Source organism: Ranitomeya imitator, chromosome 5, assembly GCF_032444005.1.
Source record: "Ranitomeya imitator isolate aRanImi1 chromosome 5, aRanImi1.pri, whole genome shotgun sequence".
Taxonomy (NCBI): domain Eukaryota; kingdom Metazoa; phylum Chordata; class Amphibia; order Anura; family Dendrobatidae; genus Ranitomeya; species Ranitomeya imitator.
Window position 1 is genome coordinate 608,470,368 of NC_091286.1, and position 72,089 is coordinate 608,542,456.

The following is a 72,089-nucleotide window of genomic DNA, read 5'->3' on the forward strand; positions in this document are numbered from 1 at the left end:
CAGACAATAGACATTACAGCATAACAGAAATACAGTTCAAAACAGATACCAGGAGGAATGAGGGCCCTGCTCGCAAGCTTACAAACTATGAGGAAAAGGGGAGACACGAGAGGTGGATGGTAACAATTGCTTTAGTTATTCGGACCGGCCATAGTGTAAGGCTCGGGTGTTCATGTAAAGCTGCATGAACCAGTTAACTGCCTAAGTATGTAGCAGTACAGACACAGAGGGCCATTAACTGCATGAAGTGAATGAGAACATAATGCAAGGAACCTGATTTTTTTTTTTTTTATATGCCACACAGGGATCGTTAGGTTAATGCATTGAGGCGGTAGGCCAGTCTGAACAAATGAGTTTTTAGGGCACGCTTAAAACTGTGGGGATTGGGGATTAATTAATATATATACACTCTCTCAGCTATTGCACACCCATTAGTATGCTTTATTGATATATTGCTTATATAACCTGAGTGATAACAACCTTTATGACATAGGTAACGTTGCTGTTATATTGCATTTTGGATGTATTGTGGCCTGCCACTAGCACGTGTTTTCTATTATTCATGTACGTACAGGGCTATATTTGCCACTAGGCACTTGAAGGCACGTGCCTAGGGTGGGACGATGGGGGGGGGCGGCACCTGAGCAAGTTTTTTGTTCTTTTTTTTTAATTTAAGTCCGGGGTCTCCTTCCTGCTTGCACCCGCCCACCTCCCGCCTCACAACTCCCCCCGCTTGAGGATGTCATACTCACCTACTCTAGCGATGCCTGGTCTCAGCGCCTGCAGCTCGCCCTGTGCGAGCAGTCACATGGTACCGCTCATTAAGGTGATGAATATGGATGCATATTCATCACCTTAATGAACGGTACCATGTGACCGCTCACGCAGGAAGAAGCTGCCACGCCGGAACAGAGCTGGGTTTGGTGCGTTGTGGAAAGGTGAGTATGACAGCTAGGGAGAATGGGGTGGAGGATGAAGGAGGGCGGAGAGAGGATGGGGGAGCGAGCCATGCATGCAAGATGGGAGCAGGAGCCGGGGAAAGCTGAGCCATACATACAAGGGGGGAGAGCTGAGCCATTCATGCAAGGGGGAGGAAACTGAGCCATTCATACAAGGGGGAGGAAACTGAGCCATTCATACAAGGGGGGGGAACTGAGCCATTCATACAAGGGGGGGAAAGCTAGGCCATTCATACAAGGGGGGGGAAGCTGAACCATTCATACAAGGGGGAGGAAAGCTGAGCCATTCTTTCAAGGGGGAGGAAACTGAGCCATTCATACAAGGGGGAGGAAACTGAGCCATTCATACAAGGGGGGGAAACAGCCTCTCATACAAGGGGGGGAGCTGGGCCATTCATACAAGGAGAAAGCTGGGCCATTCATACTAGGGGGAGGAAAGCTGAGCCATTCATACAAGATGGGAGGGGGAGAAGCTGAGCCATTCATACAAGATGGGAGGGGGGAACAATTTGAGTGGGGATGGGGGGATTTATTATGTGTGTGGTAAGTTTGAGTGGGGATGGAGGAATTTATTGTGTGTGGGGACAATTTGAGTGAGGATAGGGGGATTTATTATGTGTGGGGAGAATTGGAGTGGGGATGGGGGATTTAATGTGTGTGGGGGATATTTGAGGACACACAATGAAGAGCAAAGGGGGAGATGGGGAAACAGTATGGGGGAATGGGGGCATGTATGAGGAAACAGTACTGGGGAATGAGGGGCATGTATGAGGAAACAGTACTAGGCAATGAGGGGTATGTATGAGGAAGCAGTACGGGGGAATGGAGGGCATGTATGAGAAAACAGTACTAGGCAATGGGGGCATGTTTGAGGAAACAGTATGGGGAAATGGGGGCATGTATGACGAAACAGTACTGGGGAATGGGGGGCATGTATGGGCAATGGAGAGCATGTATAAGGAAACAGTACGGGGGATGGGTGCAGACAGTATGGGGAGCGAATGGGGGAATGTATGCGGCACAGTATGAGTAGCGATGTGAAAAATGTATGTGGTCAGAGTACGGGGAGAGAGGGTGATGGGATGTCTGCAGACACAGTATGGGGAGTCAGGTGCACAGGCAGTATAGAAAGTGAGGGGGTATATATTTGAGGAGACAATATGGTGAACATTAGGGACGTGAGAGGAGACAGTATGAGGAGGGAGGGGAATAGTGTGAGGAGACAGTATGGGGGGAGAAAAGTGAGTGGGCACAGAATAGAAACTGAGTAGTGGGTCAGAGAGGGATGGTTAGGGATGAGCTAGCAAGGTGCAGGGACAGGTAGTGATGTCTATTTGTGGACATGTGCGGCACTTGCAGTTTTCCACTTGCGGTGAGACAAAAAAACACTGCTAGCAGCGTTTTTTTCCATTGCTGCAAGTACCGCATTTGCCGGATCGCGGCAAAACTGCAAGTGCCGCACATCTCCCATAGGGAATGAATGAGGCCGAACGCAGTGTTGCTGTAAGTGATCCGTTACATGGCAGATGCAGAAAAACTGCTGGATCTACTGGAAAGGGCTACTTTCACATCAGCGATTTTTGCCAAAGTCACTGCCGATAGTGTCATACTCACCAAAGGGGGAGGCAGCACTAAAAGTGCCTAGGGCAGCAGAAACTCTAAATACGGCCCTGTGTATGTACATTATTATTTGCTACATTGGTTCTTGGATCAACTGTGATCCGGTTTTAACATGTGCCTTTCCATCAGCTGGCTCATCTCACTTTATGGTGGATTTCCATTTATATTGGCCCATACGGCTCCATGTTTTTTGAGGGTGTAGGTTTTTTCCCATGTTTTTCATGTATTTTTAAATGTTTTGTTTTTGTCTGAGGTGTCAATAAAGGCTATACAATTTTTACAAATACATTGCACTTCTTAAACATAGGAAAATATTTAGTTTTGTAAATTTTTAATAAGAACCGATGTAAAAAAATGGATTGCATGTGGATTAAAAATGAAAAAAAAAATTCCAAGTATTCTGGATGAAACTTGTGGCACAGTTTGGTCACAGAAGAAACTTGTGAGAGAAGATTATATGAGGTAATCCAAGGTTTATCTTCACAGAACATGAGGTACATGCATCAGCTTCTTAATACAACATAACAGGAAGTCTGAAGGACCTTTTACCAGAGAGAAAGTGAAACCAAAGTACAACAAGTATATGCATTACATTCAACTAAGCATATAACAGTAACAACATCGCCATCTACTGTCAGAAAAGTGTAAACTCCTCCTGCACACAAATAAATCTGTATCTGTTGCATATCTGCCAACAAAACTCTGATGATGTTTTTAGACATTTGTGAGATGAAAATTCACACTACCCTGATCTGACATCCATTTTGGCAGTCCACAGTAGTTAGACCATAGCAGTGAGAACTTCCTTGGTCGGCACCTGAACTCTGGCATCCTGGGCCCCTATTGCATTTATTAGGCTCCCTTTTCTATTTGTTCACATTTGGACAGAAGGTAAGGCTGACACAAGGTAAGGTTTTAATACTAGACACAGGCTAGGACCATCCCACCTGGGTACACCTTGTTGCGGTAGGATGGCTTTTATGCTTTTTTTTATCAAAAGAGCACAAACTAAGGCTCCATGTTATTTGCATGTACTATGACTATTTACTTATTGCCTACAATAGGAAATATGCTCTCTTTGTTTTTTTCTTGGGTTTTGTCTGTGAAATGTCCACAGGGTTATGTTCTCTTACGCAGTGTACATATACCACCTTATGCTCATTTCTTTGGTTTTGTTCATTTGGACAGAATAAATAAATTCGGAACTTTGATTGAAACCTAACACAAAGCAAACTTGCAAATCTATCAAACATGTAATTATCAGCTTTACAGATTATCACAGATCTGTAGATATTTTGTTGAAGGCAAGTGTAAGAAACAGATATTTTGGCTGCAGTAACATAAATGGATTGCACCAGAGTATATAAAGGCTGAGTACAGAGCCCTGATGCCTTCTGTGTTTGTTCTATGGAGTTATTCTTCCCTAGAAGCAATGTTTCCTTATTCATAATATACATACAATATCTAATAGAACTTGCCCGAATTTAATTTCTTTCTGTCAGATTTATATGGAATACTATATAAATCTCTGTATTCCTTCCTGCGAAATCCAAGACATACAAAGGTATGATGCTGAAGGTATAGTCTTTTCCTATGTAAGAAGAAGGAAGTGTTGCCCACGTTTCCCCTGAAAGACACACGTATTGGTAAAATTAATTTGATTGTGTAATTTGTTTAGTGACATATGTTAGTAGTGATAGATTGTATTCTGCTCAGCACTAGGGAGCTATTAGGGACAATTAGAGTTAATATTTGGGACTAACCCAGAGTGGGGGGGAAAGTGAAGGGACAGAAACAGTTTCCTATCAGGAAGGCAGATAAGAGCCAGCATGCAGTATAGGCAGACCTATGGTTTGACCAACAAACAGAGCAGCATGAAGTGGGTTTCCCTGAAGTGAGAGGAGACCGAGGAAATAGATAGTGTGATCCTAATTGGTGATGATGAAAAGAGATAGAAGGAGTGAGTGATTTTCCAGAGACATGATCTGGGGCAGAAAACCAAGTGGTATGGTCCTGAGTTTGCAAACCAAAAAGGTAACTGGATGAATCAGTGGAGGGAATGCGAGACAAAGAGAGTGCTGAGGTGTCAGCAAGAAGAGAAGCTGAGTAAAGGCCATAGTGGCAGAAGTAGGACCCGTGCTTACTGAAATGTAGTGCCATTATTGGGGACAAGGCGAAGCTCCCAAAGCACTTTGCTGGGTTGTGGTGAAGGAAGAGGAACTAACTGACAAAGAATTGTGTGCGTTTAGGAATTAAAGTAAGAATGTGTATAATGATGTTCTGTATGTTAAGAGAAATATACATGACGATATGCACCCGCTATCCACTGTACATAATCTTCCCCACGTTATGGTTTTCTTTTAAGTGGTAGTCTCCCTCATTGAACTCCATAACATCTGGTCCTGGCCTGCCAAAGTCACCAGCAACATGCGGCCTACAAGGGCGAAGTGCCCCATAGCTAATGTCCACACACCCAACCAGGACCTCCATTTTCGTGTAGCATGACAGAGAATGAAACATGAGTACCCCGCCCAAGGCTACTGCTCCAAGTCACGTTACACCTACAGTAAATACCACAAGGGTGCCCTAATAACGTCCTTTGCATAAAATATTCAGAACTTAAACACATAGAATATTGATAGAATGTCATTAAAACATGCTGAAACTTAAACAATAGTAATAATGTATAGCAGTACTTTACATCTCAGTGGACATACAAACTCAGACATTACAAATTAATAATATACAATAATTTAACATTTAAGGAAAACAAAGTGACCCAAAAAGAAAAAAGTTCCTATAAAGTTCAATGGTCCAGCCATGTTTTTATTTTCTTTTATTAAACATAAAGAATTAAAGATACATGATCCAGTCACCAGCAACTTACAGTACATAATGCACAGGTATGACATGGTGTTACCGCTCTCCCTGCTGCTGCTCGTCCCCACGGCTTCACTTCCAGGTCCCGGCGCGCTGGCCTCGCTTCTCCTGCTGCGGTACCTGCTCTCCCTGCCGCTGCTCATCCTCGCCGCTTCACTTCCGGGTCCCGGCGAGCTGAGCTCACTTCTCCTGCTGCGGTACCTGCTCTCCCTGCTCCTGCTCATCCCCGCCGCTCTGCTTCTGGGTCCCGGCGTGCCCGTCCTCGTTTTGCTTCTTCCCTACTTCCGGTTTCTCGCTCTGCTCGGGGGTCCGATGTCTGCGCAGGCGCTCTGGGTTCCTTACCTTCTTCCCTTGAATGCCTGGATCCGGAAATCCCCTACAGCCATTCCGGGTAAGGCTTATGGTATATCAGGTTGCCTCCCCTGCATGGAGGTGCCTGATTGTCACATAGCTTCCTGCTAGTGTCTCTGACCTGCACGCTCTTTCTCGTGCTCCGTGTCTTGCATTCTAGAGCTCTGAACTTTGTCTTTTGCTCTGCCCTGTCCAGTCGTACCTAGTGCTCTGTCTTGTCAGTACCCAGTCCCTCTGTTTCTAATTAGCTGTTCCTTCCGTAGTTTCCTTTAACACACTCTCTCTTTCCACAGTCTTCTCCCGTCTCGGCTCTCCAGCAGTCCTGGTCTAACGCCCGCCTTCCTTGTCCTTTGCTTTTGGTTCTGCCTTCCAGGTTCCCATTATACTGTTCTCCATGCTCCCTTGGTTTCTCCCTAGTTCTTGTCTTTCTCTCCTTTTGAGCTGTCCCTCTTGGTACGGCCACTGTGGTCTAGTGACCTCGGGGCTTGCCCCTGACAGTCCCTGTATAGGGGTCGGTGTCCACTATGTCCGCTCATCCAGGGGTAGGTCTTTTCCACGGTCCAGAGGGTCCACTCTAGTTTCTTTTTTCCCAATTGCGTTATACGTGGATTGTCAAGAGTGTGGGATTACTGCTTAGTAAAATAACCAAATTGTAGGGAATGGTGTAGAAAAGTGATAGAATAGGAAGGAGTCAGACCAGGGAATGTTGCAGGCTTGAGTAAAAATCTGGGTTATAATGAGGTTGCGGGGGACCTTGGCCAGATTGACCTCATAATACACTTTTTCTTAGAGCTGGCTGTCAGTCAGTGCCGAGACATGCTTACAGCCGCCAATCTCAGTATTGAAAGCATGACTGAAAGTCAATGGCTCCTGGGAGGAATATATTAAATGCTGGACTTTTAGTACTGTAGCTGAGCATCGTCATAATGTCATAATCATGCTCGCAAGCTTACAAACTATGAGGAAAAGGGGGAGACACGAGAGGTGGATGGTAACAATTGCTTTAGTTATTCAGACCAGCCATAGTGTAAGGCTCGGGTGTTCATGGAAAGCTGCATGAACCAGTTCCCTGCCTAAGTATGTAGCAATACAGACACAGAGGCTATTAACTGTGTAAAGCGTATGAGAACATTTTTTTTTTTTTTTGTGAATGGGCCACACAGGGATTATTAGGCTAATGCGTTGAGGCGGTAGGCCAGTCTGAACAAATGCGTTTTTAGGGCACACTTAAAACTGTGGGGATTGGGGATTAATTGTATTAACCTAGGTAGTGCATTCCAAAGAATCGGCGCAGCACGTGTAAAGTCTTGGAGACGGGAGTGGGAGGTTCTGATTATTGAGGATACTAACCTGAAGTCATTAGCGGAGTGGAAGGCACGGGTAGGGTGGTAGACTCAGACCAGAGAGGATATGTAGGGTGGTGCAGAGCCATGGAGTGCTTTGTGGACGAGGGTGGTAGTTTTGTACTGGATTCTGGAGTGGATGGGTAGCCAATGTAATGACTGGCACAAGGTAGAGGCATCGGTGTAACGGTTGGTGAGGAATATGATCCTGGCAGCAGCATTCAGGACAGATTGGAGCGGGGAAAGTTTGGTAAGAGGGAGGCCGATCAGTAGAGAGTTACAATAGTCCAGACGAGAATGAATAAGTGAAACAGTAAGAGTTTTTCCAGTGTCGAAAGTAAGAAAAGGGCGAATTCTAGAAATGTTTTTGAGATGCAGATAAGAAGAGCGAGCCAGTGATTGGATGTGGGGGGTGAATGAAAGCTCGGAATCAAGTATGGCCCCAAGGCAGCAGGCATGTTGCTTTGGAGTAATGGTGGAACCGCACAAGGATATGGCAATGTCAGGCAAAGGTAGGTTAGTAGAGGGAGAGAACACGAGGAGTTCAGTTTTTGACAAGTTCAGTTTCAGATAGAGGGAGGACATGATGTTAGAGACAGCGGTAAGACAATCACTGGTGTTTTCTAAAAAGGCCGGCGTGATATCAGGAGAAGAAGTGTATAATTGGGTGTCGTCAGCATAGAGATGGTACTGGAAACCAAATCTACTGATTGTTTGTCCAATAGGGGCAGTATACATAGAGAATAGGAGAGGGCCTAGGACTGATACTTGAGGAACCCCTACAGTAAGGGGAAGGTGAGAGGAGGAGGAACCAGCAAAAGATACAGTGAAGGAGCGGTCAGAGAGATAGGAGGAGAACCAGGAGAGAATGGTGTCCTTGAGGCCGATGGAGCGGAGCATAGTAAGGAGGAGCTGATGATCCACAGTGTCGAATGCTGTGGAGAGATCCCAGAGAATTAGCATGAAGTAGTGACCATTAGATTTAGCTGTTAGTAGATCATTAGAGACTTTAGTGAGGGCAGTTTCAATAGTGTAAAGAGCGGAAACCAGATTGAAGAGGGTCAGGAAGAGAGTTATCTGAGTGATAGCGGTAAGACGGGAGTGGACAAGGTGTTCAAGGAGTTTAGAGATGAAGGGAAGATGAGAAACAGGTCTATAATTAGCGGCACAGCTGATGGTTTTTTAAGTAATAGATGTATGATGGCATGCTTAAATGAGGAGGGGAAAATACCAGAGGAGAGAGAAAGGTTGAATATTTTTGTTAGGTGAGAGGTGACAGCCGGGGAAAGGGACTGGAGGAGATGTGACGGAATGGGGTCAGTGGTGCAAGTAGTTGGGTGAGAAGATGCAAGGAGCCTGATTTCTTCTTCTGTAACTGGTTCAAAGTCAGAGAGTGAATTAGATGCAGTGGGGGAGGGAGGACAGTGCACGCTCCTTGGCCCAGGAAAGACACTTCTGGCATTGTCTATTGGTCATGAGTGGCTTGGCACAAGGAATGCGACACTTGTAGCCCATGTCCTGGATATGTCTGTGTGTGGTGGCTCTTGAAGCAATGACTCCAGCAGCAGTCCACTCCTTGTGAATCTCATCAAATTTTTGAAAGGCCTTTTCTTAATAATCCTTTTAAGGCTGCAGTTATCCTGGTTGCTTGTGTACCTTTTTCTACCACACTTTCTCCTTCCACTCAACTTTCCACTAATGTGCTTGGATACAGCATTCTGTGAACAGCCAGCTTCTTTAGCAATGACCTTTTATGGCTTACCCTCCTTGTGGAGTGTGTCAATGACTGCCTTCTGGACAGATGTCAAGTCAGCAGTCTTCCCCATGATTGTGGAGCCTACTAAAACAGAATAAGGGACCTTTTTATATGCTTAGGAAGCCTTTGCAGGTGTTTTTGTTAATTATTCTAATTTACTAAGCTAATGAGTCATGACTTTTGGGTTTATGTAAGCCATAATCATCAACATTAACAGAAATAAACACTTGAAATAGATCACTCTGTTTGTAATGACTCTATATAATATATGAGTTTCACATCTTGTATTGAAGAACTGAAGTATATTAACTTTTTGATGATATTATAATTTTGTGAGAATCACCTGTATATACACCATATTTATAGCCCATAGCTTTGTCGCTATAAAAGAAGAGGGGCTCAAACACACTTCTTGCACAGGGGACCCAAACTGTCAGTGTTGGCTCCTTGTGTTGAGATGTAGAGCCTTGCAGTTTTGTAGCGTACTTTGGATGTGGGAAAGATATGTTTATATTGCATTCTGTAGTGAATGAGCAACCTGTGCAATTACTGGCACAGCGAAGAGGCAATCATGGTATTGGCTGAACAGAAAGATCTGCCTGGCAGCTGCTGCATTTCATGCTGAGCAAAGAGCAGGATCTGGTAATGTATTTGAGGTGAAGATGACATAAGTGTCTGAGTGATTCAATATATTACATAAATATGCAAGATATAGGTATACTGTAAGATATAGCATAAAGGAGTAAGATGTTTTTGAGGGAAAGAAAGGTCAGTTGTAAAAGGAATAATTCATATTAAAAATTGTGAAATTTTGCTGTATACATTTAGATTTGTTTCTTTTTCTGTGGCTTTTCTTTTCTTCATTGAGACACAGTATAGTGATAGAGCTTGTATATGACACTAAAAGGAACAAAAGCAACACAACTCAATGTACAGGGATTATGGAAGACTTGGCACAAAAACAATGTAGTGACCTTGACTGCTGCAGCTTACCTGTTCTTTATTGTTATACTCTATATGCAAATATTATAAAGCAGCAGCAGAGAATATTCTATGAACCAAGAATAATGCACAGTATATACAACCTACCATGAGCTATGTGAACATGGGTGCTAGGGACACTTGTTTGTAGATATACTCTATCCAAGTTAGTTATACATCTATCCCTTTCCTTTTTAAAGGGTTAAGATTTTAGGATTGCTACATCCAGTAGATGGCACAAGTGTTCCAGTCCTCTTTCGCTCTGAGAAGGCAATTTCCATATTTAAATTCTCAGAGGAGCACTGCATGACCTCTGAGTCTCCTCACACCAACTTGGCGCTCTCTACAAGGGGAAACTTTTCCCCTTAGACCCTGCCAAATCAGCTCTCTCTTGTTTTCCACTGATGAGGGGCAAAACATGTGCCTTCCTTTGAAATTCCTGGTTTGGCTTCTTATCCTAAGCCAGGTGGCAAGGCACTCTAAAAGGGCAATATTTACTTTTACGACTGCTACCTCCATTAACATTAGAGTTCCTGTCCTCTTCCTGTCTGAGGAGGCTATTTGTATATTTAGATTGTGTGAACTCTAAAAATATTTTCCTGGCCAAGAAGAAATGTATCAATGTAGTGCAGCATTCTAATATACACACTGTTAGGATTCCACTTTGTTTTACTAGCCCAGTTGTTGTCACTTGATCACTCATATAGGATATTTCAATTTGCGTTCACATGGAGCATGAAACATTGAGAGAAGCAAAAGAAAAAGAAATGGGCATGTAAAGAAGCTAGCAATTTGAAGTGGTTAAAGTTAGGGATGTTGATATTCTTAGACTAACAGCAGAAAGTAAAAAAGGTATTCCCATCTCCAAGATCCTATCCAAATTTGTAATAGGTGTAATAATAATAATATTAGCAAATACCTCGCTCTTTCACTTATCTCATATGCATATTATTGCAGTAGCTTAGGTATCCATGGTTTTGATTACTAGGGATGTGTGGACCCGTGGATGTTGGGGTTTATTGTGTTCAAACAAACTGTAATCCAAAGATCAGTTCGGGTACCAGAACTCTACCTGAACTTAAACCCAAACCCCATAGAAATCATTGGGGACCTGAACTCTCATTCTTTCAAAAGGATGTGAAATGGTCATAGTAAGTGCTAGGGGGCTTCAAATGAAAGCAATATAGATTTTTTTGGTTGTTTGGGGAGGCCCCAAATGTTGGAAATGGCAAATAGAACGGACAAACTGTGGTGGAATCTAACAATGGCTGTGTGCAGCTGTATACTTCTCTATTCAGCCAAATATACTGACAGGTCCTGTGGGATCCACAGCTGGTTCATTTTTTTAATCAATATAAGCTGGTCTACAGTACAGACGAAAGTTTGGACACACCTTCTCATTTGAAGATTTTTCTGTATGTTCATGACTATGAAAATTGTACATTCACACTGAAGGCATCAAAACTATGAATTAACACATGTGGAATTATTTACTTAACAAAAAAGTGTGAAACAACTGAAAATATGTCTTATATTCTAGGTTCTTCAGAGTAGCCACCTTTTGCTTTGATGACTGCTTTGCATACTCTTGGCATTCTCTCGATGAGCTTCAAGAGGTAGTCACCGGGAATGGTTTTCACTTCACAGGTGTGCCCTGTCAGGTTTATTAAGTGGGATTTCTTGCCTTATAAATGGGGTTGGGACCATCAGATGTGTTGTGCAGAAGTCTGGTGGATATACAGCTGAGTAAAGAAAAACTAGTGGCCATCATTACTTTAAGAAATGAAGGTCTGTCAGTCCGAAAAATTGGGAAAACTTTGAAAGTGTCCCCAAGTGCAGTGGCAAAAACCATCAAGCACTACAAACAAACTGGCTCACATGAGGACCGCCCCAGGAAAGGAAGACCAAGAGTCACCTCTGCTTCTGAGGATAAGTTTATCTGAGTCACCAGCCTCAGAAATTGCAGGTTAACAGCAGCTCAGATTAGAGACCAGGTCAATGCCACACAGAGTTCTAGCAGCAGACACATCTCTACAACAACTGTTAAGAGGAGACTTTGTGCAGCAGGCCTTCATGGTAAAATAGCTGCTAGGAAACCACTGCTAAGGACAGACAACAAGCAGAAGAGACTTGTTTGGGCTAAAAAACACAAGGAATGGACATTAGACCAGTGGAAATCTGTGCTTTGGTCTGATGAGTCGAAATTTGAGATCTTTGGTTCCAACCACTGTCTCTGTGGGGGCAGCACGGTGGCTCAGTGGATAGCACAGCAGCCTTGCAGCGCTGGAGTCCTGGGTTCAAACCCCACCAAGGACAACATCTGCAAAGAGTTTGTATGTTCTCTCCGTGTTTGTGTGGGTTTCCTCCGGGTACTCCGGTTTCCTCCCACATTCCAAAGACATACTGATAGAGAATTTAGATTGTGAGCCCCAACAGGGACAGTGATGATAATGTGTGCAAAACTGTATAGCGCTGCGGAATATGTTAGCACTATATAAAAATAAAGATTATTATATTATTTGTGTGACGCAGAAAAGGTGAAAGGATGGACTCGACATGCTTGGTTCCCACCGTGAAGCATGGAGGAGGAGGTGTGATAGTGTGGGGGTGCTTTGCTGGTGACACTGTTGGGGATTTATTCAAAATTGAAGGCATACTGAACCAGCATGGCTACCACAGCATCTTGCAGCGGCATGCTATTCCATCCAGTTTGCATTTAGTTGGATCATCATTTATTTTTCAACAGGACAATGAACCCAAACACACCTCCAGGCTGTGTAAGGGCTATTTGACCAAGAAAGAGAATGGTGGGGTGCTACGCCAGATGACCTGGCCTCCACAGTCACCAGACCTGAACCCAATCGAGATGGTTTGGGGTGAGCTGGACCGCAGAGTGAAGGCAAAAGGGCCAAAAAGTGCTAAGCATCTCTGGGAACTCCTTCATGATTGTTGGAAGACCATTCCCGGTGACTACCTCTTGAAGCTCATCAAGAGAATGCCAAGAGTGTGCAACGCAGTCATCAAGACAAAAGGTGGCTACTTTGAAGAACCTAGAATATAAGACATAATTTCAGTTGTTTCAAACTTATTTGTTAAGTATATAATTCCACATGTGTTAATTCATAGTTTTAATGCCTTCATTGTGAATGTACAATTTTCATATTCATGAAAATACAGAAAAATCTTTAAATGAGAAGGTGTGTCAAAACTTTTGGTCTGTACTGTACATTGGCTGTGGACAGGATGCACCTGTCTGTTATCACACCTCCTGCTATGCTAAACACAAGTGCTGACAGTACACTTCCTGCAGGGCAATCAAGCCTATGTGTAAAGAATAAGATCAGGCCATGTGTCCAATTTGGAGACTCAAGGTAAATGGGGAAGATCTGTAAGGAGGTGACGGAGACCATTGGTGCTCTCTCTCCTTCGTGCTGGTCCCGTGCACTTTATGCAGTACCCTGATAGTGTACCTGGATGTACACTGGATAGTGTTTCGCTGCTGTTCAGTAGTGTGTAATGCTATGTACCAGTTATGTTATACACTGTTACATATGCTGTGTCTGCCATGTATGATTGTTGTGATGGGTTTGTTATGCACATGCTTGAGGCAGGGACAGAAGGGGTTAATTTAGGGGGGCTGGGCTTGCAGCCTCAAGGGAGCAGGAAGCTCCTGCTTCCAAATCAGAGCCTGGCCATGCTCAAAGTTGTGCTCCCCTGCTGGGAGCATACCATACCCCCTGGAAGGAACACAGGCTGCCAGGTCTGTCAGACAACGGGCACAGGGAATGGATATTTGCCCCACCAGAGACTTTTGGCTCTGGAGAGCCTACTGGGATTTATGGCCTGGTCTGCTACAGCCATTGCTGGACATAAGGACAGCTTAGGAATTGTAACTCTTTCTCTTCATCACCTTTATTAAATATAAGTTGCCACTGTTAAGCCCTACAATGTGTGACATGTGGTGCATCCGTTCCAGCACGGAGAGGAGCCAGATGTCTGAGGTAACCCACTGTGACCTGAGGCTGGGACTGGAACTGTCTATTCATGTGCAAGCGGCCTGGGTGCTCACTAACTGTCACCTAGTTAAGTCGCCCATGACTACCACCCCATGCCGCCTTGTTACAGATCCATCACGCAGTACGTGGAGACATGTGGACATACTCTTCTACCATGTTGTTGAAACACAGCTTCTTGCTAATATGGACCATATCAGATTGTGGTGCTGGAGGATTTGGCATGCTGTGGGAGGTTTTCTACATTTCAGTCAGGCTAAACCTTCCTTCCGAGGTGGTGCCAATGCCACAGCTGCGCTGGTGAATTCCTCATCTTCCTCTGCCTTGTTCACTCATACATAGAACTAGGCTCAATAATTGGCGCCTCCCACCTCAATACATAAACCAATCCGAATAAACGGGAGCAAATGCCAATATAAAATTTTCAAAGCTTTATTATAGACTCTATTAATAACAAGGTATAAATGAATAAAAAATGAAGATACAACTGCACAATACAGCCGCCACCCTAGGTAGCACACCCCTTAAATATCCTCAGTGTTGTCATAAGTTAACGCTCATTTAGCAAAACACCACATATATGCTAGGAACTCCTAGCTGTGCACGACCTTAATAAGTTGGTATACCATTCCAGTATAAATATTTCTAATGTCAAAGCTGGTCTATGTTACATAAAAAGGTATTTAATGGGTGTTTTTCAAAAGTTATACTATAGTTTTGCAAAAGGCTATATAAAAAACTATCTGTGCGGTGCTGACAAAATACATAAATGGTTACTGGAAATTATTCCCAAGATTAAGGTGCATAGTATAGAAGCAAGATCTTATCACATATGGTCTATGAGATATAGCAGGGTAGCATAACTCCCATATACTAGTGGCATGGCTGTCTCAAAATGGTAACTAACTCCAAATAAACTTTTACTGTGCTCTGATTTTAAGGCAAGTGCCAGAATATAATCACAGAGTGATAGACATAAACACAGAGTGCAATCAGTAGTGCCGGAGCAAGCGTATCCAATGCAGCATTAACAGCAACCATATATGGAATCAGTTTAAATGAGTAGTAGATAGAGGGGTATATGACCTAGTGTGGCGGCGAGGGTCCCCGACGCGCGTTTCGCGTTCCGCTTCTTCCTGGGGGATTCTTACCGTATGTGTGAACATTCCTGGCGTGCTTTTATTTCCCCATGTATCAGTGGTGGCAGTGGTTTGAGCGGCGCTTCCGCCCACACACCGGGCATGATGTAGGTCCCTGTCAGCGTCACGTGCTGCCGGCACGCACACCCATCCGACGCGTCAGGATTGGGGGGCGGAGCCGGCAGCAGTAGAGACGCGTCTCCAGGACAACACATACCCGGAAGTCCGCAGAAGCGCTCACCACTGCATGGAATAAGAAGTGTAAGTCTGTTGTGAATTCTGTTGCCGAGCTCCCTCCTGTGGTCATGAATGGTACTTCGGTGAGTTCGGTCCGTGGGCTCCCTCTTGTGGCTGTGAGTGGAGCTGCTGCTTCTGAAGTTCCTTACACAGGTGACGTGGTTTATCCTTTGGTTGGCTTCTCTATTTAACTCCACTCAGATCGTTTCTCCATGCCAGCTGTCAATGTTTTAGCATTGGTTCAGTTCGCTCCTGGATCTGTCTGGTGTCCTGTCTTCTCCTGCAGAAGCTAAGTTCCTGATTGTTATTATTGTTCTTGTTTCTTTGTCCAGCTGGTTATCTTGATTTTGTCTTGCTAGCTGGAAGCTCTGGGATGCAGGGTGGCACCCCCGCACCGTGAGTCGGTGCGGAGGACCCTTTTGCACACTCTGCATGGTCTTTTGTAGGTTTTTGTGCTGACCGCAAAGATTCCTTTCCTATCCTCTGTCTATTTAGTTAGTCGTGCCTCCCTTTGCTGAAACCTATCTCATTTCTGCGTTTGTGACTTTCATCTTTACTCACAGTCATTACATGTGGGGGGCTGCCTATTCCTTTGGGGAATTTCTCTGAGGCAAGGTAGGCTTTATTTTCTTCTCTAGGGCTAGCTAGCGCTTAGGCTGTGACGAGGCGCCTAGGGAGCGTCAGGAGCGCTCCACGGCTATTTCTAGTGTGTGCGATAGGATTAGGGCTTGCGGTCAGCAGAGCTCCCACATCCCAGAGCGTGTCCTGTATGAGTTTAACTATCAGGTCGGGTGCTCCTAACCACCAGGTCATAACAGTACAGCTGGCCCAAAGTATTAATGCATCTCAATAGAGGGATAAGAGAAGTTCTGAGACCATTTTTTTTTCTTTGCACTGTGTTTTGTCTTTCTTTTCCCCTATACCTTTGGGTGGTTCAGGATACAGGTGTAGAGATGGACATTCAAGGTCTGTCCTCTTGTGTGGATCATCTCACTGCAAGGGTACAAAACATTCAAGATTTTGTGGTTCAGAATCCGATGTTAGAGCCTAGAATTCCTACTCCTGATTTATTTTCTGGAAATAGATTTAAGTTTCTGAATTTCAAAAATAATTGTAAACTGTTTCTAGCTTTGAAACCACGCTCCTCTGGTGACCCCGCTCAACAAGTAAAAATCATTATTTCTCTATTACGTGGTGACCCTCAAGACTGGGCATTTTCCCTTGCGCCAGGAGATCCTGCATTGCGTGATGTTGATGCGTTTTTTCTGGCCCTAGGATTGCTTTATGATGAACCAAATTCCATGGATCAGACAGAGAAAATCTTGCTGGCTTTGTGTCAGGGTCAGGATGAGGCGGAGGTGTACTGTCAGAAGTTTAGAAAGTGGTCTGTGCTTACTCAGTGGAATGAATGTGCCCTGGTGGCAATTTTCAGAAAGGGTCTTTCTGAAGCCCTTAAGGATGTCATGGTGGGATTTCCCACGCCTGCTGGTCTGAATGAGTCTATCTCATTGGCCATTCAGATCGATCGGCGCTTGCGTGAGCGCAAAGCTGTGCACCATTTGGCGGTGTTCTCTGAGAATAGGCCTGAGCCTATGCAGTGTGATAGAACTTTGACCAGAGCTGAATGGCAAGAACACAGACATCGGAATGGACTGTGTTTTTACTGTGGTGACTCCACTCATGCTATCTCCGATTGTCCTAAGCGCACTAAGCGGTTCGCTAGGTCTGCCACCATTGATACGGTACAGTCAAAATTTCTTTTGTCCGTTACTCTGATTTGCTCTCTGTCGTCATATTCTGTTATGGCATTTGTGGATTCAGGCGCTGCCCTGAATTTGATGGACTTGGAGTTTGCCAGGCGCTGTGGTTTTTCCTTGGAGCCCTTGCAGCATCCTATTCCATTGAGAGGAATTGATGCTACGCCTTTGGCCAAGAATAAACCTCAATACTGGACGCAATTGACCATGTGCATGGCTCCTGCACATCGGGAGGATATTCGCTTTTTGGTGTTGCATAATCTGCATGATGTGGTCGTTTTGGGGTTGCCATGGCTACAGGTCCATAATCCAGTGTTGGATTGGAAATCTGTGTCTGTGTCCAGCTGGGGTTGTCAAGGGGTACATGGTGATGTTCCATTGTTGTCAATTTCGCCTTCCACTCCTTCTGAAGTCCCTGAGTTTTTATCAGATTACCGGGATGTATTTGAGGAGCCCAAATCCGGTGCCCTACCTCCACATAGGGACTGCGATTGTGCTATTAATTTGATTCCTGGTAGTAAGTTTCCTAAGGGCCGACTGTTTAATTTATCTGTGCCAGAGCACGCTGCTATGCGGAGTTATATAAAGGAATCCTTGGAGAAGGGTCATATTCGCCCGTCGTCGTCACCATTGGGAGCAGGGTTCTTTTTTGTGGCCAAGAAGGATGGCTCTTTAAGACCTTGTATTGATTACCGCCTTCTTAATAAGATCACAGTCAAATTTCAGTATCCTTTGCCGCTGATGTCTGATCTGTTTGCTCGAATTAAGGGGGCTAGTTGGTTCACCAAGATAGATCTTCGAGGGGCGTATAATCTTGTGCGAATTAAACAGGGCGATGAATGGAAAACAGCATTTAATACGCCCGAGGGCCATTTTGAGTACCTGGTTATGCCATTCGGGCTTTCTAATGCTCCATCTGTGTTTCAGTACCTGGATAGATTCATGATTGTTTATTTGGATGACATTTTGGTCTTTTCGGATGATTGAGAGTCTCATGTGAAGCAGGTCAGAATGGTGTTCCAGGTTCTTCGTGCTAATTCCTTGTTTGTGAAGGGGTCTAAGTGTCTCTTTGGAGTTCAGAAGGTTTCATTTTTGGGTTTCATTTTTTCCCCTTCTACTATCGAGATGGACCCTGTTAAGGTCCAGGCCATTTATGATTGGACTCAGCCGACATCTGTGAAGAGCCTACAGAAGATCCTGGGCTTTGCTAATTTTTACCGTCGCTTCATTGCTAATTTTTCTAGTGTTGCTAAACCGTTGACTGATTTGACCAAGAAAGGTGCTGATGTGGTCAATTGGTCCTCTGCGGCTGTAGAGGCTTTTCAGGAGTTGAAGCGTCGTTTTTCTTCTGCCCTTGTGCTGTGCCAGCCAGATGTTTCGCTTCCGTTTTAGGTCGAGGTTGATGCTTCTGAGATTGGAGCAGGGGCTGTTTTGTCGCAAAGAAGTTCTGATGGCTCGGTGATGAAACCATGTGCCTTCTTTCTAGAAAATTCTCGCCTGCTGAGCGCAATTATGATGTTGGCAATCGAGAGTTGTTGGCCATGAAATGGGCATTCGAGGAGTGGCGACATTGGCTTGAAGGAGCTAAACATCGCGTGGTGGTCTTGACGGATCACAAGAATTTGACTTATCTCGAGTCTGCCAAACGGTTGAATCCTAGACAGGCTCGATGGTCGCTCTTTTTCTCCCATTTTGATTTTGTGGTTTCATACCTTCCGGGATCTAAGAATGTGAAGGCTGATGCCCTGTCAAGGAGTTTTGTGCCTGACTCTCCGGGTGTTCCGGAGCCGGCGGGTATTCTTAAAGAGGGGGTAATTTTGTCTGCCATCTCCCCTGATTTGCTGCGCGTGCTGCAGAAGTTTCAGGCTGATAGACCTGACCGTTGTCCTACGGAGAAACTGTTTGTCCCTGATAGATGGGCTAGTAGAGTTATCTCTGAGGTTCTTTGTTCGGTGTTGGCTGGTCATCCGGGAATCTTTGGTACCAGAGATTTGGTCGCTAGATCCTTTTGGTGGCCTTCTTTGTCACGGGATGTGCGTTCTTTTGTGCAGTCCTGTGGGACTTGTGCTCAGGCTAAGCCCTGCTGTTCTCGTGCCAGTGGGTTGCGTTTGCCCTTGCCGGTCCCGAAGAGGCCCTGGACGCATATTTCCATGGATTTTATTTCTGATCTCCCTGTTTCTCAAAGGTTGTCGGTCATTTGGGTGGTTTGTGATCGCTTCTCTAAGATGGTCCATTTGGTACCCTTGTCTAAATTGCCTTCCTCCTCTGATTTGGTGCCATTGTTTTTCCAGCATGTGGTTCGTTTGCATGGCATTCCGGAGAACATCGTCTCGGACAGGGGTTCCCAGTTTGTTTCGAGGTTTTGGCGGTCCTTTTGTGCTAAGATGGGCATTGATTTGTCTTTTTCTTCGGCTTTCCATCCTCAGACTAATGGCCAAACCGAACGAACTAATCAGACTTTGGAGACATATCTGAGATGCTTTGTTTCTGCTGATCAGGATGATTGGGTGTCCTTTTTGCCTTTGGCTGAGTTCGCCCTTAATAATCGGGCCAGCTCGGCTACTTTGGTTTCTCCTTTTTTCTGCAATTCTGGTTTCCATCCTCGTTTCTCTTCAGGGCAGGTTGAGCCTTCAGACTGTCATGGTGTGGATGCTGTGGTGGACAGGTTGCAGCAGATTTGGACTCATGTGGTGGACAATTTAACATTGTCCCAGGAGAAGGCTCAACGTTTCGCTAACCGCCGGCGCTGTGTTGGTCCCCGACTTCGGGTTGGGGATTTGGTTTGGTTGTCATCTCGTCATGTTCCTATGAAGGTTTCCTCTCCTAAGTTTAAGCCTCGTTTCATTGGGCCATATAAGATTTCTGAAATTCTTAATCCTGTGTCATTTCGTTTGGACCTTCCAGCTTCTTTTGCCATCCATAATGTGTTCCATAGGTCGTTGTTGCGGAGATATGTGGCGCCTATGGTTCCCTCCGTTGATCCTCCTGCCCCGGTGTTGGTCGAGGGGGAGTTGGAGTATGTGGTGGAAAAGATCTTGGATTCTCGTGTTTCGAGACGGAAACTCCAGTACCTGGTCAAGTGGAAGGGTTATGGTCAGGAAGATAATTCCTGGGTTTTTGCCTCTGATGTTCATGCTGCCGATCTAGTTCGTGCCTTTCATTTGGCTCATCCTGATCGGCCTGGGGGCTCTGGTGAGGGTTTGGTGACCCCTCCTCAAGGGGGGGGGTACTGTTGTGAATTCTGTTGTCGAGCTCCCTCCTGTGGTCATGAATGGTACTTCGGTGAGTTCGGTCCATGGGCTCCCTCTGGTGGCTGTGAGTGGAGCTGCTGCTTCTGAAGTTCCTTACACAGGTGACGTGGTTTATCCTTTGGTTGGCTTCTCTATTTAACTCCACTCAGATCGTTTCTCCATGCCAGCTGTCAATGTTTTAGCATTGGTTCAGTTCGCTCCTGGATCTGTCTGGTGTCCTGTCTTCTCCTGCAGAAGCTAAGTTCCTGATTGTTATTATTGTTCTTGTTTCTTTGTCCAGCTGGTTATCTTGATTTTGTCTTGCTAGCTGGAAGCTCTGGGATGCAGGGTGGCACCCCCGCACCGTGAGTCGGTGCGGAGGACCCTTTTGCACACTCTGCGTGGTCTTTTGTAGGTTTTTGTGCTGACCGCAAAGATTCCTTTCCTATCCTCTGTCTATTTAGTTAGTCGTGCCTCCCTTTGCTGAAACCTATCTCATTTCTGCGTTTGTGACTTTCATCTTTATTCACAGTCATTACATGTGGGGGCCTGCCTATTCCTTTGGGGAATTTCTCTGAGGCAAGGTAGGCTTTATTTTCTTCTCTAGGGCTAGCTAGCGCTTAGGCTGTGACGAGGCACCTAGGGAGCGTCAGGAGCGCTCCACGGCTATTTCTAGTGTGTGCGATAGGATTAGGGCTTGCGGTCAGCAGAGCTCCCACATCCCAGAGCGCGTCCTGTTATGAACAGGTGATTCAGAACCACAATGGATCTAGTGGTTAAGAGCACACAAAGTGACCTGATAGTTACCAACATAGGACGAGCTCTGAGACGTGGGAACTCTGCTGACCGCAATCCCTAATCCTATCATACCACACTAGAGGTAGCCGTGGATTGCGCCTAACGCTCCCTATGCAACTCGGCACAGCCTGAGAAACTAACTAGCCCTGAAGATAGAAAAATAAGCCTACCTTGCCTCAGAGAAATTCCCCAAAGGAAAAGGCAGCCCCCCACATATAATGACTGTGAGTTAAGATGAAAATACAAACACAGAGATGAAATAGAATTAGCAAAGTGAGGCCCGACTTACTGAATAGACCGAGGATAGGAAAGATAGCTTTGCGGTCAGCACAAAAACCTACAAACAACCAAGAAGAGGGGCAAAATGACCCTCCGCACCGACTAACGGTACGGAGGTGCTCCCTCTGCGTCTCAGAGCTTCCAGCAAGCAAGAAAAACCAATATAGCAAGCTGGACAGAAAATATAGCAAACAAAAGTAACACAAGCAGAACTTAGCTTATGCAGGGCAGACAGGCCACAAGAATGATCCAGGAGAGAGCCAGACCAATACAGGAACATTGACTGGAGGCCAGGAACAAAGAACTAGGTGGAGTTAAATAGAGCAGCACCTAACGACTTAACCTCGTCACCTGAGGAAGGAAACTCAGAAGCCGCAGCCCCACTCACATCCACCAGCGGAAGCTCATAGACAGAACCAGCCGAAGTACCACTCATGACCACAGGAGGGAGCTTGACCACAGAATTCACAACAGCGTCCTGTATGAGTTGAACTATCAGGTCGGGTGCTCCTAACCACCAGGTCATAACATAAGTCTCAGCCTTCCCTATACTAAATAACAATGCTGGTGCCCAACTGAATAATACTAGATAGGTCCCTAGAAGCCTAATCTGCACTACAAAGGTAAAGAGTGATAAAAGTGTAAATAATGAGAAAGGTGCATATAAATAACAAATGTAAGCCATAGAGATAGCAGATAGATACCCGAAAAATCGGTCGCTATGTGTTAAGAATTAGTGCAGTGAAATAAAGTGTCTTACGCAACTGGTCTAATTGACCTATTTATTCACCATATGAAACAGTGTATATGCAATCCATAAAGGATAAAGCTATCTATCTTAAGTATTTTCTCAGAAATAATAAATTAAGAGAAAGAATAAAGTGTAAAATAGCTAATTATTATAAGAAGAGAAATCCCGTTTAAACTGATCTCATAAAGTGCATTGTGCTGAGCAGAATAAAAAGAGCTTAAAACAGCCAATAGTGATACATCAAATATACGTAAAGGCCAGACAAATTGGACCATAAACATTCAATAACAGCATTTTTAGTTAAGGCATCTAAAATATATAATCCTCCTATTAGTTGATGAAGTAGATGAAGGATCCAAAATCCAGGATCTTAGCTGGTACATCAATTATGACAATAAGTCCAGATGGTCATTGGTTGTTAAGATGTCAATTCCAACGCAGGCGTAGTCATACAGATCTCAGGGATATATTTGTCCACCTGCTTGCTGGATTCCATAGGCCCACATCAGAGCTCTTGAACCACCACCGGGGAAGGAAAGGCACGAAAGGTTTGATATAAACTAGAAAAAATAGATAAAATAATGATAAAAGGTAATATAAAAACAGATAAAATACAGTACCTATTGAAGAGAACAAAACACCTTAGAGGAAGGAGGCATAACTTAGAACCTCATTTAGTCCCCTAGGTTTAACTGTGTCAATTTTGGAGATCCATTTTGCCTCTAACTGGGCCAGGTCCCTCCTCCAGTTCCCACCTCTTTGATCTATGTGCACCCTATCAATCCCTATTACTTTCAGAACTCTCCCATCACATTTGTGAAACTGCCTAAAATGTCTGGCTACTGGTTTAAGATTGGTTGTGTCCTCAACTTCTTTGGCATTGATTATGTCCCTATAGTGCTCTCTTACACGGATTTTTAAGGGTCTAGAGGTCAGGCCGACATAAATCTTTCTACAGGGGCAGGTGGCGTAATAAACTACCCCGATGCTGTTACAGGTGATGTGTTGAGTAATGTTAAATATCCTTGTTCCTGTACTGGACTCAAAGGTGGTGGCCCTTACCATTTTTGTCCCTTACATCCAAATGCTTTCTCCGGTGTTGGTCCCTTATAATAACTGTGGACCAATTGGTCCCTGAGATTACTAGATCTCCTGTAGGTGATTGAGGGCCGGTCACTAATGTGTTTACCCAAGGTTTTGTCAGTCAGTAGTAACGGCCAATATTTTTCAAGGGCTGCTCTCACTTCAGACCACTTCTCATTGTAAGTTGAAATGAATCTCACTTTTGGTTCGGTAGGTTCTTTGGCCTTAGGTACCAATAGATCCATTTGTGTCGTTCTACGAGCTCTCTTGAAACCTCTTTTGATGCTACGCCTCGAGTATCCTCTATCTTCAAATCTAGATGTTAGAATCTCAGCTTGTTCGGCGTAGGAATCTACATTGGAACAAATCCTCCTAGCTCTTAGGAACTGACCTGTTGGAATTCCATTAATCAAGGATTGTGGGTGCGAAGATGTTGCATGAAGTATAGAATTGACGGCAGTATCTTTACGGTAAACATTAGTTTCCAAGGTTCCATGTGGGCCTATCAGGATCTGTATGTCCAAGAAATCAATTGATGTCTGGCTGTGTTTGCATGTCAGCTTGATATTCATATTGTTGCTGCTTAGAATATCCACAAATCCAAGAAGGTCCTGCTCAGTGCCCTGCCATATCATGAGAATGTCATCGATATAGCGGACGCAGAACAGGACCTTCTCAATATAGGCTATAGGGTTAACAAAAAAATTAATCTTTCTCACATGCCTAAAAACAGGTTTGCGTATGAGGGGGCAAAGGCCGCCCCCTTTGCAGTCCCTTGTTTTTGCAGGTAAATTGTTTCCTTAAACATAAAGTAATTGTGGTTCACAACAAATTCAATAAGGGTCAGAAGAAAGCTGATGAATTCTGCCTTGTGTTTCCACTAAGCCCCCGCTGTCAGGCAGGGATGCAATCTGTAGTGAGTCAACAAGCATGCACTTGTATTCCCGCATTTTCCAATCACCCCCATTTACAGAAATAAGGATGGCACATTGTCCTTGTGGCAGGGATCTAGCATGGTGGCCACACAGTAATCAGCACTGGTAACAATCCGTGCCACTTGGCGGTCGCTGCGCAGACACAGCAGAATATATTGACTCATGTGTGCCAGGCTGCCCAGAGGCAATAGCAAGCTGTCCTCAGTGGGAAGTCTATCGTCTGTGTCCTCTGTATCCCCCAAGTAACACTCCAGTGATGCCCTTGAGCTGCTTTCAGTGACACCCTGCTGTGAACACGGCTCCTCCTTCACATTCTCATCCTCAAAAATGGACAGCTGTGTACCTGGCCACTGTTGGTACAGGAACCCACCCTCTGAGCCATATGTGGATGACATTGTGTGAATGGTCCCTGTTCCTCCTCCTCTTCCTCCTGTGCCATTACCCCATCCATCATCACTTTAAGCATTTTTTCAAGGAGTCATATAAGTGGGATAGTAAAGCTGATGATGGCGTCATCAACACTAATCATGTTCATGGAGTTCTCGGAGCAGCACAACATGACACACATTCTCCACATGGAGGCACACTCATTGGTGGTGAAGTGATGTTGTTACGCAGAGCAACTCACCTGTGCATACAGTAGCTGAAATTCCACTATTATTATTATTATTTATTATTATATAGCCATTTATTCCATGATGCTTTACATGTGAAAAGGGGTAAGCATAATAAAACAAGTACAATTATCTTGAACAAAATGAGTCACCGACTGGTACAAGAGGAGATAGGACCAAGCCTGTGAGTGCTCACAGTCTACAAGAGATGGGTGAGGATACAGTATGTGAGGAGAGAGCTGGTCATGCAGCGGTATGATGGAACGAGGATTATTGTAGGTTGTAGGCTTCTTGAAATAGGTAGGTCTTCAGGTTCCTTTTGAAAGTTTCCATGGTAGGCAAGAGTCTGATTTGTTTGGGTAAAAAGTTCCAGAGAAGGGGGCATGCAAGGGAGAAATTTCATATGCGATTGTGGGAAGAGGAGATAAGAGGGGAGAAGAGAAATAGATCTTGTGAGGATCAAAGGCATGCAAGTAAGTACTGGAAGACTATGTCACAGATATGTAATAAAAGAGAGAGAAACACAAAAGTAAAGCAGCACAGCCTGCAATAGAGACCCAATCTGTACTCAGTCCTGAACACTGGAAACCCGACGGTATCGGGAGGTGCTCGCGTGTGAAACAAGAAAAAACCATGTAGCAGTCATAGAACAAAACACAGCAAAACTCACCGATCCTGTGATAAGGGCTTGTCTTTATTGAAACATGCGGTAAAACATCTTCACGGCACGGGGGAGTGAAACAAAGGAAGAGGTGAGCAGGGAAGGACAATGGCCGTTTCAAGCTACAACCAGCGCTTCTATGGGTCCATGTTGAGAGGAATTGACGCCCAGAGAGATAAGTGAGTGACCACCACCTCCTCTAGTGTCAAGTCCTATCAATGCATAAAAGTGACAGGTGCAGAATAAAATACAATTAAAAACAACAGTAATAAAGTGGAAAAAGACATCTAAACATATCTCTATATATACAGTAGCAACGAAGTCACAAAAAGGACGAAAATATAGAACAACCAATAATCTTAAACGCCAATAGAACAACTATTAGTATGGGAGCATCTCATAACTTGTTATTCTTTCTTATTTTACCATGTTGGTTACTTTAACTCTCTATCTGTCAAATAGACAGGTAAGTACAAGATCCATACAGACCAGAACGGGAAATTCAGACCCACCATAAGCCAACTAGAAAGATGTAACCTATTCGATTCTCTGTTAAACACAATAACAATATGGCAATTGCAGAGGCCTTTATCACACCGATCATAAAAAGACAGCCATGTCAATTTTTTCATTTAAACCTGTGGGCCCTGTTGCTCGTGTTCTCATAATCCATCTGGCCTCTCGCTGCAGCAGTAATTTATGTAGGTCCCCTCCTTGTTTAGGTAGCATCACCCTCTCAATGCCTGCAAATGTTAATACATCTGGATTACTCTCGTGACATTCTCTAATGTGCTGAATCAACCTGGGAACTCCCTTTCCCGAGAGAATAGATTTATAGTGTTCCCTGAAAAGCATGTATAGTTTTCGTATAGTCTTTCCAATATAAAATCTTTTACAGGGACAAAAAAGAACGTACACTTGCATTTTGACAGCTGTCATCCTCCCCACATTAAGAGATCGCTGCCCTATAGCCAATTGTTGAGAACGAAAAGGGTTAACAACACCCAGAAAGGTTTCGAAGTTCAATCTAAAGAATTATGTCAACATTTACGAGATAGAGGCTATCCTGATGATATATTGCTGAATGCTATGGAACAGGTAAGCCTAGAGCTACTACAAGATTTTGGCCATTATGGCATACCACGAGGCCGGGCTTGAGGTTCAGAGACAACAACCACTCATCGGTCTGTTGTCTGATCCCCATCCACAGTTCCTGTGCTGTGTGGGGTTTTCCCCCAAAACAGATAAGTTTCAGAACAGACTGCTGTCATTTCCCCCTAGCTGTGGTGAAATTGGTCATGCAGGTGTTATGCTAACTGGATGAGGAGGTGGTAAAGAAAGTGGAGTAGAAGCAGGAGGTGACATGGACAGAGAAAAATCCAGCAATACTTGTTAGTAATAGGACATTCACCAAAACGCTTTCTGCCTCAGGCCCAGCCGCTATTGCATTTACCCAGTGGGCATTTAGGGAGATACTGTATAATGTCCATGGTCCTGCTTACTGGTCCATGTATCGGTGGTTATGTCGACCCTGCCACTGACGAAGTTACATAGAGCACAACTGATTTTGTCTGCAACATGTTCATGTAGGGAAGGGATGACCCAACTTGAGAAGCAGCGGAGGCTGGGACAGTCACTATAAGTTTAAAATAAAAATGTCTACCTCCACCAAAAGGGATGGAAGCATTTCAAAGTCCAGGAATTTTTAAATGCTGCTATTCAGGACCAGGGCTCGTGTATGCATAGGGGGTACTTACTCTTTCTCTCAAGTGTTTGGAGGATGTATAGCTGAGTGCTTCCATGGGATGGTGTGGAGATGCTTGGATACACTGCTGGTGGTGGTGCTGTCACATCCTCTCTTTAGGGGAGCCAGGTGGTCCTGTTGCTCAGGAGCAGGAGGAAAAGGCCGAGACCGCAGTAGAAGAGGGAAGCAGTAAAAGCCTCAGATCTTTCCTGGTTTTTCAGGTGTGTACTCCACTGCAACTGGTGCCGTGCATTCAGGTGCCTCATCATGCACATGGTGCTTAGGTTAAGAATATTTATGCCTCACTTCAGGCTCTGACGGCACACCATGCAAACCACTCGTGTCTTGTCGTCAGCATATTGCCTGATGTAATGTCATGCCAGGGAGCACCTTTGAGCAGACTTTGGTGTACACAGTGGGCAGTAGCAGACAAAATACTGGCTAGGGGCCAGCCACTGTGCTTTTGCACCCTGCTCTCTCTTTTGCTGTGCAACAGGAAGAGCGTGGCCGCCTTCTCTTACTCAGAACTGTACACGTCACTCGGACAACCTCAACTCTATGTGGGGTCCGGACCTCCTCATCCCCGGCATCATCTTCCACCAACTCCTCACCCCTGCCCCCCTTGCCAGTCTGCACACTGCAGAAAACCACAGCATTTGGCACTTGTGTTTCATCATAATCATCATCATGATCAGAGATGTGCTGTGGCGGTCCACTGATCATGTGCACTAGCCCTCCCATGTATTCATCCTTAAACTGGACAAGTGGTTGAACATCAGTGCACTGAATCTCTTTCACTTGTGGGGCAGTGCCAGGTGTAAGGCCCACAAAATCATAGCCAGCGGAGTCATCAAAAAGCAGAAGTGACTGCTGCATGACTTGAGGCTCAGACTGCTTGGCTAATTTGCAAGGGGGAAGACAGATGCCCATGAGATGCAGGTGCAAACTCTATGCTTTCAACAGGGGACAGGGTGAAAGACAAAGTGAAGGAACTGAAGGTACTCTCAGCCATCAAATCTAAAACTGCCTCTAATTGTTTCAGCATCACCATTCATCCAGTGGTGCTCGAATCTACAAAATTACGTAGCACATCCTGTCACCTGTGTGCACCAGAGAAAGTTTTTTTCGTTTAAGTATATAGTAGGCACAGTTCGACCACATTTTCTCCCTGAAGCAGCTATACCACCGCCACTAGCAGCAGCAAGGTCACACCCACTATTTGATGCTTTCCTCATTCTTTGCATCCCAAAAAAGTGCAGAGTATTACAAGGCATGTATACAGAGAGAACGGCCAGTAGATTATAACACTGCCTGCATGTAGAGTGCCCCCACACAGGCTATTTTCAGAGTACCCCCACAAAGGCTGGTAGAAAGTACCCTGACAAAGCCTTTTTTCAGAGTACCCCCACAAAGGCTGGTGCAGAGTCCGCCACAGAGAAAGGTACAGAGTACCCCCTGTGGAAGGTTGTCTCACTCAGCTGCTTCCCGAGGAAGACACAGGAACCCTTTATAGTGAAATCTCTGGGTGGTTTATTGCTTTATAAACCATAAAGCCAAAATTGTAACAAAAACAGCCTTTCTGAAGTAAACATTCTGAATGTTAAACTGCTCTCTTTTCTCCTGGACACTTTATTCAGAATCTGGGCTCCACTATTATACACAAGCCAGGGAAACAGTAGAGCCCGGAGTCACTTCTCATCCTTATTTTTCACCACATTTGTTGCGAGGAAATAGCAGACACAACCACTAGCCGTGACAAGTGCCGCCCATTGCCTGCTATTCTGTGTTCTGCGCACTACATAATACATATACAGCAAATAAGACTTCCTGATATTGATCATCTGTCTGGTCCCAAGCAAAAGGAGGTCTCACGTAAGGCTATATTCACACCTAAGGGACAGATCTGCAAGTAACTTGAACAGAGCTCCATTTTTCCACAACTTGTGAAGGCAAGCCAAGCCCAACATGCAGCATGACACCCACAACCAACAGACATCATTGTCAGTGAGGTCCATTGGGTTCCACTTGGTTCCATTGTAGGACAAATCCAGCAAACAACTTTTCACGATATTTGAAGGCAAGAATAGCCTTTTATACAATTTAACAACCACAAACTATAGTCACCATTGTGATCAAAGTCCATGAGGTTCCGTCTGCTTTCACTATAGGATAAATCCAGCACAATGCCATAACCTTATTTAAGAACAGATTCAAAAGAACAGATGTCATTACAGTCTAAAAAAAGTATAATGTTACAGGTTATATATAGTAGATTCTTTGATAGGGCGTTGATCCAGGGAACTAGTCTGATTGCGATATGAGGAGTCGGGAAGAGATATTTTTTGTCTTGCATCAATACTCGACACTGCTGCCGGCACTCGGATCGGAGCGTGCGGCTGCATAGAAATACATGCAACCACACACTCCGGTCCCGAGTGCCGGCGGCAGTGCCGGGTATTGATGGGAGAGACTCACGCGAGTTTCTCGCATCACACTCGCAGGTGTGACCCCGGCCTAAGACATACGCAAATTTGTATGACTAATCTCAGAAAAGTTGGGACACTTCTGGAAAATTCAGGACTATTGGCAGCTGTGATGATTTGCTGCCCTCTGAGATCCAAAGCCTTTCATTTAATAGGCCTGGTATATGTAAATTCATTCTGTTCTTCCCCATTTTGCCCATTTATATATATACCCAATGTATACTATTGGAATTTTATTAATATGTTGGGTAACGCAGCATTTGGCGTAGATAAACCCATAGGAGAAAATACTTGCTTATTAACTCAGAATGAACAGTGTACAGGGCAGCTATATCCCTGCAGGCTAATCATGGTTGTACTTATTTTCTCGTCCATGGCCTAGTGGGAAATTCATCTGATTGCTAAAGAGCCAAAGCTATGCATTACTCAGTTAACATCATGCTGTTTGGAATGCTAAGCACACCCAGGATGAATGTCTGTCGTGTCTTTGGTGCAAAACGCATTAATAAACTGCTGCCTACAGCCAACCATATCAGGACAGTTTTTGCTCAGGAATACCTTGCCATATATTTATACAAAGCTTCCAGAAATTATGCTAGAATGCCAAAATTTAAAAAGAAAAGAGTGAATTACTCAGTGACAAAAAAATGGGGTTATTAAAGAAGATTGCAGCTCTATAAGCTAAATTTAACTTGGGATGTTTAAAAAAAATTTAAAAAGTGACGCCTGTGCAGTAGCATCTATCACGTTCTGGCGTCATTATCGTAGAGAAAAAAAAAGTATTCTCCATCATGATGGGGCCGGCATTGTCTCTGCATGTGCCTGCGTAACTCTATCAAAATAGATGCTACTGCACAAGCGCGGCCACCAGCGCCATTTTGATTAAGATAATTCATGCTAGAGGGCAGGCATCACCATCGGCACCTCAATCACTCTCCATATGAACCACCAGGAAGTACCAAAACCAGGATAGATATCTGAATATATTTTATTAAATTGTAATTAAATGACAGTACATAATATAAAATCTCGTATAAAAACAGATAATTCTGTGCGTGATGCAGGACCTCTACAAATAGTAGAACACAGGCTAACCCAATATTGCACAATGTGTCCCAATAGTGAAAAAAATAGATATTTTGTGTAAAATATATAGTGTAAACAAGTCATGCATATATGAATAATCACTTTTATTTACCCCATAATAACAGAACCATAAAATTTATAACGGGATCCACCGTGATTAATATAAAGTGTAAAGTGCAAAATGAAGCTCACAAATGTGGTAATTACTGCTCCAAATGAGCACACACCTAAGCTAAAACAAATATGTGCACATAGGCAAAATGGGACTAATATAGATGTATAGAGGTAGATACCTTTTTGAGTAGCCTGGACCTGCAGTAAACGCACCCCGACGCGCGTTTCGGATAATTCTCCTTCGTCAGGGGGTGTACAATCAAGGTCCGGAGGGGTGTTATATAGTGTGCGTCCTCCTATCCCCAGCGCCCCCAGCGTGTGATCGGCGCGTGCGCGGTCAGGAGGACCCGGAAGTCTGAGGCCGCGTCCCACGTGACCGGACGCACGGGACAGAGTACCCGACGTAACCTAGGACACGGGGACGCGGTAACACAGATCCCTGATCACAGACCGCGCATGCGCACCGCTCGGAGCGTGGTATAGAAGGAATCCCGGTGAGAGATGTGAACCATTACTGTGTGAGTTCCCAAATACCGATTGCAGTACATTTCTGCAGAGGAGCAAAACCACTTCATATATTCAGTAAGATGACCATAGGTGGTTAACCCTGCTGTTCTGTTCGGTCTGGGGAGACCTATTTTGAACTTTGGTATTTTTTGGGGTGTTCAAGATGCGGTTCTGAAACTTGTGGTTGATTGACTTAAATGAGGATGGGTCGGTCGGCCACGGGTTTCAGAGCCGCATCTTGAATATTTTAAAGAATATTGAAGTTCAAAGTCGGTCATTTTTGACCAACAGAACAGCAGGGTTAATCATCAGCCTACATAGAATAATCAAATTATCTCATAAAGAATAAATAAACAAAGCACCCATATATACAGTGGGGCAAAAAAGTATTTAGTCAGTCAGCAATAGTGCAAGTTCCACCACTTAAAAAGATGAGAGGCGTCTGTAATTTACATCATAGGTAGACCTCAACTATGGGAGACAAACTGAGAAAAAAAAATCCAGAAAATCACATTGTCTGTTTTTTTAACATTTTATTTGCATATTATGGTGGAAAATAAGTATTTGGTCAGAAACAAAATTTCATCTCAATACTTTGTAATATATCCTTTGTTGGCAATGACAGAGGTCAAACGTTTTCTGTAAGTCTTCACAAGGTTGCCACACACTGTTGTTGGTATGTTGGCCCATTCCTCCATGCAGATCTCCTCTAGAGCAGTGATGTTTTTGGCTTTTCGCTTGGCAACACGGACTTTCAACTCCCTCCAAAGGTTTTCTATAGGGTTGAGATCTGGAGACTTGCTAGGCCACTCCAGGACCTTGAAATGCTTCTTACGAAGCCACTCCTTCGTTGCCCTGGCGGTGTGCTTTGGATCATTGTCATGTTGAAAGACCCAGCCACGTTTCATCTTCAATGCCCTTGCTGATGGAAGGAGGTTTGCACTCAAAATCTCACGATACATGGCCCCATTCATTCTTTCATGTACCCGGATCAGTCGTCCTGGCCCCTTTGCAGAGAAACAGCCCCAAAGCATGATGTTTCCACCACCATGCTTTACAGTAGGTATGGTGTTTGATGGATGCAACTCAGTATTCTTTTACCTCCAAACACGACAAGTTGTGTTTCTACCAAACAGTTCCAGTTTGGTTTCATCAGACCATAGGACATTCTCCCAAAACTCCTCTGGATCATCCAAATGCTCTCTAGCAAACTTCAGACGGGCCCGGACATGTACTGGCTTAAGCAGTGGGACACGTCTGGCACTGCAGGATCTGAGTCCATGGTGGCATAGTGTGTTACTTATGGTAGGCCTTGTTACATTGGTCCCAGCTCTCTGCAGTTCATTCACTAGGTCCCCCCGCGTGGTTCTGGGATTTTTGCTCACCGTTCTTGTGATCATTCTGACCCCACGGGGTGGGATTTTGCGTGGAGCCCCAGATCGAGGGAGATTATCAGTGGTCTTGTATGTCTTCCATTTTCTAATTATTGCTCCCACTGTTGATTTCTTCACTCCAAGCTGGTTGGCTATTGCAGATTCAGTCTTCCCAGCCTGGTGCAGGGCTACAATTTTGTTTCTGGTGTCCTTTGACAGCTCTTTGGTCTTCACCATAGTGGAGTTTGGAGTCAGACTGTTTGAGGGTGTGCACAGGTGTCTTTTTATACTGATAACAAGTTTAAACAGGTGCCATTACTACAGGTAATGAGTGGAGGAAAGAGGAGACTCTTAAAGAAGAAGTTACAGGTCTGTGAGAGCCAGAAATCTTGATTGTTTGTTTCTGACCAAATACTTATTTTCCACCATAATATGCAAATAAATTGTTAAAAAAACAGACAATGTGATTTTCTGGATTTTTTTTTCTCAGTTTGTCTCCCATAGTTGAGGTCTACCTATGATGTAAATTACAGACGCCTCTCATCTTTTTAAGTGGTGGAACTTGCGCTATTGCTGACTGACTAAATACTTTTTTGCCCCACTGTATGTTAGAATGAGTCAAAAGATCCCACCCATAAGGTCAGCTTAACCTGACACCGCTATGAACATATAGTTCTGCATATATGTACCTATGAACCCACACAATATGCGCCCACACACTTAACATACCAATAGCATAAACATACAAAAATAAATTGTGTACAATGTTGGTACTATAAATATATATTTATTCTATTGGTATGTTAAGTGTGTGGGCGCATATTGTGTGGGTTCATAGGTACATATATGCAGAACTATATGTTCATAGTGGTGTCAGGTTAAGCTGACCTTATGGGTGGGATCTTTTGACTCATTCTAACATATATATGGGGGCTTTGTTTATTTATTCTTTATGAGATAATTTGATTACTTTATGTAGGCTGATGATTAACCACCTATGGTCATCTTACTGAATATATGAAGTGGTTTTGCTCCTCTGCAGAAATGTACTGCAATCGGTATTTGGGAACTCACACAGTAATGGTTCACATCTCTCACTGGGATTCCTTCTATACCACGCTCCGAGCGGTGCGCATGCGCGGTCTGTGATCAGGGATCTGTGTTACCGCGTCCCCGTGTCCTAGGTTACGTCGGGTACTCTGTCCCGTGCGTCTGGTCACGTGGGACGCGGCCTCAGACTTCCGGGTCCTCCTGACCGCGCACGCGCCAATCACACGCTGGGGGCGCTGGGGATAGGAGGACGCACACTATATAACACCCCTCCGGACCTTGATTGTACACCCCCTGACGAAGGAGAATTATCCAAAACGCGCGTCGGGGTGCGTTTACTGCAGGTCCAGGCTACCCAAAAAGGTATCTACCTCTATACATCTATATTAGTCCCATTTTGCCTATTTGCACATATTTGTTTTAGCTTAGGTGTGTGCTCATTTGGAGCAGTAATTAGCACATTTGTGAGCTTCTTTTTGCACTTTACACTTTATATTAATCACGGTGGATCCCGTTATAAATTTTATGGTTCTGTTATTATGGGGTAAATAAAAGTGATTATTCATATATGCATGACTTGTTTACACTATATATTTTACACAAAATATCTATTTTTTTCACTATTGGGACACATTGTGCAATATTGGGTTAGCCTGTGTTCTACTATTTGTAGAGGTCCTGCATCACGCACAGAATTATCTGTTTTTATATGAGATTTTATATTATGTACTGTCATTTAATTACAATTTAATAAAATATATTCAGATATCTATCCTGGTTTGGGTACTTCCTGGTGGTTCATATGGAGAGTGATTGAGGTTTCTTTCTTCACTTGGTGGTAGTAGTCACCGCTATGACACAGTGTACTTGAGTGGCATATGTCCCTGAGTGGGAGACATATAAAGAGTGAAATATATATAAGAATTATAGGAATATATTAGAATTTTTTTATATATTTTTTTTTATATCTTTTGTCCACCAGTACTTCTGTGGTTTAACATTTACCATCGGCACCTGCCTGATGAATGTGATTTTCTTTATTTTTTTTTAGGCCATATTCTATGCAGTATGTAAAATAGGGGGCAGGTCAGTGAAGGATCAGTGACCTGTCATAAGCCCATACAGATGAATATGTAAGCAGAGCGCCACATAAAGCCCCGCCCACAGCCACACCCACAGGCCGCCACGAAGCACGAGAATCTCATCAACTGAAAACTGCAAATAAAGCTTAAACAACAACCACAAGACGGAGTTCTTCAACCCAGGTATCATTTTAATCAGTGTTCGGCGCCAACCTTACAGAGTGTGCAGTTTACTGAGCACAATCCTGCTGACAGGTACACTTTAAGTTGATCAAGTTCAATTTATAGCCTAACATGTTGATCCAGAGAAAGGTAAAACCCCCATAGGGCAGATGCTAATACCTCCGTATTAGGGGAAAAATTATTTTACAACTGCGAAAGCAGATAAATATAAATCAAAATGAGATTGGCAGAAAAGGTATATGGGATCTTGTAGGACAGACCTGGGAAAAGTGCGGCCTGCAGGCTACATCTGGCCCTCTGGCTGTCCCAGTCTGGCCCGTGGACTGAAACAGCCGAGAGGCTGGAAAACAGAGGCCCACAGGCTGCTCCATGCCCTCCCATGCCTGCCTGCTTGATGTCTCCATCTGCACTTCCTCCACCAATCAGCATGTGAAACAGCTAACATGATGACATAATTTCATTGCATCAGCTGTGTAATTTGGAGAGTCAGCGCATCGGAGAAACCAAGACAGGAACAGAAGCAGAGCGCTGGGGCAACGGGACTGAGGTGAGTTTGTGGTGTTCTTTTTTTTTCATGTGTATGGGATGTTTGGCTGGACATGATGAAGCTATGCGTGCCTCATCCTGGGCATGGAGAGGCTATGGGTGCCTCATACAGTACATGGGGAGTCTATGAGGGCTCATGCACTATATAGGGAGGCTGTGTGGGGCTCATACAGTGTATAGGGAGGTTGTGTGGGGCTCATGCAGTGAATAGGGAGGTTGTGTGGGGCTCATGCAGTGTTTAGGGGAGCTATGTGGGGCTCATGCAGTGTATAGGGAGGCTGTGTGGGGCTCATGCAGTATATGGGGAGGCTGTGTGGGGCTCATGCAGTGCATAGGGAGGTTGTGTGCGGCTGATGCAGTGTTTCGGGAGGCTGTGTGGGTCTCATGCAGTGTATAGGGAGGCTTTGTGGGGCTGTATATGGGAAGCTGTGTGGGGCTCATGCAGTGTATAGGGAGGTTGTGTAGGGCTCATGCAGTGCATAGGGAGGCTGTGTGGGGCTCATGCAGTGTATAGGGAGGCTTTGTGGGGCTCATGCTGTATATGGGGAGGCTGTGTGGGGCTCATGCTGTATATGGGGAGGCTGTGTGGGGCTCATGCAGTGTATATAGGGAGGCTGTGTGGGGCTCATGCTGTATATGGGGAGGCTGTGTGGGGCTCATGCTGTATATAGGGAGGCTGTGTGTGGCTCATGCTATATATGAGGAGGCTGTGGGGGGCTCATGCTGTATATAGGGAGGCTGTGTGGGGCTCATGCTGTATATAGCTAGGCTGTGTGTGGCTCATGCTATATATGAGGAGGCTTTGTGGGGCTCATGCTGTATATGAGGAGGCTTTGTGGGGCTCATGCTGTATATAGGGAGACTGTGTGGGGCTCACGCAGTGAATAGGGAGGTTGTGTGGGGCTCATGCAGTGTTTCGGGAGGCTGTGTGGGGCTTATGCTGTATATGGGGAGGCTGTGTGGGGCTCATGCAGTGTATAGGGAGGCTGTGTGGATTTCATGCAGTGTATAGGGAGGTTGTGTGGGGCTCATGCAGTGTTTAGGGAGGCTGTGTGGGGATCATGCAGTGTATAGGGAGGCTTTGTGGGGCTCATGCTGTATATGAGGAGGCTGTGTGGGGCTCATGCTGTATATGGGGAGGCTGTGTGGGGCTCATGCAGTGTATATAGGGAGGCTGTGTGGGGCTCATGTTGTATATGGGGAGGCTGTGTGGGGCTCATGCTGTATATAGGGAGGCTGTGTGGGGCTCATGCTATATATGAGGAGGCTGTGTGGGGCTCATGCTGTATGTAGGGAGGCTGTAAGTGGCTCATTCTATATATGAGGAGGCTGTGGGGGTCTCATGATGTATATAGGGAGGCTGTGTGGGGGGCTTACAGAATATAAGGAGCTATGGGGAGGGCTCATAGGATATATGGAAGGGACTGTATTGTGGTTGAAACGATATATAGGTGGATGTCAGCATACTTAATTCTGCTCAATATTAAGTGATAAAGTTAATATAATTATCAATAATATTATAGTTATAATTAATATATAGATATTAATATTGAGATGAATTAATTTCAGCCCATTGTTTCTGCCATCCACAAGAGTCATGGTCTCGCATGTGGTCCCCCGGGAAAATTAATTGCCCACACATGCTGTAGGGGAATGATCCATAGACATTTATGGCAAAGCCAGTAACTGAGTGGGGGTAGTTGGCAGCTTATCTAATGTCCATGTAACTTCAACCTATTTGGATAGAGGAAAACAGATATATACAGTAGGTCTAATATTCGACAACAAGGAGGTGTGCAAAAAAAATAAAAAATTCTACAACATGCACACTTTATGGGGTAGACAATTGTTTTTAACCCCTGTATGCCAGCTGACGGAATAGTACGTCAGCTGGCAGTATCCCCCGCTTTGAGGTGGGCTCCAGCGGTGAGCCTACCTCAAAGCCATGACATATCAGCTGTTTTCAACGGCTGAAAACAGCTGACATGTGCTCGCAATGGGCCCGAGTGGAAACGCGAGCCATTAACTAGTTAAATGTCGCTGTCAAGCGGCATTTAACAAGCTCTGCCGGACGTGCGGCCGGAAGTACCACACCGCTGACCCTGTCACATGAACGGGGGTTATCAGTGCATTGCCATCACAACCAGAGGTCTTCTAAAGACCTCTATGGTTGTTGATGATGGATTGCTTTGAGCGCCACCCTGTGGTTGGCGCTCATAGCAATGCTGTCACTCAGCTACATAGAGGTGATCTGAACATCGCCTCTACGTAGCACAGCTGATCAAGTTGTGGCAGCTTCTGTCCTCCCATGGAGAATATTGAAGCATGGCAAAGGTAAAAGAAAAAAAGTGTTTAAAAATATATATAAAAAATATAAAAGTTCAAATCACCCCACTTTCGCCCCAATCAAAACAATTAAAACAATAAAAAAAAATCAAACCTACACATATTTGGTATCGCCGCTTTCAGAATTGCCCGATCTATCAAGGATTAACCTGATCGCTCAACGGCGTAGTGATAAAAAAATCAAAACGCCAAAACTAAATTTTTTTGCCCACTGCCACATTGCATTAAAATGCAATATCGGGTGATTAAAAGAACGTATCTGTACAAAAGTGGTGTAATTAAAAATCTTGGTTCGCAAAAAATAAGCCCTCACCCGACCCCAGATCACGAAAAATAGAGACACTACGGGTGTCGTGAAAATTGCACAATTTTTTTTTTTTTAGCAAATTTTTTATTTTTTTTACCACTTAGATAAAAGAAAACTTAGACATGTTAGATGTCTATGAACTTGTAATGACCTGGAGAATCATAATGTCAGGTCAGTTTTAGCATTTAGTGAACCTAGCGAAAAAGCCAAACAAAAACAAGTGTGGGATTACACTATTTTTGCAATTTTATCGCACTTGGAATTTTTTTCCTTTTTTCTGTTACACGACATGGTAAAACCAATGATGTCGTTCGAAAGTACAACTTGTCCCGCAAAAAATAAGCCCTCACATGGCCAAATTGACAGAAAAATAAAAAAGTTATGGCTCTGGAAAAAGGGGAATGAAGAAAAGGGAAAACGTGAAGATTTTTCTTTTGTCTTTGCAACACAGATCAATTCACAAACATGTGTCATGTAGTTGTCTATGCAAGTACAGCAGCTCCCTATATATTATTTGAATCTTTGGAGACTACCATTCCCATTTTTAATGTCCTTCAGCACTAGAGTAATATACCACAAGCAGAATTAAGCCTGTTTCTATTCCTCTACGCTATGAGCTGTATGTTCTGCCATCCTATCCCTAGCCTATAAAATCCTAAAATGGCACTGTTTAGCCAGCTTTCACTTTTCGGCCATGTGCACACGTTGCAGATTATTTGCGGTTTTTAGCGTTTTTGCGCTATAAAAACACTATAAAACCGCAAAAAAATCTGCATACATTAAGCATCCCATCTTTTATAATGGAATCCACAATTTCTGTACACATGATGTGCGTTTTTCCGCATGAAAAACGCATTGCGGAAAAATAATGAACCTGATCATTAATTTTGTGTTTTTTTTTCAACCAAAAACACGCAAAAAACACGCAAAAACCGCGTCAAAACCGCGTCAAAAACGCGCAAAAAAAACACGCAAAAAAACGCATACGGATTTCATGCGGAAATCTGGCAGAAATATCCGGATTTCCACAGGAATTTTCTGCATGAATTCCTGAACGTGTGCACATAGCCTTATAGTGCCTGTGATAGCCCCACCCAGTTGACTATACTAGACAATTAGATGTGTATTAAGGAGAAAGATGTGTAGCCATAATCATTAGTACACTCTCTGGCTTTTGCAGTCATCTTCTTCTTCTTGCGCAAACTTTTATTTTTACTGCAATCCTTGCATTTAAACTCTTTAATTTTTTAAGTTTACAAGGAAATGGAAATTTCAGAAGATTCAATCTGTAGTAGTTTGATCCACTCATTTCTGTTGAGAACATTTTTATTAGCTGGACAGCCCCTTTGGGCTTCAAAATGATGATCAAGGTCATGGAAGGTCTTGGTTAGTCTTATAAATGCTTTGCACAATAGTCAGAGAAGATAAAGCCTAGATGTTCAATAAATTATTTATTGAGTTTTTCCTCCTAAACTCTGAATGACAATTGCCATTAGTGTAAAAGTTGTGACACCAGGCTCTGTCTGGGACCGTAGGTTGCCAGCTTGTATGAAGGAGCCATTAGTTGGTTTGTTTTGGTTGAGCTCTCAGGAAGTAAAAAGAGATTACAGGTACTGACTTTTATATTGTCCTAGATATTTCTTTTCATGTAACTGTACAGAGAAGGTCAGTACACTCTGCAGATTCACTTACTTAGCTTGGGTCTTTCACTTGTAGAATTCTTTGGTGGCTTTTTTTTCTTTTTGATTGATGATCGAAAATACAGTTCAATATGTAGTAAGTATGAGTGAGTTCTGTCTGCAGTCTTTTAGAACTGTCCTGGGATTATAGTTAGTTTTATTCTTTTGAGAAGAGGCTGAAAATTGTTTTCCAATACATCCTGCAGAGACAGACTAGCCTACCAGATTTATCAGAGAATCCTTTTGTCAGATGGTTGACTATATGACGTCCCAACTTTCTAAAAAATTATAATGTCAATGCTGTAGGAACCCACCTGTTATGTTCCAAACTGGAATTTCTAATTTATAGATGAGTGAATTGATTTGATGCAAATTAAATTATTGTCGTATTTTCTGAAATTCGCGCAAATCAAAAAATTTGCAATACGAATTGGACAGAAAAAGAATGCCTACTTTTATTTTAGAAAAGGTTGTATCAACCAGAGAAGGCTGACATGACCTCAGGAGGGATAACGCAGGCTTTCCCAAAATTACGCTATCACTTTACATGGTGTATTGCAGCCATTCAATAGGGACTGTCATGGCCTGTATAAAAGCCTAGGCAGGGAATGCAGCAGTCTTTTTAAAGTGATTTAAAATTGTGTGAATAAGTCAGAGCTCACAACTCAGTAATAGAGATAGCAAGCGAAGCCCTAAAACATTAATTTAAAAAAATGGTAAAACATGTAGATAAAAAAATGTAGACATTTAATTTGACATGTCTGATTTGGAAACCTGTTTAACAAGTTCAATTTGAAAACTGTTCACACCACATCCATACTGTGGCCTGCTTCCACATATTGCTTTCTGTATGTATACTTTCTTACCTAGCATTTCTTATAATGTCTTTTTGGGCAATAATAAAAAAAATGGGGTTGAACAATGAATCAATAGCTAATTATAAGGTTGTACAAAATCTATGTTGAAAGAAAAGTGGCAATGGACAGGGTAGGGTAAAAGAAAAAATTAACCTCAGCAGAAGCACGAAGAGAAATGATCCAGCTGAAGCCGGAGGTGGTTCAAATTTTGTGAGACTTTATTAGACAACTAAAACGAAATATTGTTCTTCAAAAAAGTCTTTGCATAGCAAGCACGTGGCACACAGTAAGGAGGATCAACGCATTTCAACTACGAAGTCTTACTCAAGCACAACCACAACTGGCACCAGCTGCCTGAATAGTAGTTTCCAATTGGTCTCCTTTGGCAAGCGTATTAATGATGAGGAAGCAGAGAGAATTTTGGAAGAGATGGCACATCACTACTCTCAGTCACAAGATGATGTTACCTCTGACAGTGACACCGACAGTTTGAGTTAGTCTCCTTCACGGAACTAGACAGTGATTATTTTTCTTTTCATTTTAAAAACCATGAAAAGTCTGGCAGTGTGCTGTGCCATTAAATGTGCTGTCAATTACTGACAGGTTTCTATTCCTTTCTATGATGAGGTCAGTTTGACATTACTAAGGTCTTGTTTGCATTAAAGATTGAAAGTGGTTGGATACAGTCCTAGGAGACCTCAGAGTTCTAGGATGCATGTCTTTTCAGGGCAATTGGAATACTTGAAATTTGCCGCAACTAAAATGTTTTAGAAAAATTGTCCGAGCTTAGCCAATTAGAATTTCAAAAGATTCAATCATCTCTAGTGTTGATTTGAAAAATTAGACCTATTAGATTTTAGCAATGATATGACCTGTGTGTGCACTGATAACAAAGGCGACAAGTTTGAAATTAAATAGTTCTGTATAGATTAGATAGATTAGGCCATGTTCAAACTGATCTATTTACTTTGGTGGACCCAATGAACCCCAGGCCTACATTGCCACCATACATTTTAAATGATCCAGCATGTATAATTTGGAATAACATCAGCACATCAACATTCTATCTATCTATCTATCTATCTATCTATCTATCTATCTATCTATCTATCTATCTATCTATCTATCTATCTATCTATCTATCTATCCAGCTGTCTATTTATCTATCTTCTTTACAACCATATGACTGTCAAAGTCTAAAGGCATGAATACATCATCTTTCCTGAAGGAATATACCATAAAAATGTTAATTACCTTCAATTAATAATACAAAAATAACATTGGTGCACATACATATTTGCTCATAATGTTTTATATAGCATATCAGCGATGGTTTTATCACCATTACAATAAGCTGCGGAGCGCTTACAAATGCCATGTGAGATAATTGAGTGAAATAAAATGCCACATTTGTTGAGGTCGGAGTGGCATTTACATAAGGTGGACTGCCCCTCTCAATAAAATCACTGCTGTTAATTATTTTTATAAGGGGCCTCCAGCCTGCTGTAGAAAGGTATAAACCACAGGCTAATAGGAGATAAAGCTCCTTTCAAGTTAAGAAATGTGCTCATCACTTGTCCCAGCCACACTGAGGTGAGAATATATCAGCACAAGATGGTCTAAGCAATAGAAAAAAATACCAAACAATAAAAATTACAGCATACAGGTATTGTATATATGTATTTTACTGTACTGCATGCTATACATTCAATGCTTACATATTATTAGCATTTTTGTATTTTAACCATTATTTTTTTTAATTACTTAAAATAATTGAAATGTTTATTATAGAGCAGAAAACACATCTATGTGCAGCCTCCAAGTTACAGAAGGCCATGCTGGTACGCCCATATACATGTATGAGTGTCACATAGCTATACCTTTGTACTTGCAGAATTAGTGTGGGATATACCAGATTGTCAGGAGTATTATGGGTGCCATCCAGTCATTTCACCTTGCCCAGCATAACACTTCTTGAAAAACTAGAATATTGATGCATTCATCCCCCCGCAACAAGATCAAACTACTTTGGGTGTATAATTATATGACAAGGGCTGTCATTTCCCTCCCCCTCTCTAAACAATGTTTGTACCAAGTGTATGATTTTAGAGTATTTTTGTGTATTAATATGTGAATCTGCATAGAGTTTCACAGGCACTAATATATGTGGTTAATGTAATGTATTGTGATTAACCCCTTCCCAACATGTGCCATATAAATACTGGTCTGCAGGAGCCGCATTCCAGCAAATAGCAGTATATGTACAGCGTCGCAATTGCGTAACTTCACGCTGAGCGCCACCACAATTGGGTGCGGATGTCACCGATCGTGGGTGTTCAAGATGCCGATGTCATTAGTTACAGCAACATTGAGGAGCATCGCACAGGGAAGGGCCTCCCATCAGAACAACACAATGTGATTGGATTGTTCTGATGGTCTCCATTGAGACACCTGGCCCCAAGAGGGCCTCGAGGGCCTTCAGGGTCCTGTAGGGAAGTGGTTTGTGTTCCTGCTAAGAACAGACACTGACATCCCTCCTTCCCTGCCTATCAGATGTTCATCTGATGCTCTGCAGTGCAAAATCATTGCAGATTGCCAGATCAGTGATCTGGTAACATACAGTGATGTCCCATCCCGGGATAATGTAAAAAAGTTTAAAAAAAATATTAAAACGTAAAAATATTTTTTAAAATCCCCAAAATAAACAAAAAAAAGGAAACAAATATTATTCAAATAAATCCATTTATTTAGGTAAAAAGTAAACAAAAAAAGCACACATATTTGGCATTGTCGCGCCCGTAATTACCCACTTTATAACACTGTAACAATAGTTAACCCCTTTAGTGAACACTGAAAAAAAAATAATAAAAAATGTGGCAAAAAACAATGCTGAACGAAAAGTGCAATAAAACGCAATAAAAAAGACAAATGTACATAAAAAAGGTTCACCTGAAAACGTCATCTTGTCCCGAAAAAAAAAACAAGCCACCAAACAGCTCTATCAGCAGAAAAGTAAAAAAGTTATAGCTTTCAAAATAAAGTGATGCAAAAATATTTTCTCTATAAAATAGTTTTTATTGTGTAAAAGTGCCAAAACATAAACAAACAATATAAACTGGGTATCGCTGTAATCACACTTATCCAGAAAATAAAGCTGCCTTATCAATTTTACCACAAGTGGAACGGTATAAAAAACACCCCAAAAAACAATTCCCGCATTGCTGGTTTTTGTTCATTCTACCTCACAGAAATCGGAATAGAAAGCGATCAAAAAATGTCATGTGCCCAAAAGTGAAATCAATAAAAACATCAATACGTCCCCCAAAAAACAAGCCATCACATGACTCTATGGGCAGAAATATGGAAAAATTGTAGCTCTCAAAATGTGGGATGCATTTTTGCATTAAAAAGCATTATTTCGTGTGTGACAGCAGCCAAACATAAAATCCTGACATAAATCTGGTATCACTGTAATCGCCAAGACCCAAAGAATCAAGTAGTCTAATCACCTATACTGCACGAGGAACGGCATAAAAAAATAAATAAAACCAATTCTTCACATGCTGTTGATTTTTTTCATTCTGCCTCCCAAAGAGCAGTAAGGCTTGGCACACATTACATTTACACTGGGTTTTCCATGTAAATCTTTGAAATACATGATTCAGACGCCACCCCCGTCGGAAGATTCCCTATATTGAGGCAGATGGAGATACTGTGGATGCCAATGGACGTGTTATCCGTCGGTGTCCATCTTTTTAGCATTGCTTAAAGGTGCCATCGGCCACAGGTTTGTGCACTTCCGAAAAGAAGGACACCGCTGAACAGAGGTCAGACGGAGTCTATAGTAACTGTTAGGGCTAGCGGAACGCACCAAATAATAAGACAGATAGAGTATGGTGCGTTCGCAGCCCGGGGTCCACCGTGCAGAGATGGAACCTGCTGCCAAGTAATGACGGACTATATGGCGGTACTCATAAGTATACACACGTGGGTTAAACTTCACCCAGTGTGAAGGAAGCGATCCTGTTGCGTCACAGGATCGCGGTACCGCACATAGAGGGCGAGCAAGTAGTCAGCGAACTCAACCCCAACTAGGATTGAAGTCCGATTATACCCTTGCTGGCACAACACCGCAACTGGGTGTGTAAGGAAGCTAAATAACAATATTAGGGCACAAGAGTGCATGCAGTGCCGCACTGACGAACGCCACTATCCACCCAGGCTTGGGTAAGGAAAGCACAGAGGAAGTGCACGGCGTCGTACTGGCGGTCACAGCAACTGGACGCTGTAATGTGTGCTTAGTGCTGTAGGATAAGTCGGGCGCTAGATAGCAACCATACACCTTCCGCGAACAGACATTCAATGTTAGCGCTATATAAAAAATAAATAAAGATTATTCAATAGGGAAGGGGTATCCAAGGACGACTTGCACTCACAACAAACACACGTAAGCAAATGTACACTAGCGCATGGCCGTGCGGTCATGCACAGTTTATATAGTTGCAGCACAGGAAGTGGCCACAGAAACTTTGCCCTTCCAAGACCTGCCAAGAGGACCAATGTAATGCTATGCAGAGCCTGAGCACATGACCCTCGATCTCCAACGAGAGATCTTGCCCTGGGCATGCTCAGTGTGTGCAGACAAGGACTTAGTCCCAGAGAAGTCCGCTCGCTGCTGACCAGCACTGGCTTTAATGGCAGAAGCTGAAGAAGCAGCACTAACTCTCTGTACAGAGTGAGACTGAGCAAGACGCTGGAACCGACGTCCCTGCTGAGCAGACTCCACTGCGGCTGGATAAGAATGGGAGACCGCAGCGGAGATGGCTCGAGATTCCCCCTGTGCAGAAGCGGGAACTCGAGACCTAACATTACCCCCCCCCTCCCAGGCCCCCCCCCTCCTTGGGCCTCGCTACGCTCGAAGGCAGCAATGAGCTGTGTGGCCCGAATGTTTTCAGCAGGCTCCCATGACCTGTCCTCTGGGCCATAACCCTTCCAATCCACCAGATAGAACTTTTTGCCGCGTACCACCTTGCACCCCAAAATAGCGTTCACCTCGTAATCGTCCGTAGACGAACCCGATGTCCCGGCAGATGAGTCGGAAAACCGGGACATGTATACGGGTTTCAAGAGGGACACATGAAGGGTGTCGGTGATACCCAAGCGTGGAGGAAGAGCCAAACGGTAGACCACAGGATTAACCCATTCGAGAACCTTGAAGGGACCCAAGTAGCGAGGAGCAAACTTAGTGGACTCAACTCGCAGCCTGATGTTACGGGCGGAGAGCCACACCAAGTCGCCAGGAGCAAAGGTCGGAGCGGGGCGCCGATGAACATCGGCGGAGGACCTCATTCTCTCCTTGGAGGCCCGAATGGCATCCTTCGTGCGGTCCCAAATGTCCCGTGCCTCCACAGCTCAGTCTGCCACCCTGGAGTCAGCAGAAGACACAGGCATGGGCACAGGAACACGCGGATGCTGGCCGTAATTTAGGAGGAATGGAGTCTGACCGGTGGAGTCGGCTACGGCATTGTTAAGTGCAAACTCTGCCCACGGTAGCAAGGATGCCCAGTCATCCTGCCTGGCAGAAACAAAATGTCGTAAATATGTGACCAAGGTCTGGTTGGCCCTCTCTACCAACCCATTCGTCTCGGGATGATATGCCGAAGAGAGATTCAACTCAATACTGAGTAGACGACAAAGCTCTCTCCAGAATCGAGACGCAAACTGGGGACCCCGGTCACTTTCAATTTTGTCTGGCATACCGTGTAGGCGAAAGATATGCTTGACGAACAAGACAGCCAACGCCCGTGCAGAAGGTAGCCGTGGAAGAGGCACCAAGTGCACCATTTTGGAAAAATGGTCGGTGATCACCCAGATAATGGTGCAGTTACGAGACTTGGGTAAGCCCACCACAAAGTCCATCCCGACCATCTCCCAGGGCCTGTCCGCCACCGGCAGAGGATAAAGCAAACCAGCTGGCCATTGCCGAGGAGACTTGTTCTTGGCGCAAGAGACACACGCCCGAACATACTCTGTGACATCACGAGCCATATGCGGCCACCAGTATGTCCTCGCCAGTAACTCAGATGTCCTTTTGGTACCAAAATGTCCACCCACCCTGGACGAGTGTGCCCAAGAGAGAACCTCCGGTCGCAAGCTGGATGGTACAAAAGTCTTGCCCGGAGGCACAGACTCTAGCGAAACCGGGGCCACAGTTCTCAAGCTCTCGGTGGGGACAATAAGCCGAGGCTCCTCCTCCTCCTCCGCAGATGACACAACGGAGCGAGAGAGAGCGTCGGCCCGAATGTTCTTCTCCCCAGAAAGAAAATGGAGGGTGAAATGAAACCGGGAGAAGAATAAGGACCATCTGGCCTGGCGAGAATTCAACCGCTGGGCTGTCTGCAGGTACACCAAATTTTTATGGTCTGTGAAGACTTGGAAGGGAAAACGTGCTCCCTCCAAGAGATGTCTCCACTCCGAGAAAGCCAACTTCATGGCTAGCAACTCCCTGTCCCCGATGGAATAATTCTTCTCTGCTGGTGAGAAGGTCTTGGAGAAAAAGAAGCAAGGATGCTTCCGACCTTGAGCATCCTTTTGGAAGAGGACTGCTCCAGCACCAACAGAAGAGGCATCCACCTCCATGATAAATGGCTTATCAACATCGGGGCGATGTAGGATGGGAGCGCTAGCGAAGTGTGACTTTATAGAGTTAAAGGCCTTGGAGACCTCCTCAGACCACAATTTGGGATTTGCCCCCTTCTTGGTGAGGGCAACCAAGGGAGTTACCAAAGTTGAGAAGTGCGGAATGAACTGGCGATAATAATTAATGAACCCCATAAAGCGCTGCACCGCTTTAAGAGAATGGGGTTCCTGCCAGTCCATCACAGCCTGTAGTTTGGCAGGATCCATAGCCAATCCCTGGGCAGAGATGATGTAGCCTAGGAAAGGTAAGGACTCCTGCTCAAACATACCCTTCTCCAACTTGGCATAGAGGGAGTTTGCCCGTAGGAGGTCGAAGACTTTGCAAACATCTCTCCGGTGGGAGTCAATATCTGGAGAGTAGATGAGAATATCATCCAGATAGACTACGACCGAGGTGGAAAGCATATCCCGGAAGATATCGTTCACAAAGTCTTGGAAAACGGCTGGGGCATTACAGAGCCCGAAGGGCATCACCAGATATTCGTAGTGCCCATCCCTGGTGTTAAAAGCCGTCTTCCATTCGTCCCCCTCACGGATGCGAATCAGGTTGTAAGCATCCCGCAGATCTAGTTTAGTAAATACCCTTGCTCCCCGAAGCCTACCGAAGAGCTCAGATATCAAGGGCAAAGGATACTTATTTTTAACGGTGATGGCATTAAGACCCCTGTAGTCTATGCATGGACGCAATTCCCCATTCTTCTTCTGCACGAAGAAGAACCCTGCCCCAGCAGGTGACACTGACTTCCTAATGAATCCTCTTGCCAGATTTTCCTGGATGTACTGTGACATTGCCTCCGTCTCCGGGAGAGATAGCGGATAGACCCGACCCCGGGGAGGCTCAGCACCAGGCAAGAGATCAATAGGACAGTCATAGGAGCGATGGGGCGGAAGGATCTCCGCCGCCTTTTTGGAGAACACGTCTGCATAAGACCAATACTGCTTGGGGAGAGAGGAAAGATCTGCGGGTACCTCTGTAGTAGCAACCTGAACGCACTCCCTCTGACACCTACCCCCACAAGATTCGCCCCATCCCAGGATTCTGCCAGAGGACCACTCGATATGAGGAGAGTGGTACCGTAGCCAAGGTATTCCCAACAGGACCTCATCAATTCCCTCAGGAATGACGAGCAGAGATATAATCTCCTGATGAGATAGCGACATGGACAGAGTAAAAGGGATGGTCTGGTGTGTTATCTGTGAGGGCAGCGTCGACCCATTCACCACTCGTACCGTTACTGGTTGAGCTAGCATAACCAAGGGTATTGCGTGACGTTGGGCGAAGGCAGAAGACATAAAATTGCCCTCCGCCCCAGAATCCACGCAGAGCTCTACCGAGAGGGAGAATGAGCCTATAGTAATTGTCCCCTTAAAGGACAATTTAGAGGCAAACGTCGCCGTGTCTAGTGTACCTCCACCTACTACCACTAGACGCTGACGTTTCCTCGACCGCTGAGAACATCTGGTGGCTAGATGTCCTGACTGCTGGCAAACATGACAGACCTTGAGTGCACAAGCGGTCCGGGACTTAGATCCCGCTTGTGACACTTCCCTGGCCTCATGTGACTCAGGAACCAGGACCGGAGATTCCAGAGGTTTGGCGAAGGTAGGAGCCAACCGAAACCTCTGCCTACACTGGGCTCGCTCTAACCTCCGCTCGTTAAAACGGAGGTCAATTCGAGTGGAGACAGTTATTAACTCCTCCAGCGTGGCAGGAATCTCCCTAGTGGCCAGAGCGTCCTGAACGTGGTCAGCCAGGCCCCTCCAAAATATGGGGATAAGAGCTTTATCCGACCAATCCAGCTCAGAAGCTAAAGTGCGGAATTGGACGGCAAAATGACTGACCAAGGACTCACCCTGAGTTAATGCCAGCAGTTGGAGCGCAGTATCATGGGTGACTTGAGGTCCTAAAAAGACCTGTTTCAGAGTGCTCAGAAACAGCGGAGCACTCTGCACCACATGATCGCCACGCTCCCACAGCGGCGTAGCCCATTCCAACGCCCTGTCCGACAAGAGAGACACTATAAATCCCACCTTAGCCCGCTCTGTGGGAAAACGTGCAGCCAGGAGCTCGAGGTGAATAGAGCACTGACTCACAAATCCCCTACAAAATTTGTTATCACCAGAAAATTTTTCTGGCAGCGGGAGGCGAGAAAATGTCGGAGCAGGGGTGGCAATGGACAGGGTTGCTGCAGCCACGCTAGCAGCCTGTACAGCAACTGCGGTAACATCCACAGCTGAGGTTGCGCTCTCAAGAGCCGCCAACCTACCCTCCAGCTGCTGGATATACTGCAAGGATCGCTGTTTGTCCGTCATTACTAGCCAGACCCTGGCGCTAGTGTAATGTTAGGGCTAGCGGAACGCACCAAATAATAAGACAGATAGAGTATGGTGCGTTTGCAGCCCGGGGTCCACCGTGCAGAGATGGAACCTGCTGCCAAGTAATGACGGACTATATGGCGGTACTCATAAGTATACACACGTGGGTTAAACTTCACCCAGCGTGAAGGAAGCGATCCTGTTGCGTCACAGGATCGCGGTACCGCACATAGAGGGCGAGCAAGTAGTCAGCGAACTCAACCCCAACTAGGATTGAAGTCCGATTAGACCCTTGCTGGCACAACACCGCAACTGGGTGTGTAAGGAAGCTAAATAACAATATTAGGGCACAAGAGTGCATGCGGTACCGCACTGACGAACGCCACTATCCACCCAGGCTTGGGTAAGGAAAGCACAGAGGAAGTGCACGGCGCCGTACTGGCGGTCACAGCAACTGGACGCTGTAATGTGTGCTTAGGATAAGTCGGGCGCTAGATAGCAACCATACACCTTCCGCGAACAGACATTCAATAGGGAAGGGGTATCCAAGGACGACTTGCACTCACAACAAACACACGTCAGCAAATGTACACTAGCGCATGGCCGTGCGGTCATGCGCAGTTTATATAGTTGCAGCACAGGAAGTGGCCACAGAAACTTTGCCCTTCCAAGACCTGCCAAGAGGACCAATGGAATGCGCTGCAGAGCCTGAGCACATGACCCTCGATCTCCAACGGGAGATCTTGCCCTGGGCATGCTCAGTGTGTGCAGACAAGGACTTAGTCCCAGAGAAGTCCGCTCGCTGCTGACCAGCACTGGCTTTAATGGCAGAAGCTGAAGAAGTAGCAGTAACTCTCTGTACAGAGTGAGATTGAGCAAGATGCTGGGACCGACGTCCCTGCTGAGCAGACTCCACTGCGGCTGGATAAGAATGGGAGACCGCAGCGGAGATGGCTCGAGATTCCCCCTGTGCAGAAGCGGGAACTCGAGACCTAACAGTAACTCTGCTTCCTCATTATAGTGAATGGATCACTCAGGGATTTCATCTGAATCACGTCACTTAAAGATTTAGATGGAAACCCTAAAGTCAGTGCTTAGCTAGATCGCAGATAAATGTGATCCTAACTTTTATTTAAAATGTTCCCAAGCTTCATCTCAATCCACAAAAAGTCCCTACTCAGGTTCATCATCTGTTAACAGAAATATATGGGGCTTCCAGATTACTGGTAGCTAGTGTTGAGCATTCCGATACCGCAAGTATCTGGTATCGGCTGATACTTGCGGTATCGGAATTCCGATACCGAGTTCCGATACTTTTGTGGTATCGGGAATCGGTATCGGATCCATATTAATGTGCAACATAAAGAATTAAAATAAAAAATATTGATATACTCACCTCTCCGGAGGCCCCTGGACATCACCGTTGGTAACCGGCAGCCTTCTTTGTTTAAAATGAGCGCGTTTAGGGACTTCCATGATGTCACGGCTTCTGATTGGTCGCGTGCCGCTCATGTGACCGCCACGCGACCAATCAGAAGCCGCGACATCATTCTCAGGCTCTAAACTCCTTATTCTAGGAATTTAGGACCTGAGAATGACGTCGCGGCTTCTGATTGGTCGCGTGGCGGTCACATGAGCGGCACGCGACCAATCAGAAGCCGCAACGTCATTCTCAGGTCCTAAACGCGCTCATTTTAAGCAAAGAAGGCTGCCGGTTACCAGCGGTGATGTCCATGGGCCTCCGGAGAGGTAATTATATCAATATTTTTTATTTTAGTTCTTTATTTTACACATTAATATGGATCCCAGGGCCTGAAGGAGAGTTTCCTCTCCTTCAGACCCTGGGAACCATCAGGATACCTTCCAATACTTGGTGTCCCATTGACTTGAATTGGTATCGGGTATCGGTATCGGCGATATCCGATACTTTATCGGCCGATACTATCCGATACTGATACTTTCAAGTATCGGACGGTATCGCTCAACACTACTGGTAGCACAAAGGCTCTGAAAAAGCTAAATGGCTCCTCGTCCTTCAAAAGAAATTCAGCAAATCTGCGCTCCTAAATCCAAATATCCCCTCCCTTCTAAGCCCCACAGTGTACCTAAACTACATATAGTGTCCACATGTTTGGCATTTCTGTAGTGATGAGAGCCCGCCTAATTTACGGGTGTGTGTCTCCAGAAGCATGAGCTGGGTATAATGTAACAGTTACTACAACTTACTGGTCACTACAACGGCATTTTGCAATTTTCACTCCACAACATCTACTACTGCTTGTTTCTGTAAAACACTCATGCAGTCAAAATCATCACTACATCTGTAGATAAATTCCCAAAGGGGTATAATTTCCAAAATGGGGTCACTTGAGGGGGGATTGTGCTTTTCTAGTACTTAGGGGCTCTGTATATGGAGTCTGCGAACTGTCTTAGGAAAATCTGCACTCCAGGAGGCAAATACTGCTCTGTTCCTCCAGAGTCTCGCTGTATGGCTAGGCAGTACTGTACAGCCACATATGGGGTACATTCAGCAGAAATTTTTTCACAAATAAACGTAAGGCATATCAAAGAAATTTTACTCCTATCACGAAGTACAATATGTCACAAAAATCTCAGTATCAGTGGAATCTATTAAACAGCATTCCAGAGTTATGACCTCATAAAGTGACATTGGTCAGAATTGAAAAAATGGTCCTGGTCAGGAAGGTAAAAACAGGCTTCAGGGTGAAGGGGTAAATGTAGAAGTTCATTCATGTATAGTGTATAGGGAAAGTCTAAGGTTAAATTTCAAGTTTATTAAGCATAGCAAAGGACTTAGAAATTAAGTTAGGAAAGGGAAAGATTTAGCTGGAGGTACATTAGATCTGTGAAGTACAATGCATACTGTTAGAGGGCAGTGACTGAAATTAAATAGGTGTAAGGTGAAGTTTGCCCATCAACTGGCTGCTAGGGTACACAGAGAAAGGAGACAGTTGGTTATTGGTCCAGCCCTAAGTGTGAAGGGTTAAAGCCAGTAAAAGGCAATGACTTCCTGGTTTTAGTCAGTTGGTGAAGGAGTTCGTTGGTGAAAGTTGCTAGGGCTAGTTCAAGGTTGAACCACGGCATGGGCAAAGACATTCTGGTGGTTTGAGATTGCACAAAACTTGGACATTCCTGCACTGTCCGGAGCCTAAGGCTCCATTTGGGGCTATGAAGAGCAGAGAAAACCCTTCCTTAACCCCTTTACCCCCAAGGGTGGTTTGCACGTTATAAACCGGGCCAATTTTTACAATTCTGACCACTGTCCCTTTATGAGGTTATAACTCTGGAACGCTTCAACGGATCCCGGTGATTCTGACAATGTTTTCTCGTAACATATTGTACTTCATGATAGTGGTAAAAATATCTTTGATATTACCTGCGTTTATTTGTGAAAAAAATGGAAATATGGCGAAAATTTTTAAAATTTCGCAATTTTCCAACTTTGAATTTTTATGCAATGAAATCACAGAGATATGTCACACAAAATACTTAATAAGTAACATTTCCCACATGTCTACTTTACATCAGCACAATTTTGGAACCAAAATTTTTTTTTGTTAGGGAGTTATAAGGGTTAAAACTTGACCAGCAATTTCTCATTTTTACAACACCATTTTATTTTAGGGACCACATCTCATTTGAAGTCATTTTGAGGGGTCTATTTGATAGAAAATACCCAAGTGTGACACCATTCTAAAAACTGCACCCCTCAAGGTTCTCAAAACCACATTCAAGAAGTTTATTAACCCTTCAGGTGTTTCACAGGAATTTTTGGAATGTTTAAATAAAAATTAACATTTAACTTTTTTTCACAAAAAATTTACTTCAGCTCCAATTTGTTTTATTTTACCAAGGGTTACAGGAGAAAATGGACCCCAAACCTTGTTGTACAATTTGTCCTGAGTACGCCGATACCCCATAAGTGGAGGTAAACCACTGTTTGGGCGCATGACAGAGCTTGGAAGCGAAGGAGCGCCATTTGACTTTTTAATGCAAAATTGACTGGAATTGAGATGGGACGGCACGTTGCGTTTGGAGAGCCATTGATGTGCCTAAACATTGAAACCCCCACAAGTGACACCATTTTGGAAAGTAGACCCCCTAAGGAACTTATCTAGAGGTGTGGTGAGCACTTTAACCCACCAAGTGCTTCACAGAAGTTTATAATGCAGAACCGTAAAAATAAAAAATCATTTTTTTTTCACAAAAATTATCTTTTTGCCCCCAATTTTTTATTTTCCCAATGGTAAGAGAAGAAATTGGAACCAAAAAGTTGTTGCACAATTTGTCCTGAGTAGGGTTGAGCGACCTTGACCTTTTTAGAGTCGAGCCGTGTTTCGCGAAACCCGACTATCTTAGAAGTCGAGTCGAGTGGAATCGGCCGATTATCGCGAAAAGTCGGGTATCGCCCGAAACACGAAACCCAATGCAAGTCAATGGGGGAGCATAGTCGGCAGTGAGTGGAGGCCAGGAAAACACCTACACTGCCCATTTTAATGGCAAAAACATCCATTCTTGTTACAGAAGCTTGTCAATCGTAATTTACCTTATAATAATTGGAAGACATTTGAAATTGGGGGTCATTTGGCTAAAGTTGTGGGGGGTAGGGCTGGTTCAAGTAATTAGTGGGCCCAGGAAATCTGGAACACGTCACGGCAGTGGAGCAGGGAGAGGTAAGTATTTCAACTTTGCAAGTGCTGAGATCCTGAGCAAGCAGGGGGGGGCCCATTCGTTGGCATTGGCACTGGCACAGGGCCCCTCAAAGTACAGCGGTGTATTTGCACGGCGGGGGCGCCTCCCACCGGCAGCAACACTTTTGCATACTATGAGAGGCCCTGTGCCAGTGACGTCGCCAACTAGTATTCCTCCCCACACCTGATGAAGGAACCTGCACTTTCATCTGCACCTTCCTCTTTGTCCCCGTGTAAGGTGGTATGGTATGCGGGAAGAGGAACCTGACTTTCAGCAAGCAGGGTCACAATCTTGCTGTGTAGCGTGCACGGGGAATTTTGCGTTATGGGTCAATGTACCAGCAGACTCATCTATCACTGGCTGGGCAATGGGCAGGATGAGGAGGAAACACAGATATAGACCCAAAGAATAAAGTGGGCTAAATGCAGTTCAAAATTGGTAACACAGGACTAACCAGGGGGCATTGCAGTGGAGAACAACTGGAATGAGAGGCTGACACAGAGAGTAGGCCCAAATCAGTAAGTAGTCGAAATGCAGTTCAAAATTGGCAACCGTAGTAAACAGGCGGCACAGCTTTGTTCAGTGGAGGAGAACAGCATGGAGTGGCAGACACCGATAGTAGGCCCCAACCCAACTAGTAGGCCAAATGCAGTCAAACATTAACAACTACTTAACGAGAGCCTGAAAATGGAATTTCAGGACAGGAAACCAGGAGAACAGCAAGGAGCGGCAGACACTGTTAGTAGGCCCCAAACCAACTAGTACGCCAAATGCAGTTGTTCCATTTAACCACTATTTAACAAGAGCCTGAAGATAGAAGCTCATGAAAGGCAACCTGGAGAACACCTTGGAGTGGAACATACCGTCTCTACACCCCATACACAATTTGTAGGCCTAATGCAGTGTAGTTTCCAAAAACTACTAAACGAGAGCCAGAAGATCGAAGCAATGGAGAGGAAACCTGGGGAACACTTTGGAGTGTAACACACCATCTCTCTACACCCCATACCCAATTTGTAGGCCTAATGCAGCGTAATTTCCAACAACTACTAAACGAGAGCATGAAGATCGAAGCAATGGAGAGGAAACCTGGGGAACACCTTGGAGTGGAACTCACCATCTCTCTACACCCCATACCCATTTTGTAGGCCTAATGCAGTGTAGTTCCCAACAACTACTAAACGAGAGCATGAAGATCGAAGCAATGGAGAGGAAAACTGGGGAACACCTTGGAGTGGAACACACCATCTCTCTACACCCCATACCCAATTTGTAGGCCTAATGCAGTGTAGTTTCCAACAACTACTAAACGAGAGCCAGAAGATCGAAGCAATGGAGAGGAAACCTGGGGAACACCTTGGAGTGGAACACACCATCTCTCTACACCCCATACCCAATTTGTAGGCTTAATGCAGTGTAGTTTCCAACAACTACTAAACGAGAGCATGAAGATCGAAGCAATGGAGAGGAAACCTGGGGAACACCTTGGAGTGGAACACACCATCTCTCTACACCCCATACCCAATTTGTAGGCCTAATGCAGTGTAGTTTCCAACAACTACTAAACGAGAGCATGAAGTTCGAAGCAATGGAGAGGAAACCTGGGGAACACCTTGGAGTGTAACACACCATCTCTCTACACCCCATACCCAATTTGTAGGCCTAATGCAGTGTAGTTTCCAACAACTACTAAACGAGAGCATGAAGATCGAAGCAATGGAGAGGAAATCTGGGGAACACCTTGGAGTGGAACTCACCATCTCTCTACACCCCATACCCATTTTGTAGGCCTAATGCAGTGTAGTTCCCAACAACTACTAAACGAGAGCATGAAGATCGAAGCAATGGAGAGGAAACCTGGGGAACACCTTGGAGTGGAACACACCATCTCTCTACACCCCATACCCATTTTGTAGGCCTAATGCAGTGTAGTTCCCAACAACTACTAAACGAGAGCATGAAGATCGAAGCAATGGAGAGGAAACCTGGGGAACACCTTGGAGTGTAACACACCATCTCTCTACACCCCATACCCAATTTGTAGGCCTAATGCAGTGTAGTTTCCAACAACTACTAAACGAGAGCATGAAGATCGAAGCAATGGAGAGGAAACCTGGGGAACACCTTGGAGTGGAACACACCATCTCTCTGCACCCCATACCCATTTTGTAGGCCTAATGCAGTGTAGTTTCCAACAACTACTAAACGAGAGCCTGAAGATAGAAGCTCAGGAAAGGCAACCTGGAGAACACCTTGGAGTGGAACACAACGTCTCTACACCCCATACCCATTTTGTAGGCCTAATGCAGTGTAGTTTCCAACAACTACTAAGCGAGAGCCTGATGATAGAAGCTCAGGAAAGGCAACCTGGAGAACACCTTGGAGTGGAACACACCGTCTCTACACCCCATACCCATTTTGTAGGCCTAATGCAGAGTAGTTTCCAACAACTACTAAACAAGAGCCTGAAGATAGAAGCTCAGGAAAGGCAACCTGGAGAACACCTTGGAGTGGAACACACCGTCTCTACACCCCATACCCATTTTGTAGGCCTAATGCAGTGTAGTTTCCAACAACTACTAAACGAGAGCCTGAAGATAGAAGCTCAGGAAAGGCAACCTGGAGAACACCTTGGAGTGGAACACACCGTCTCTACACCCCATACCCAATTTAGAGGCCTAATGCAGTGTAGTTTTCTACAACTACTAAACGAGAGTCGGAAGACTGAAGCAATGTGGACGAAACCTGGGGAACACCTTTTAGTGTAACACACCATCTCTCTACACCCCATACCCATTTTGTAGGCCTAATGCAGTGTAGTTCTCAACAACTACTAAACGAGAGCATGAAGATCGAAGCAATGGAGAGGAAACCTGGGGAACATCTTGGAGTGCAACACACCATCTCTCTACACCCCATACCCAATTTGTAGGCCTAATGCAGTGTAGTTTTCTACAACTACTAAACGAGAGTCGGAAGACCGAAGCAGTGTGGATGAAACCTGGGGCACACCTTGGGGCGGCAGACACCGTTAGTAGGCCCTACCAAAGTTGTACCCCCAAAGCACTTTTAAAATTCCTAGAGGCTGAAAACAAGACTATTGACACTCTGCTTTTTTCAAAGGAACACAGCTGAATTGAGTGGCGCAGACAGACACAGGTAGTAAAGGCACAGATGATTGGCCTCGGGGAGACCAAAACATCCAACACTGCGGAGACACCATCACGTGTTTCTCAACGCAGTGATTCCAGAACACTGCCCCCATCCCTTATGGGAAATATGCAGATGCAGGTAAAGAAGCTGCGGAGACACCATCACGTGTTTCTCGACGCAAGCAGTGAATAGCCAGGCCTTTCCCCGGGAAGGAACAACCACGGGAAGGGCAGCATCCTATGAAGGAAAGCCACCTATGCCAAGCATGGTATCCATCCACAGACAGCTGTTTCAGGGTGTTTGCCCCTCATCAGTGTGGAGTAGGAATCTGGCTATTAGGAGCAGTGCCTAGTAAAAAGGCTATAAAGGCACAGATGATTGGCCTCGGGGAGACCAAAACATCCAACACTGCGGAGACACCATCACGTGTTTCTCAACGCAGTGATTCCAGAACACTGCCCCCATCCCTTATGGGAAATATGCAGATGCAGGTAAAGAAGCTGCGGAGACACCATCACGTGTTTCTCGACGCAAGCAGTGAATAGCCAGGCCTTTCCCCGGGAAGGAACAACCACGGGAAGGGCAGCATCCTATGAAGGAAAGCCACCTATGCCAAGCATGGTATCCATCCACAGACAGCTGTTTCGGGGTGTTTGCCCCTCATCAGTGTGGAGTAGGAATCTGGCTATTAGGAGCAGTGCCTAGTAAAAAGGCTATAAAGGCACAGATGATTGGCCTCGGGGAGACCAAAACATCCAACACTGCGGAGACACCATCACGTGTTTCTCAACGCAGTGATTCCAGAACACTGCCCCCATCCCTTATGGGAAATATGCAGATGCAGGTAAAGAAGCTGCGGAGACACCATCACTGATGAGGGGCAAACACCCCGAAACAGCTGTCTGTGGATGGATACCATGCTTGGCATAGGTGGCTTTCCTTCATAGGATGCTGCCCTTCCCGTGGTTGTTCCTTCCCGGGGAAAGGCCTGGCTATTCACTGCTTGCGTCGAGAAACACGTGATGGTGTCTCCGCAGCTTCTTTACCTGCATCTGCATATTTCCCATAAGGGATGGGGGCAGTGTTCTGGAATCACTGCGTTGAGAAACACGTGATGGTGTCTCCGCAGTGTTGGATGTTTTGGTCTCCCCGAGGCCAATCATCTGTGCCTTTATAGCCTTTTTACTAGGCCCTGCTCCTAATAGCCAGATTCCTACTCCACACTGATGAGGGGCAAACACCCCGAAACAGCTGTCTGTGGATGGATACCATGCTTGGCATAGGTGGCTTTCCTTCATAGGATGCTGCCCTTCCCGTGGTTGTTCCTTCCCGGGGAAAGGCCTGGCTATTCACTGCTTGCGTCGAGAAACACGTGATGGTGTCTCCGCAGCTTCTTTACCTGCATCTGCATATTTCCCATAAGGGATGGGGGCAGTGTTCTGGAATCACTGCGTTGAGAAACACGTGATGGTGTCTCCGCAGTGTTGGATGTTTTGGTCTCCCCGAGGCCAATCATCTGTGCCTTTATAGCCTTTTTACTAGGCACTGCTCCTAATAGCCAGATTCCTACTCCACACTGATGAGGGGCAAACACCCCGAAACAGCTGTCTGTGGATGGACACCATGCTTGGCATAGGTGGCTTTCCTTCATAGGATGCTGCCCTTCCCGTGGTTGTTCCTTCCCGGGGAAAGGCCTGGCTATTCACTGCTTGCGTCGAGAAACACGTGATGGTGTCTCCGCAGCTTCTTTACCTGCATCTGCATATTTCCCATAAGGGATGAGGGCAGTGTTCTGGAATCACTGCGTTGAGAAACACGTGATGGTGTCTCCGCAGTGTTGGATGTTTTGGTCTCCCCGAGGCCAATCATCTGTGCCTTTATAGCCTTTTTACTAGGCACTGCTCCTAATAGCCAGATTCCTACTCCACACTGATGAGGGGCAAACACCCCGAAACAGCTGTCTGTGGATGGATACCATGCTTGGCATAGGTGGCTTTCCTTCATAGGATGCTGCCCTTCCCGTGGTTGTTCCTTCCCGGGGAAAGGCCTGGCTATTCACTGCTTGCGTCGAGAAACACGTGATGGTGTCTCCGCAGCTTCTTTACCTGCATCTGCATATTTCCCATAAGGGATGGGGGCAGTGTTCTGGAATCACTGCGTTGAGAAACACGTGATGGTGTCTCCGCAGTGTTGGATGTTTTGGTCTCCCCGAGGCCAATCATCTGTGCCTTTATAGCCTTTTTACTAGGCACTGCTCCTAATAGCCAGATTCCTACTCCACACTGATGAGGGGCAAACACCCCGAAACAGCTGTCTGTGGATGGATACCATGCTTGGCATAGGTGGCTTTCCTTCATAGGATGCTGCCCTTCCCGTGGTTGTTCCTTCCCGGGGAAAGGCCTGGCTATTCACTGCTTGCGTCGAGAAACACGTGATGGTGTCTCCGCAGCTTCTTTACCTGCATCTACATATTTCCCATAAGGGATGGGGGCAGTGTTCTGGAATCACTGCGTTGAGAAACACGTGATGGTGTCTCCGCAGTGTTGGATGTTTTGGTCTCCCCGAGGCCAATCATCTGTGCCTTTATAGCCTTTTTACTAGGCACTGCTCCTAATAGCCAGATTCCTACTCCACACTGATGAGGGGCAAACACCCCGAAACAGCTGTCTGTGGATGGATACCATGCTTGGCATAGGTGGCTTTCCTTCATAGGATGCTGCCCTTCCCGTGGTTGTTCCTTCCCGGGGAAAGGCCTGGCTATTCACTGCTTGCGTCGAGAAACACGTGATGGTGTCTCCGCAGCTTCTTTACCTGCATCTGCATATTTCCCATAAGGGATGGGGGCAGTGTTCTGGAATCACTGCGTTGAGAAACACGTGATGGTGTCTCCGCAGTGTTGGATGTTTTGGTCTCCCCGAGGCCAATCATCTGTGCCTTTATAGCCTTTTTACTAGGCACTGCTCCTAATAGCCAGATTCCTACTCCACACTGATGAGGGGCAAACACCCCGAAACAGCTGTCTGTGGATGGATACCATGCTTGGCATAGGTGGCTTTCCTTCATAGGATGCTGCCCTTCCCGTGGTTGTTCCTTCCCGGGGAAAGGCCTGGCTATTCACTGCTTGCGTCGAGAAACACGTGATGGTGTCTCCGCAGCTTCTTTACCTGCATCTGCATATTTCCCATAAGGGATGGGGGCAGTGTTCTGGAATCACTGCGTTGAGAAACACGTGATGGTGTCTCCGCAGTGTTGGATGTTTTGGACTCCCCGAGGCTAATCATCTGTGCCTTTATAGCCTTTTTACTAGGCACTGCTCCTAATAGCCAGATTCCTACTCCACACTGATGAGGGGCAAACACCCCGAAACAGCTGTCTGTGGATGGATACCATGCTTGGCATAGGTGGCTTTCCTTCATAGGATGCTGCCCTTCCCGTGGTTGTTCCTTCCCGGGGAAAGGCCTGGCTATTCACTGCTTGCGTCGAGAAACACGTGATGGTGTCTCCGCAGCTTCTTTACCTGCATCTGCATATTTCCCATAAGGGATGGGGGCAGTGTTCTGGAATCACTGCGTTGAGAAACACGTGATGGTGTCTCCGCAGTGTTGGATGTTTTGGTCTCCCCGAGGCCAATCATCTGTGCCTTTATAGCCTTTTTACTAGGCACTGCTCCTAATAGCCAGATTCCTACTCCACACTGATGAGGGGCAAACACCCCGAAACAGCTGTCTGTGGATGGATACCATGCTTGGCATAGGTGGCTTTCCTTCATAGGATGCTGCCCTTCCCGTGGTTGTTCCTTCCCGGGGAAAGGCCTGGCTATTCACTGCTTGCGTCGAGAAACACGTGATGGTGTCTCCGCAGCTTCTTTACCTGCATCTGCATATTTCCCATAAGGGATGGGGGCAGTGTTCTGGAATCACTGCGTTGAGAAACACGTGATGGTGTCTCCGCAGTGTTGGATGTTTTGGTCTCCCCGAGGCCAATCATCTGTGCCTTTATAGCCTTTTTACTAGGCACTGCTCCTAATAGCCAGATTCCTACTCCACACTGATGAGGGGCAAACACCCCGAAACAGCTGTCTGTGGATGGATACCATGCTTGGCATAGGTGGCTTTCCTTCATAGGATGCTGCCCTTCCCGTGGTTGTTCCTTCCCGGGGAAAGGCCTGGCTATTCACTGCTTGCGTCGAGAAACACGTGATGGTGTCTCCGCAGCTTCTTTACCTGCATCTGCATATTTCCCATAAGGGATGGGGGCAGTGTTCTGGAATCACTGCGTTGAGAAACACGTGATGGTGTCTCCGCAGTGTTGGATGTTTTGGTCTCCCCGAGGCCAATCATCTGTGCCTTTATAGCCTTTTTACTAGGCACTGCTCCTAATAGCCAGATTCCTACTCCACACTGATTAGGGGCAAACACCCCGAAACAGCTGTCTGTGGATGGATACCATGTTTGGCATAGGTGGCTTTCCTTCATAGGATGCTGCCCTTCCCGTGGTTGTTCCTTCCCGGGGAAAGGCCTGGCTATTCACTGCTTGCGTCGAGAAACACGTGATGGTGTCTCCGCAGCTTCTTTACCTGCATCTGCATATTTCCCATAAGGGATGGGGGCAGTGTTCTGGAATCACTGCGTTGAGAAACACGTGATGGTGTCTCCGCAGTGTTGGATGTTTTGGTCTCCCCGAGGCCAATCATCTGTGCCTTTATAGCCTTTTTACTAGGCACTGCTCCTAATAGCCAGATTCCTACTCCACACTGATGAGGGGCAAACACCCCGAAACAGCTGTCTGTGGATGGATACCATGCTTGGCATAGGTGGCTTTCCTTCATAGGATGCTGCCCTTCCCGTGGTTGTTCCTTCCCGGGGAAAGGTCTGGCTATTCACTGCTTGCGTCGAGAAACACATGATGGTGTCTCCGCAGCTTCTTTACCTGCATCTGCATATTTCCCATAAGGGATGGGGGCAGTGTTCTGGAATCACTGCGTTGAGAAACACGTGATGGTGTCTCCGCAGTGTTGGATGTTTTGGTCTCCCCGAGGCCAATCATCTGTGCCTTTATAGCCTTTTTACTAGGCACTGCTCCTAATAGCCAGATTCCTACTCCACACTGATGAGGGGCAAACACCCTGAAACAGCTGTCTGTGGATGGATACAATGCTTGGCATAGGTGGCTTTCCTTCATAGGATGCTGCCCTTCCCGTGGTTGTTCCTTCCCGGGGAAAGGCCTGGCTATTCACTGCTTGCGTCGAGAAACACGTGATGGTGTCTCCGCAGCTTCTTTACCTGCATCTGCATATTTCCCATAAGGGATGGGGGCAGTGTTCTGGAATCACTGCGTTGAGAAACACGTGATGGTGTCTCCGCAGTGTTGGATGTTTTGGTCTCCCCGAGGCCAATCATCTGTGCCTTTATAGCCTTTTTACTAGGCACTGCTCCTAATAGCCAGATTCCTACTCCACACTGATGAGGGGCAAACACCCCGAAACAGCTGTCTGTGGATGGATACCATGCTTGGCATAGGTGGCTTTCCTTCATAGGATGCTGCCCTTCCCGTGGTTGTTCCTTCCCGGGGAAAGGCCTGGCTATTCACTGCTTGCATCGAGAAACACGTGATGGTGTCTCCGCAGCTTCTTTACCTGCATCTGCATATTTCCCGTAAGGGATGGGGGCAGTGTTCTGGAATCACTGCGTTGAGAAACACGTGATGGTGTCTCCGCAGTGTTGGATGTTTTGGTCTCCCCGAGGCCAATCATCTGTGCCTTTATAGCCTTTTTACTAGGCACTGCTCCTAATAGCCAGATTCCTACTCCACACTGATGAGGGGCAAACACCCCGAAACAGCTGTCTGTGGATGGATACCATGCTTGGCATAGGTGGCTTTCCTTCATAGGATGCTGCCCTTCCCGTGGTTGTTCCTTCCCGGGGAAAGGTCTGGCTATTCACTGCTTGCGTCGAGAAACACGTGATGGTGTCTCCGCAGCTTCTTTACCTGCATCTGCATATTTCCCATAAGGGATGGGGGCAGTGTTCTGGAATCACTGCGTTGAGAAACACGTGATGGTGTCTCCGCAGTGTTGGATGTTTTGGTCTCCCCGAGGCCAATCATCTGTGCCTTTATAGCCTTTTTACTAGGCACTGCTCCTAATAGCCAGATTCCTACTCCACACTGATGAGGGGCAAACACCCTGAAACAGCTGTCTGTGGATGGATACAATGCTTGGCATAGGTGGCTTTCCTTCATAGGATACTGCCCTTCCCGTGGTTGTTCCTTCCCGGGGAAAGGCCTGGCTATTCACTGCTTGCGTCGAGAAACACGTGATGGTGTCTCCGCAGCTTCTTTACCTGCATCTGCATATTTCCCATAAGGGATGGGGGCAGTGTTCTGGAATCACTGCGTTGAGAAACACGTGATGGTGTCTCCGCAGTGTTGGATGTTTTGGTCTCCCCGAGGCCAATCATCTGTGCCTTTATAGCCTTTTTACTAGGCACTGCTCCTAATAGCCAGATTCCTACTCCACACTGATGAGGGGCAAACACCCCGAAACAGCTGTCTGTGGATGGATACCATGCTTGGCATAGGTGGCTTTCCTTCATAGGATGCTGCCCTTCCCGTGGTTGTTCCTTCCCGGGGAAAGGCCTGGCTATTCACTGCTTGCGTCGAGAAACACGTGATGGTGTCTCCGCAGCTTCTTTACCTGCATCTGCATATTTCCCGTAAGGGATGGGGGCAGTGTTCTGGAATCACTGCGTTGAGAAACACGTGATGGTGTCTCCGCAGTGTTGGATGTTTTGGTCTCCCCGAGGCCAATCATCTGTGCCTTTATAGCCTTTTTACTAGGCACTGCTCCTAATAGCCAGATTCCTACTCCACACTGATGAGGGGCAAACACCCCGAAACAGCTGTCTGTGGATGGATACCATGCTTGGCATAGGTGGCTTTCCTTCATAGGATGCTGCCCTTCCCGTGGTTGTTCCTTCCCGGGGAAAGGCCTGGCTATTCACTGCTTGCGTCGAGAAACACGTGATGGTGTCTCCGCAGCTTCTTTACCTGCATCTGCATATTTCCCGTAAGGGATGGGGGCAGTGTTCTGGAATCACTGCGTTGAGAAACACGTGATGGTGTCTCCGCAGTGTTGGATGTTTTGGTCTCCCCGAGGCCAATCATCTGTGCCTTTATAGCCTTTTTACTAGGCACTGCTCCTAATAGCCAGATTCCTACTCCACACTGATGAGGGGCAAACACCCCGAAACAGCTGTCTGTGGATGGATACCATGCTTGGCATAGGTGGCTTTCCTTCATAGGATGCTGCCCTTCCCGTGGTTGTTCCTTCCCGGGGAAAGGCCTGGCTATTCACTGCTTGCGTCGAGAAACACGTGATGGTGTCTCCGCAGCTTCTTTACCTGCATCTGCATATTTCCCATAAGGGATGGGGGCAGTGTTCTGGAATCACTGCGTTGAGAAACACGTGATGGTGTCTCCGCAGTGTTGGATGTTTTGGTCTCCCCGAGGCCAATCATCTGTGCCTTTATAGCCTTTTTACTAGGCACTGCTCCTAATAGCCAGATTCCTACTCCACACTGATGAGGGGCAAACACCCCGAAACAGCTGTCTGTGGATGGATACCATGCTTGGCATAGGTGGCTTTCCTTCATAGGATGCTGCCCTTCCCGTGGTTGTTCCTTCCCGGGGAAAGGCCTGGCTATTCACTGCTTGCGTCGAGAAACACGTGATGGTGTCTCCGCAGCTTCTTTACCTGCATCTGAATATTTCCCATAAGGGATGGGGGCAGTGTTCTGGAATCACTGCGTTGAGAAACACGTGATGGTGTCTCCGCAGTGTTGGATGTTTTGGTCTCCCCGAGGCCAATCATCTGTGCCTTTATAGCCTTTTTACTAGGCACTGCTCCTAATAGCCAGATTCCTACTCCACACTGATGAGGGGCAAACACCCCGAAACAGCTGTCTGTGGATGGATACCATGCTTGGCATAGGTGGCTTTCCTTCATAGGATGCTGCCCTTCCCGTGGTTGTTCCTTCCCGGGGAAAGGCCTGGCTATTCACTGCTTGCGTCGAGAAACACGTGATGGTGTCTCCGCAGCTTCTTTACCTGCATCTGCATATTTCCCGTAAGGGATGGGGGCAGTGTTCTGGAATCACTGCGTTGAGAAACACGTGATGGTGTCTCCGCAGTGTTGGATGTTTTGGTCTCCCCGAGGCCAATCATCTGTGCCTTTATAGCCTTTTTACTAGGCACTGCTCCTAATAGCCAGATTCCTACTCCACACTGATGAGGGGCAAACACCCCGAAACAGCTGTCTGTGGATGGATACCATGCTTGGCATAGGTGGCTTTCCTTCATAGGATGCTGCCCTTCCCGTGGTTGTTCCTTCCCGGGGAAAGGCCTGGCTATTCACTGCTTGCGTCGAGAAACACGTGATGGTGTCTCCGCAGCTTCTTTACCTGCATCTGCATATTTCCCGTAAGGGATGGGGGCAGTGTTCTGGAATCACTGCGTTGAGAAACACGTGATGGTGTCTCCGCAGTGTTGGATGTTTTGGTCTCCCCGAGGCCAATCATCTGTGCCTTTATAGCCTTTTTACTAGGCACTGCTCCTAATAGCCAGATTCCTACTCCACACTGATGAGGGGCAAACACCCCGAAACAGCTGTCTGTGGATGGATACCATGCTTGGCATAGGTGGCTTTCCTTCATAGGATGCTGCCCTTCCCGTGGTTGTTCCTTCCCGGGGAAAGGCCTGGCTATTCACTGCTTGCGTCGAGAAACACGTGATGGTGTCTCCGCAGCTTCTTTACCTGCATCTGCATATTTCCCATAAGGGATGGGGGCAGTGTTCTGGAATCACTGCGTTGAGAAACACGTGATGGTGTCTCCGCAGTGTTGGATGTTTTGGTCTCCCCGAGGCCAATCATCTGTGCCTTTATAGCCTTTTTACTAGGCACTGCTCCTAATAGCCAGATTCCTACTCCACACTGATGAGGGGCAAACACCCCGAAACAGCTGTCTGTGGATGGATACCATGCTTGGCATAGGTGGCTTTCCTTCATAGGATGCTGCCCTTCCCGTGGTTGTTCCTTCCCGGGGAAAGGCCTGGCTATTCACTGCTTGCGTCGAGAAACACGTGATGGTGTCTCCGCAGCTTCTTTACCTGCATCTGCATATTTCCCATAAGGGATGGGGGCAGTGTTCTGGAATCACTGCGTTGAGAAACACGTGATGGTGTCTCCGCAGTGTTGGATGTTTTGGTCTCCCCGAGGCCAATCATCTGTGCCTTTATAGCCTTTTTACTAGGCACTGCTCCTAATAGCCAGATTCCTACTCCACACTGATGAGGGGCAAACACCCCGAAACAGCTGTCTGTGGATGGATACCATGCTTGGCATAGGTGGCTTTCCTTCATAGGATGCTGCCCTTCCCGTGGTTGTTCCTTCCCGGGGAAAGGCCTGGCTATTCACTGCTTGCGTCGAGAAACACGTGATGGTGTCTCCGCAGCTTCTTTACCTGCATCTGCATATTTCCCATAAGGGATGGGGGCAGTGTTCTGGAATCACTGCGTTGAGAAACACGTGATGGTGTCTCCGCAGTGTTGGATGTTTTGGTCTCCCCGAGGCCAATCATCTGTGCCTTTATAGCCTTTTTACTAGGCACTGCTCCTAATAGCCAGATTCCTACTCCACACTGATGAGGGGCAAACACCCCGAAACAGCTGTCTGTGGATGGATACCATGCTTGGCATAGGTGGCTTTCCTTCATAGGATGCTGCCCTTCCCGTGGTTGTTCCTTCCCGGGGAAAGGCCTGGCTATTCACTGCTTGCATCGAGAAACACGTGATGGTGTCTCCGCAGCTTCTTTACCTGCATCTGCATATTTCCCATAAGGGATCGGGGCAGTGTTCTGGAATCACTGCGTTGAGAAACACGTGATGGTGTCTCCGCAGTGTTGGATGTTTTGGTCTCCCCGAGGCCAATCATCTGTGCCTTTATAGCCTTTTTACTAGGCACTGCTCCTAATAGCCAGATTCCTACTCCACACTGATGAGGGGCAAACACCCCGAAACAGCTGTCTGTGGATGGATACCATGCTTGGCATAGGTGGCTTTCCTTCATAGGATGCTGCCCTTCCCGTGGTTGTTCCTTCCCGGGGAAAGGCCTGGCTATTCACTGCTTGCGTCGAGAAACACGTGATGGTGTCTCCGCAGCTTCTTTACCTGCATCTGCATATTTCCCATAAGGGATGGGGGCAGTGTTCTGGAATCACTGCGTTGAGAAACACGTGATGGTGTCTCCGCAGTGTTGGATGTTTTGGTCTCCCCGAGGCCAATCATCTGTGCCTTTATAGCCTTTTTACTAGGCACTGCTCCTAATAGCCAGATTCCTACTCCACACTGATGAGGGGCAAACACCCCGAAACAGCTGTCTGTGGATGGATACCATGCTTGGCATAGGTGGCTTTCCTTCATAGGATGCTGCCCTTCCCGTGGTTGTTCCTTCCCGGGGAAAGGCCTGGCTATTCACTGCTTGCGTCGAGAAACACGTGATGGTGTCTCCGCAGCTTCTTTACCTGCATCTGCATATTTCCCATAAGGGATGGGGGCAGTGTTCTGGAATCACTGCGTTGAGAAACACGTGATGGTGTCTCCGCAGTGTTGGATGTTTTGGTCTCCCCGAGGCCAATCATCTGTGCCTTTATAGCCTTTTTACTAGGCACTGCTCCTAATAGCCAGATTCCTACTCCACACTGATGAGGGGCAAACACCCCGAAACAGCTGTCTGTGGATGGATACCATGCTTGGCATAGGTGGCTTTCCTTCATAGGATGCTGCCCTTCCCGTGGTTGTTCCTTCCCGGGGAAAGGCCTGGCTATTCACTGCTTGCGTCGAGAAACACGTGATGGTGTCTCCGCAGCTTCTTTACCTGCATCTGCATATTTCCCATAAGGGATGGGGGCAGTGTTCTGGAATCACTGCGTTGAGAAACACGTGATGGTGTCTCCGCAGTGTTGGATGTTTTGGTCTCCCCGAGGCCAATCATCTGTGCCTTTATAGCCTTTTTACTAGGCACTGCTCCTAATAGCCAGATTCCTACTCCACACTGATGAGGGGAAACACCCCGAAACAGCTGTCTGTGGATGGATACCATGCTTGGCATAGGTGGCTTTCCTTCATAGGATGCTGCCCTTCCCGTGGTTGTTCCTTCCCGGGGAAAGGCCTGGCTATTCACTGCTTGCGTCGAGAAACACGTGATGGTGTCTCCGCAGCTTCTTTACCTGCATCTGCATATTTCCCATAAGGGATGGGGGCAGTGTTCTGGAATCACTGCGTTGAGAAACACGTGATGGTGTCTCCGCAGTGTTGGATGTTTTGGTCTCCCCGAGGCCAATCATCTGTGCCTTTATAGCCTTTTTACTAGGCACTGCTCCTAATAGCCAGATTCCTACTCCACACTGATGAGGGGCAAACACCCCGAAACAGCTGTCTGTGGATGGATACCATGCTTGGCATAGGTGGCTTTCCTTCATAGGATGCTGCCCTTCCCGTGGTTGTTCCTTCCCGGGGAAAGGCCTGGCTATTGACTGCTTGCGTCGAGAAACACGTGATGGTGTCTCCGCAGCTTCTTTACCTGCATCTGCATATTTCCCATAAGGGATGGGGGCAGTGTTCTGGAATCACTGCGTTGAGAAACACGTGATGGTGTCTCCGCAGTGTTGGATGTTTTGGTCTCCCCGAGGCCAATCATCTGTGCCTTTATAGCCTTTTTACTAGGCACTGCTCCTAATAGCCAGATTCCTACTCCACACTGATGAGGGGCAAACACCCCGAAACAGCTGTCTGTGGATGGATACCGTGCTTGGCATAGGTGGCTTTCCTTCATAGGATGCTGCCCTTCCCGTGGTTGTTCCTTCCCGGGGAAAGGCCTGGCTATTCACTGCTTGCGTCGAGAAACACGTGATGGTGTCTCCGCAGCTTCTTTACCTGCATCTGCATATTTCCCATAAGGGATGGGGGCAGTGTTCTGGAATCACTGCGTTGAGAAACACGTGATGGTGTCTCCGCAGTGTTGGATGTTTTGGTCTCCCCGAGGCCAATCATCTGTGCCTTTATAGCCTTTTTACTAGGCACTGCTCCTAATAGCCAGATTCCTACTCCACACTGATGAGGGGCAAACACCCCGAAACAGCTGTCTGTGGATGGATACCATGCTTGGCATAGGTGGCTTTCCTTCATAGGATGCTGCTCTTCCCGTGGTTGTTCCTTCCCGGGGAAAGGCCTGGCTATTCACTGCTTGCGTCGAGAAACACGTGATGGTGTCTCCGCAGCTTCTTTACCTGCATCTGCATATTTCCCATAAGGGATGGGGGCAGTGTTCTGGAATCACTGCGTTGAGAAACACGTGATGGTGTCTCCGCAGTGTTGGATGTTTTGGTCTCCCCGAGGCCAATCATCTGTGCCTTTATAGCCTTTTTACTAGGCACTGCTCCTAATAGCCAGATTCCTACTCCACACTGATGAGGGGCAAACACCCTGAAACAGCTGTCTGTGGATGGATACCATGCTTGGCATAGGTGGCTTTCCTTCATAGGATGCTGCCCTTCCCGTGGTTGTTCCTTCCCGGGGAAAGGCCTGGCTATTCACTGCTTGCGTCGAGAAACACGTGATGGTGTCTCCGCAGCTTCTTTACCTGCATCTGCATATTTCCCATAAGGGATGGGGGCAGTGTTCTGGAATCACTGCGTTGAGAAACACGTGATGGTGTCTCCGCAGTGTTGGATGTTTTGGTCTCCCCGAGGCCAATCATCTGTGCCTTTATAGCCTTTTTACTAGGCCCTGCTCCTAATAGCCAGATTCCTACTCCACACTGATGAGGGGCAAACACCCCGAAACAGCTGTCTGTGGATGGATACCATGCTTGGCATAGGTGGCTTTCCTTCATAGGATGCTGCCCTTCCCGTGGTTGTTCCTTCCCGGGGAAAGGCCTGGCTATTCACTGCTTGCGTCGAGAAACACGTGATGGTGTCTCCGCAGCTTCTTTACCTGCATCTGCATATTTCCCATAAGGGATGGGGGCAGTGTTCTGGAATCACTGCGTTGAGAAACACGTGATGGTGTCTCCGCAGTGTTGGATGTTTTGGTCTCCCCGAGGCCAATCATCTGTGCCTTTATAGCCTTTTTACTAGGCACTGCTCCTAATAGCCAGATTCCTACTCCACACTGATGAGGGGCAAACACCCCGAAACAGCTGTCTGTGGATGGACACCATGCTTGGCATAGGTGGCTTTCCTTCATAGGATGCTGCCCTTCCCGTGGTTGTTCCTTCCCGGGGAAAGGCCTGGCTATTCACTGCTTGCGTCGAGAAACACGTGATGGTGTCTCCGCAGCTTCTTTACCTGCATCTGCATATTTCCCATAAGGGATGAGGGCAGTGTTCTGGAATCACTGCGTTGAGAAACACGTGATGGTGTCTCCGCAGTGTTGGATGTTTTGGTCTCCCCGAGGCCAATCATCTGTGCCTTTATAGCCTTTTTACTAGGCACTGCTCCTAATAGCCAGATTCCTACTCCACACTGATGAGGGGCAAACACCCCGAAACAGCTGTCTGTGGATGGATACCATGCTTGGCATAGGTGGCTTTCCTTCATAGGATGCTGCCCTTCCCGTGGTTGTTCCTTCCCGGGGAAAGGCCTGGCTATTCACTGCTTGCGTCGAGAAACACGTGATGGTGTCTCCGCAGCTTCTTTACCTGCATCTGCATATTTCCCATAAGGGATGGGGGCAGTGTTCTGGAATCACTGCGTTGAGAAACACGTGATGGTGTCTCCGCAGTGTTGGATGTTTTGGTCTCCCCGAGGCCAATCATCTGTGCCTTTATAGCCTTTTTACTAGGCACTGCTCCTAATAGCCAGATTCCTACTCCACACTGATGAGGGGCAAACACCCCGAAACAGCTGTCTGTGGATGGATACCATGCTTGGCATAGGTGGCTTTCCTTCATAGGATGCTGCCCTTCCCGTGGTTGTTCCTTCCCGGGGAAAGGCCTGGCTATTCACTGCTTGCATCGAGAAACACGTGATGGTGTCTCCGCAGCTTCTTTACCTGCATCTGCATATTTCCCATAAGGGATGGGGGCAGTGTTCTGGAATCACTGCGTTGAGAAACACGTGATGGTGTCTCCGCAGTGTTGGATGTTTTGGTCTCCCCGAGGCCAATCATCTGTGCCTTTATAGCCTTTTTACTAGGCACTGCTCCTAATAGCCAGATTCCTACTCCACACTGATGAGGGGCAAACACCCCGAAACAGCTGTCTGTGGATGGATACCATGCTTGGCATAGGTGGCTTTCCTTCATAGGATGCTGCCCTTCCCGTGGTTGTTCCTTCCCGGGGAAAGGCCTGGCTATTCACTGCTTGCATCGAGAAACACGTGATGGTGTCTCCGCAGCTTCTTTACCTGCA